At 38.0% G+C, this 69,399-nt stretch overlaps 3 protein-coding genes and 1 long non-coding RNA gene across 6 annotated transcripts; 1 reads left to right on the plus strand and 3 right to left on the minus strand.

Moving 5' to 3' along the window:
• Nucleotides 1-26,499: 26,499 nt before the first annotated feature.
• LOC115213000 (translocon-associated protein subunit beta) lies at nt 26,500-50,333 on the minus strand. Of its 3 annotated transcripts, none has more exons than XM_029781896.2 (6): nt 50,258-50,333; nt 43,470-43,651; nt 38,806-38,904; nt 35,716-35,827; nt 34,011-34,088; nt 26,500-26,663 (listed from the first exon to the last, which is right to left on the minus strand). In XM_029781896.2, exons 2-6 carry the CDS (start codon nt 43,649-43,651, stop codon nt 26,553-26,555), a joined length of 582 nt encoding a protein of 193 aa, XP_029637756.1. In that variant the 5' UTR covers nt 50,258-50,333; the 3' UTR covers nt 26,500-26,552. The 3 variants fall into 3 exon arrangements, with proteins under 3 accessions (XP_029637756.1, XP_036359887.1, XP_029637757.2); XM_036503994.1 differs by lacking the exon at nt 50,258-50,333 and adding an exon at nt 50,040-50,078; XM_029781897.2 differs by lacking the exon at nt 50,258-50,333 and adding an exon at nt 44,541-44,621.
• Nucleotides 36,064-36,891, minus strand: LOC118763954. The gene is made up of 2 exons (XR_004999724.1): nt 36,410-36,891; nt 36,064-36,095 (listed from the first exon to the last, which is right to left on the minus strand). It is a non-coding gene; the product is annotated as an uncharacterized LOC118763954 (long non-coding RNA).
• A 161-nt stretch (nt 50,334-50,494) lies between the features above and the next one.
• Nucleotides 50,495-56,961, plus strand: LOC115213356. Its single transcript, XM_029782298.2, has 2 exons — nt 50,495-50,637; nt 56,454-56,961. Exons 1-2 carry the CDS (start codon nt 50,582-50,584, stop codon nt 56,887-56,889), a joined length of 492 nt encoding a protein of 163 aa, XP_029638158.1. The 5' UTR covers nt 50,495-50,581; the 3' UTR covers nt 56,890-56,961.
• Nucleotides 56,962-66,594: 9,633 nt separating this feature from the next.
• Nucleotides 66,595-67,431, minus strand: LOC115213257. Its single transcript, XM_029782192.1, has one exon. The coding sequence runs from the start codon at nt 67,429-67,431 to the stop codon at nt 66,595-66,597; it is 837 nt and encodes a 278-aa protein (XP_029638052.1).
• Between the last annotated feature and the right edge of the window lie 1,968 nt (nt 67,432-69,399).

The raw sequence follows: 69,399 nt of genomic DNA on the forward strand, positions 1-69,399 counted from the left end.
TTTGCCCCAAATTCGCTTCCAGCACCCGAGAATCTGGAACCGTCAAATCCTAAGATGATGTCGTAGCTTATTTTATCAACAAAGAAAAATAGCTTAAATACAGACGCAAGATGGTTGCGTGGTAAGAAGCTTGCTTCCCAATCACATGGCTCCGGGTTCAGTCCCACTGAGTAGCACTTTGAGCAAGTGTCTTCTTCTATAGCCTCGGGCCAATAACACCGGTGTTTGTTCCCCACCACCGCTTGACAACCGGGGCTGGTATGTTTACGTTCCCATAACTTTGCAGTTCAACAAAAATGGGACGATATGATAAGCACCAAACTTTTTAAAGATTAGTGAAATCGATTCGCTCGACAGTGCATCAGCATGACCGCAGTCTAATGACTGAAGCAAATAAAAGATAATAGATAAAAGACATAGTCTTTTATTTTTCTTCCCGGCAATTTTATCTTTGAGGTTTGGTAGAAACAGTAAGAGTGTATAGTGGTGTGCTCGTTAAATGTATATCTCTGAGAGGAAGTAGGAAATATGTAATTTTATTTGCTTTTCAGTTTATATATATACACAAAAAATTCTCATTCTTTATGTCTGTTTATACGTATCGGGAATTCGGCCAAAAATTGCGTTGTAGCGCAAAAATATTTGAACGAAGCCGTTGTGAAATATAAGCCATTTTGTGTGAATTCACTATCAATACAGTCTTGTCATTGGAATAATCAAAAGCAAACAATATTGTTGTGGCATATTTTAACAGGACCCAAAAATAACATGGAGGTGAATTCTTGTGCAGATGTAATGATAGACGGATAAATATAGAATATTTAGAAATATGCAGACAGATAGTAGACAAATTGTCTGTGGGATTATATATATATATATATATATATATATAATATATATATATATATATATACAAAAGCAAATAATGGTACAACGAGGTACCGATATTTACTGGAAAATAGCGATCGTAATAAATACGACGCTATTGTATAGCTTCACTGCGTATATACTAGCAAAGACGTGTGTGTGCAACAAACATGAAAAGAATTTGTCTTACCTCTAGGAAGAACATCTGAAAAATGAAAAACCTAGAAACGGATAATGCAGGACCGGTTTCAGACTCTTCAAATACGTTTGACAACGTAGATTTGATTTGTCTTCATTAGCTGCATATACCTGGACAAAATTTCAAATGTTGCCACATCTATGCCAGTACACTCGTCTGAACGCCAAAACGTTAACAGAATATATGTATATTCCAAAATATAACTACATGTTGTTTGTTGGCGATTTTTCCCCCTCCGTCTTCCTTTTATCTTGGACTTTCTTCTGTCGCCTGTTTCTGAAGAAGAGCTTTGCTCGAAACGTAAAACACCCTTTCTTTACTTCCCCGATTACCATGTCCTCGCGTCGTTTTTTCTTGTGTTTTTTCTCCGTTTTTTCTAATTAATTATACATACATGTGTATATATATATATATATATATATATATATATATATATATATATATATATATATATGGATATATCATGTATACATATACGAGGTCTTATCAATAAGTATAAAACTGTTGCCGTGGTAACAAAGCTAAATGCACGCAGCGTAAAGCCGCTTACCACAGATTGACCTTGAACTCCGCTGCACATGCACACTAAGTTCTAGCTCACTTCCGCTGATTACAGCAGTGCTTGGAAGGAATGTGTGTACCGTGTGATCGTCGCATTGAACATGTCAGAGAAGGTTGAGCTGGGAATCTGCATCAAATTTTGCCAAAAGTTTGACGATACCTGCTCAGGGGCCTACGTAAAGTTTTCAAAAAGTTTTAATCGTTCTGGAAACAATCAAGGAGATCTTGTGCAACTGAAATCCGAGTGTTTTTTGGTCAGCTGAAAGCAGTTTTGGCACAAACTTGGCAGACATGCGTCTCATATCTAAATCTTTAGTGATAATGGACTGAACTGAACCGTAACTAATCTGCACATCCTCTGATAACTCACGGATAGTCATTCGACGATTTCCCCACACAGCTGCATGCACATCTGCGATGTTTTCCTCAGTTCTGCTGGTTACAGGTCTCCCAGAATCGTCAAAATCGACATTTTCATCGGTCATTTTGGAAACGCCTGAACTACTCGTACACTTCTGTGCGGCTGATAAAACTTAGTACGCATACACAGAAGAGTTCAAAGTCGATCTTTACCCAAACGGCTTCGCTCAGCATGCTTTAGCTTCGTTACTATATCAACAGTCCGGATATTTATTGATCAGACCTCATATCTCTTATTATAAAAGGCAGATTTTATTTGCCTCCCTTTGGGAGTTATAGAAATCTACAATATAGGATTGCTTCAATTACAATTTACCTAGCATTTTTAAGAGTAGAATGCATCGCGTCATGCCAGGTCCAGTTTTTTAAATTTAAACTCCAATTAAGCAAAATTTACAGAAAACTCACATTCTGGTGTGTGTGTCAAATGCTTTTCTTAGTCTGGTTTACACCACACGCAAACGCACACACACAGTGTGCAACGAATAAAATGAAAGTAAATAGCGACAGAGTGATTTGAGGAAGACTAAACTGAAAGTATTTAAACCACTACTCAAAAAATAAAAAAACACAGCAAACAGAAACAAATAAATACATAACCATTTACTCCTCACACAATTTCTTCAATTAGAATTTAACTAAGATTTTTCAAAGTACTCCATTCGCTCATGCCATAATATATTTCTTTCAATTTCACCCCCAATTAAGACAAAATTCGAGAAAACTCAATATTTTAACATATCACTTGAAAGCATTGATGTACATGTGTGCGTGCGTGAGTGTGTGTGTGTGTCATTCTTCACACACACGCATACACATACATATACAACTACATACAACTACATACACATACAACTACATACAAACACATGTGTGTTTGTTATTAGTAAAAAAGGCGCCAAAACTCAACTCACTTATCATTCCAACACATTTGCAAAGACACACGGACGGACAGAAAAGGTAAATTGGTTTTTATTTTACTCTGTATATATTTTATTATATAATATTATATATAGATATATGTATATATAATTGCAGTATGAAACAGTGTTTATGTATAAACAGACGACACTTATATATAGTTATTATAATAAGAGATTAATAAATGTATGCATCCGTTAACCCTTTCGTTACCAAGCCGCCCGAATTTACCTATTCATATTTAAATGAGAATATCAGAGCAAATCTCTTTAGTACATTCGTGAAAACACGTATTATACTTCGTAAACACTTCAACTACAGTTTTGTACAAAAATCGAAGTGTAATTTTAATTCCGTGAATTATGGGAGATTTTTTTCCGAAATTTGTTCCTATTGTGTTTTCAAAATTTGTAATTCTGACAAAAAATGGATACGAATTTCATTATATCAAGCAGCGAGTCAGAATTCGAAGGATTTTCTACTGAAGACCTTCATAAATCTAACTCTATGACTGAAAAAAAAAAGCATCTTTATATAAGAGTGAAGTTGTGTGTCTGTCTCCTACGATTTAGATTCCTAACTACTCCCACATTTTGCGGTGCAGTTTAACCAAAAGCGGGTATCTTATAGTCGTGATTTATATCGAGCCCTTCTGGGTATTAGCGTGCGTCTACGATGAGTCTACGATTTAAAAAAAATTTACCATCATATTTTCCATTTTAATGCATTTTTTTCTCTTTTATATAAGGGAAGTAACTCTCTAAAAATATCTACGATGTGTCAACGATTTAAAAAAAAATTACCTTAATTTTTTTTCAATTTTTAATGCATTTTTTTGCTATTTTTTGGCTATAACTCTCTAAAAATGCTTATATAGTTATTTCCCTTACAACCCGAGCAACGCCGGGCGATACTGCTAGTATATGTATATATGTACATACATCTACATATACATGTACATTTATACATATATATTCTTTTATTTTTTTAATTGTTTCAGCCATTTGAGTGCGGCTATGCTGGAGCACCGCCCTTAGTCTAACAAATCGAACCCAAGACTTATTCTTTGCAAGCCTAGTACTTATTGTATCGGTCTCTTTTGCTGAACCGCTAAGTTACAAGGACGTAAACACACCAGCATCGGTTGTCAAGCGATGATGGTGGAACAAACACAGGCACACTAATACATATATATTATATATGTATATAAATATATATATATATATATATATATATATATATATATATATATATATATATATATATATATATCAATGAACTCACACACACATCCCATACGGCACACAACCATACATACACGCACACACATACATACACGCACACAATTATACATATACGCACGTACAAGCACACACGCACACATACACTTAGTTAAGCACAGTTACTCGCCATACACACACAAAAATACGCACACGTACACACACACACATACTACAACAAAACACACACGCGATACATATACACGCACACACACATACCTCCCTGTTTCTGACCTGACTTCCTGACTTGCTAGGGTACCCCCACACCACCCCTTTAATTCTACTACTGCCTGCCACTAGCCATTGTCCACCATACACACACATACACATACACGCACACACTCACACACACACCCTTGTCATCTCGCACACCTTTTTTACCATTCCTTCTTTGATTCAGCTCTCCTGTTTTTAAAAACATGTTCCTCCTTTTTCACCACTTCTGTCTTTTCAGTATGTGACCTCGTCAAGACTACCTGCAATTTTTTTTCCCTCTGTCCTCCCGCCTCGGGATCTTTCTTTCTCCTATGTTTCTTTTTCCCTTCTTTCCTGAGCGTCCAATAATACTTTATTTGTTCCACATCCTCGCGTTGATGCCTTTTTGTTTTCTTGTTTGGATTAACTTTATATATATATATATATATACACGATGGGCTTCTTTCAGCTTCCGTCTACCAAATCCACTCACAAGGCTTCGGCCCGAGGTTATAGTAGACGACACTTGCCGAAGGTGCCACACAGTGGGACTGAACCTGGAACCCTGTGGCTGGGAAGCAAACTTCTTGCCACACGGGCACTCCTGCACCTATGTATATTTATATATATATATATATATATATATATATAGAGAGAGAGAGAGAGAGAGAGAGAGAGAGAGAGAGAGAGAGATAATTAATGACTGCATCATTCAAACTCAAGCCAATTAGGAGGAAGAGAAACGCCATCATGACAAAGATCAACCACGTGAATACGCAGGTACTTTCCAAGTCTTCGGAAGATACAGGTACTGAATATAAGATGCTTTTACAACAGCATAGACATTTCAATCTTGGACCACATCAGAAACGATCCAGTAATGACCTGCTCCTACTCAAAGCACTCTTAGAACATTAGAAATTTTATAAAAGGTCATTTCGATGTATTATATCACATTCTGAAAACAGTCAATGAAAAAAGTTGCAATTGTTTCTTTCGATGTAATGAATCTTTATCGAAACATCCCTCATGAATTTGGAATAGAAGCCATTAAATTCAGGTTGGATAATTATTCTGTCGAACTACCACAACGCATAGAAAAGGAATTAATCATAAGAGAACTCAACTTCATTATACGGAATAACTATTATATGCTTAACGAGAACTTTTATCGACGGAAATCTGGGATCGTCATGGGGAAGAAAATAGTACCCCTCCTTTGCAAATTTAGCAACATCTAGCACTGTTGATGGACAAAAAATCATGACAAAAATATGGCGACTCTTTCTTTAAACATAAACAAGAAAACTGGAAAAGGAACTTTGACGATTGCTTCATTTTATAGTACGAAAGCACTGAGAAACTTAAAACATCAAAACACTACTTCGGTGGATTTAACAAAAATCTATAATTCACTACTAAATGTAGCCAATACTAATACCCATTTTCCCGGCGTGCTGACGGTTCTGCAAGCTCGCCATCTTAACCTATTTCTTTACTACCCACAAGGGGCTACACACAGAGGGGACAAACAAGGACAGACAAACGGATTAAGTCGATTATATCGACCCCAGTGCGTAACAGGTACTTAATTTATCGACCACGAAAGGATGAAAGGCAAATCGACCTCGGCGGAATTTGAACTCAGAACGTAACGGCAGACGAAATACGGCCACGCATTTCGCCCGGCGTGCTAACGTTTCTGCCAACTCGCCGCCATCTTAACCAACTGAGTAATGATAAAGAAGTGGAATTGAACCTATGCGTATGTTGTTATTATTGGCGTGTTGTTTCTCCCCAGACACAAGAACCCAATAGAGACAGACATATTGTGTAAACCTACAGACTCCAAACAATGTCCTCTTCTCAATTCCTGCCCTACGAGACACACCGGAGTAAATGTCCCTCTTAAGTTAGTCAAAAGCATCTGCATAATTTTATCTGCTGAAAACATCCGTGACACCTTCAGAACTTAAGTATACGCTATTATTATATTTTTTTGCCAAACAACCACTGTCATTGTATACTTGATTTTCATTTCAGCTTTCATAAAATATGACCGTCCCCATGTATGACTTGATTTCACATTAGGAATCTTTCAGAAAACCAGAAAACCAGTTTATTGCCCATAACTCCTAGGTTTTTCGAGCGATTTCCTCCATACTTATCACAAGCATTACTCATGACATAAGAATTGTTTTGCTTAAAATTTTTGTCAAGGTCATCCACATTAATTATGAAAAATCCGCTAATAACTGCGTAAAAACCGGTTTTTTTTTTCGTTTTTTTTTTTTTTGCCAATATCTTCCGCAGTTTCCAACCGATTTGCTCCAGATTTGGCACAAACATTACTTATGCTTTAAGAATTGTTTTAAACTTATGTTTTTGTCAAGTCGATCCGCGCTGAATGAGAAAAGTCTGCCAATAACTACGTAAAATTCGGTTTTTTGCCAATAACTTCCGCAGTTACAAAGCCGATTCGCTCCAAATTTGGCAAGAATATTACCCATGTTTAATTGATTGTTTTAAACTAATGTTTTGTCAATTTTATTTGCATTAAATTTGCAATTTACTGGATTAAACTTCGTTTTTTTTTGCTTACAACTTCAGCCGTTTACTTACGCGCCAAGGATTGTGAGGCAGTTGTACCTTACTGATTTGATGTATGTACATTAGAATTTACTCACCCTCACCATTATCGCCTACGGTCATGATGCCTCACCCCTTCCCCCTCCTCACTTCAGTACAAATTTTCTTTAATTACCTATTTCTTTACTAACCACAAGGGGCTAAACACAGAGGGGACAAGCAAGGACAGACAAACGGATTAAGTCGATTATATCGACCCCAGTGTGTAACTGGTACTTATTTATCGACCCCGAAAGGATGAAAGGCAAAGTCTACCTCGGCGGAATTTGAACTCACAACGTAACGGCAGACGAAATACGGCTGCGCATTTCGCCCGGCGTGCTAACGTTTCTGCCAGCTTGCCGCCTTCAATTTTCTTTAATTACCCTCCACTCTTGGTGTGATAACACGGGGTGAACTGCGAGCATGACCTTTGACAAGTGGGCATGAACACTATTAGTGCGCACCCCGCTTTTTTTATCTATGTACCCCCATTATCGCCTACAGCCATGATGTCCCCACTCCACTTCAGTCTCTTATTTGGTGAATGACTGCTTTGACCACGTACTCAGTGCTTGCTGACTTCCCCTCTCCCCACCCCCATTATCGCCGACGATCATAATGTCTCCTTTTCACCACCATTTTCCTTAATGGCATTATGTCAACGGTCTGCCAATAACAGGTGAACAGCGAACATGACCTTTGAACTATGCGCGTGAACACTATTGATTGTCCACTGTAATGAGCTGGTCAAATTAATTCTTTGACTGAATTTCATTGGTGGAACACTGTTCACCTGATCATATCAGTGTCAAATCGTAATTAATGATGCGCTTTTGCGCATATCTGATACCGGCTTCGGGTCACAAGTTAGGACTACTATTAGACGTACATAATTGCTTTAATTTAATACTCTCTGCTACCAGTTTTTACTTTACATGTCGTTAAAAAAATATTGTATTCGGTGTCTTTGTGTCTACATAACTAAAGGTCTGTCTCTGCTTCCACCGTTTTTGAATAATACATTTAGTAGGCTCATTTTTATACATCGTCCCAAATTTATTTTTCAATGAGCCCTTTTGCCGGGTTTTTTTAAAACTCGCAATTTAAACATAGTCCAACAGTTCATCCAAATCATGTTTCTCTCATGGCCAGTGATACGTCGGATGTTCCAGAGTTGGAAGCAAACAGAATCTATTCGTACTTGCCCCTAATGGCAAACCGAAAAATGTGGTTTACAAAGAAGTGTTGTAGGCACTTCACGCGCCAATTGCTTTCAAATTCGTGAACCTCGGTGCCTCCACTACACCAGTGCAACTTTGCAGACCTGATATGTGCTACTGTAGTCATGCTTTCAAAGTTACTAACTTTATTCAACCATGTTTCTGTTCCTTTGTCCAACCTAGGTTTGTCATCTGTTTTCACAGAGTTTCACACTTCACAACAGTTCCGTTGCTTTCGGTGTAAACGAAAATAAAACCCCTTTTCAGGGCTATTTTACACACAATTGTTACTCCACCTGAGAACGCATTGCAACCCTTTTCAGGGCTCCTTATCAAATTGTTACCGCTGTGAGAACGACAAAAAAGCTCTTATCAGGGTTTTATATATATATATATATACACTTTTTTACTCTTTTCCTTGTTTCAGTCATTTGACTGTGGCGATGTTGGAGTACCGCCTTTAGTCGAGCAAATCGCCCCCAGGTCTTATTCTTTGTAAGCCTAGTACTTATTCTATCAGTCTCTTTTGCCGAACCGTTAAGTTACGTGGACGTAAACACACCAGCATCGGTTGTCAAGCGATGTTGGGGAACAAACACAGACACACAAACACACATACACACACACACACACATACATACATACATACATACATACATACATACATACATACATACATACATATGTATATATATATATATATATATATATATATATAATATATATATATATATATATATATATATATACGACGGGATTCTTTCACTTTCCGTCTACAAAATCCACTCACAAGGCTTTGGTCGGCCCGAGGCTATAGTAGAAGACACTTGGCCAGGGTGCCACGCAGTGGGACTGAACCCGGAACCATGTGGTTCGTAAGCAAGCTACCACACACCCACTCCCATATATATATATATAATATATATATATATATATATACATACACACACACAAACATATATATATGTGTGTGTGTGTGTGTAAGTATTATGTATGTATGTATGTATGTATGTATATACATAACCCTCTACTAAATCCACTCACAAGGCTTGGGATGGTCCGGAGCTACAGTAGAAGATAGATGATACTTGCCCAAGCCATCACGCAGTGGGACTGAACCCGGCAACATGTAGTTGAGAAGCAAATTTCTTACCACACAGTTATGCCTGCGCTTCTGTATATGATTTTTTTTAAAAAAACATTTCTCTACAGTTACATAACTGAACTGCATCAAATACTATATTACTGAATGAAGCACAAGGAAGAACAGCTACCCGCGACCTTTATAGACCTTCCTTTAAACATGCTGTTTTTATAACATCTTAAATTGCGAAGTCGGTTGTATGTAATACATCATTTTAAACATTTCTATTTGTCATAGTCATGTGAAAAATTACCTAATTACAAACCATATTCACGTCATAAATTTGCTTTTAATCTTTATCGGTATGTTTGCATGCGTGTGTATGTATGCAGACACATATATACATACGTACATACATACGGGCATACATAAATACATATAAACGTTTTGGGGTTTCTTGTAACGTATATGTGTGTGTGTGTGTGTGTGTGTGGGCGCACGCGTATGCGTGTGTGTGTGTGGGCGCACGCGTATGCGTGTGTGTGCATACATACATATAGATTTTTCTTGGCTTCCTACTACATGCATATACATATATATATTGTGTCTCACACACACACACACAAACACACACACATATATACATGTATGTCGGTATGCATGTACGTATGTATATAATGTATATGTATGTATGTATGTGTATATATGTCTGTGCGCATGTGTGTGTGTGTGCGTGTATAAAGATAGATAGATAGGTAGATAGATAGAAAGGTGGGTAGGTAGGTAGGTAGGTAGGTAGGTAGGTAGATAGATAGATAGATAGATAGATAGATAGATAGATAGATAGATAGATAGATAGATAGATAGAGATAGATAGATAGATAGATAGATAGATAGATAGATAGATAGATAGATAGATAGATAGATAGATAGATAGATAGATAGATAGATAGATAGATAGATAGATAGCTTTATGTGCGCTTCGAGATTCAATGTTCCAAAAAAGAATTATTTCACGTTCTCTCAAAAGTTTATAAATTCTTATGACGTCAGCAACACACACACAGAGGAATCTTTTATCGTTTACTTGTTTCAGCCATCACAAAGACACACACAAACATATATATATATATATATATTGTCTTAATAACTGATGAAAAATGCCTAGAAGCTTTCACCTCCAGTATTTGAAACTCTGAGTATTATTATGACAACTTATTGATTGTCCTACATTATATATACATACATATATATATATATATATATATATATAGATATATATATATATATATATATTGTGTGTGTGTGTGTGTGTGTGTTGTGTGTGTGTGTGTATGTATATATATATATATAATATATATATATATAGATATATATATATATATATATACACTTTATTAAAAAGCAGCCAAAATATCACAAAAACTGTTACTCAGAGTTTCATGTTCCCGTTCGCAGGACAGTTTTGTTTAGAATGGAGCAAGATAAAGTTATATGCAGAAATGTAATTACTTTGATAGATACACATTGGAAAATGGTATAAAAACAGGATCACATGCGGTCGTATTGTGTATGGAATACAATCGCACGCGGTACCATTTTTAATTAGTTATTACAAGCCATAAATACATGCAATAACAATAGAACATAGTGGATTGACAACAAGTCTTCTGTTTGAGAGATAATTATTACTTTATTTACAACCGTGTTGATGTTGGGAGCTTGTAAACGTTAGCACGTACGTGCGCATGCAACACGTGTTTGTGTCTTTGTGTTCGTGTGTGTGACAGAACAATCAGGGTGAATGCGGTTGACATAGAAAAGTACCTGATGGTGGAGGCGGCGAAGATAGTAGGCTTTCTGTGTTGAGTGTACATTAGCGTCGTAGCTAGTTGTAGGAGGAACAATCGCATATCATTTGGTTGAGCAGCGCTGTCTCTGAAGCCAGTTCTTACAAGAACTAAAACTAAAGACAGGTAATTGATTTACTGTTTATGAGGTACACGAAGTGTAAGAGTTCAATATCAAGATGTTGTGTCTCGGAGCTGAGATTAGTGGAATCACTTGTTGTGTTTATCTTTCTCTTGATATGGATATTCTTTCAGATATATTTACTGTAGCCGTTTTCCCGTGGTGAGATTTTCACCTCACCGCTTGAGTTGAATCTGTAGTTATCTTGTGTACAAGTTAAATCTTCGTAGATAGAGACGATGTTGGCGATGACGTCGTGTCTGTCGCTTGGTTTTTGTAGCGTCTTCATTATATGTTCTGCTTGGTTATTTTTCTCTTGATATAGATATTCTGCAACTGTTTTTCCGTGGTGAGATTTTCACACTAACAGTATGAGTTGAATCTGTAGCTATCTTATGTACAAGCTAAATCTTCGTAGGTAGAGACGATGTTAGCGATGCCGTTATGTCTGGTTTCTATAGCGTCTTCATATTATGGTTTGCTTGGTGGTCGCCTGCCTTTCGGACTGGAACATGGTTGAGTATGCTCTGTGTGGTCAGAGGTTTACTCCTCACAAGGACTAGAACCAAAGACGAAAGGTGTCTGAAAACACTCCTTTATATACCGTTTGGGTGGCTCAAACGAACTTCAGAAATGGAATCTTAACCAAAGGCCGTGATTGGCTGTTTCGGGACAGTGGCGCGAAAATAAGTGGAGACAAATCGCATCACTTGTCAACCAATCAGGTTAGTAGTTACAACAACGTTAAACTAGCCAAAGATGTTTGTAATCTCAAACGAGATCATTCTTAATACTTTTCTCAAACAGTGAAGATAGCAATGAAGAAAACAATATTGCTACAATGGTTTTGTTTCATTGGTCCTTTCAACAAACGGTCTTTTCAATAACCGGTTGCATGAAATAACAAATTGCAGTTTAAAATCATATTATTATAAAAATCGTCGAACACCTTAAATCAAAAATAACTTATGAAGAAGGAAAGAGGCCTGAATACCCAGGGTAAATAATTAGCTGTAAAAATAATAATAAATTAATGAATTAAGAGATATATCCGTTTAAAAATTTTTCACGCTAAATTGCATATACATTTAGCAGTACATACACATGCCAAACAATCTGTAATATACGTATATACACTAAACATACAGACGTAGGTATAAGGCTACTAACATATACTGATATATATAGGCAATAAATTAAGTACGCGCACACACGTACGCACACAAAACCTCTTGGCGTGTGCTTATCCAAGTTAGATGTTACAGGCGAAAGATAGAAAAGTTAAAAATCAGAGAATAACAAATGGCTGGAGTGGGGAGAAAAAAAAGGAGAAAAGAAGAAAAAGAAACAAAAGAAAAAGGAACAGAAAATTAGAGAGAGAAAGGGGAAATATAGATAGAGGTAAAGAGAGAGTGAAATGATTGGCGTTCCAATAAATATCTAACGAAAGTTAGATACTGCGTTCAGATTGGGAAGTGTACACATATAAAAATGCACACGTAAAATTACATATATATCTACATGAACACAAGCATACATAGAAATACACATACATGTAGACACACATACAAATAAATATGTACGCAAATATATGCCCACATATGTATATATACATATACATACACACACATATATATATATACATATGCACATACATATCTATATACACGTACATACACATACATACACATACAAACACATACTTACAATGCATACACATAAATATTCCTCATAACGTATATACGCAAACATTTTTAAAAACTGTCTGGTATATATAATATTAAAATGCTAAAATAAGGAAATTGCACAATAAATTCATATAACACAATTAAATGCGTGAGTGAGCAATAAAAATAAACCTCGGCGAAGCTTAAGCTTAAATTTGTACAACAGTCGAAGGCTTTCTTAAAAGTGAAGTCGAAATATGCACTAGCATTGTAATACAAAATAACTATAAGGTATAAAGTCAAATTCAAATGCGACAGTAAAAATTTTCCGAAAGTCAAAACATTTTACCTATACGGTATTTTATCGGGTGACATTTTAAATCTCGCGGCGGGCTTATAGGAATTTAAGAGCTCGCGTCTCTGGTTCAAAGCATGTTTATCCGGGAACAGGATGAAGAACTTTTCTGTGAGGCACAGATTACATTTCATGGGTCTTTTATAAATTCCATGTCTGTATGATGATGCGTTTTCTATAATTTCCCAAGTTACATTGAAAGGACGGGTGTCATTCTCTTTCAATCCCCAGACATGCTTTGCAAGACTAGTTGCTTTCCTATTCTCGGGGTATCGGAAAGAATTTCGGTGGAAATAGAATCGAGTCTTCAATGAATTTTCCGGAACCTCTGAGTATGTTTTATATTTTGAGAGCCATCTACTTGCACTTTAGCTCAATAAACAATTCCTTTTTCAAGACGGACAGCAAGTCTTATCTTTGAAGTTGCAGTTCCTCAGAGTAGATTCGGCACTGTGATTGTTTGTAATAATTTTCGTGTTGTGCTGATTAATAAAAGAGACAAAGCTTTTACAACAAGAATAGCTAACCTTCAGTATTCTACTATTAAATATTCTATAGAACTTATGGCTAGATTGAAAATGCTTAGAACCTAATTTTAAGAATTCCATACCTATATTAGTTTTTACGGCAATATTAAATGCAGGGTTAAACCACAAAACTTTCCTAGTTCTAGTTCTACGTGGCCTATTATTGTTAGAATTAGCTTGACTATACTGGATCTTCTCCGAGAATCTAGTTTTCCTTAATGCATTGTTGTAATACGGCGCAGCATTTTGAAATGCTGCCTCATCTGAAGAAATTGATGATATTCGCCTTCTTACATTACTAACTAGGTTCTTAAGAATTACGGGTGGATGATTAGATTCTTTGCTAATATAACATATCTTTTCATTGGACTTATGGTAAGGTTTTAATTTATTTAATTGTAAATCTAAGTTTATATCTATAAAGATCTACGTTTTTAACGTTACTTTCTATCATAATCCATAAGCCTATTCTTTGGAAGAAAGTAAGGATCTTTTCATTTTTGAAGCCAGGACCACAGATCTTTCTACTTAACTAAATAATCTGAAACTTCGTATGCTGATAGAGTCTAGCAAAACAAGACACAGGTTGGAACTAGTTTATTTGAGAAAAATCTATTTTATGACTTTAATCGTAAATTAAAACTGCGAATTTTAACCAATCAGATTGTTTGTTTTCATGTGTAAAACTTGACTGCATTCTATTAGTGTGACGTAGAAAGCGCTTTTGTGACGTACTAACGTTCGTTTGAAAACTGTAAACAAAACCGAACTGCATCTCATCTAAGCAAATTCTCTCCCTAATGAGATGGGTTATGACCCTCTCTGTGGCCTTCATCACCTGATCCAACAGTTTAATACCCCTGTAGTTATTTCTATCTAGAGCATCACCCTTACCCTTGTAGTAGTTGACTATGGTGCTGCTACGCCAGTCATTGGGTATGACTCCATTATGAACTACCTGGTTAACAATACGGGTGACTAGGCCATAGCCCGCATAACCAGCTGTTTTAAGCATCTCAGCAGTGATTCCTGATGGGCCGGGGGCTTTACCTGGTTTCATATCCTTAATTGCCTTAACTACAAGGGAGCTGTCTATTTGGATAGCTGGTCCCTCTACTGGGTCAACATTTGGCAGGCTCTCCTCCTCTCATTCATTCTCCACATTCAACAGTCTTTCATAATGGCTTCTCCAAGCCTCTTTCTTTTCACCAACAATAAAAGCAAGTGCCCCATCATCCATGCGGACACATTTCTCCCCTGTAACATCACTATTTTCTCTGACACACTGTCTAGCAATACGAAATACCTCAGTTCTTTGGTCCTCACGTCGCTAGACATTGGCAAACTTCTTTTCTGCTATGTGTGTGTGTGTGTGTGTGTGTGTGTGTGTGTGTGTGTGTGTGTGTGTGTGTGTGTGTGTGTGTGGTGTGTGTGTGTGTGGTGTGTGTGTGTGTGTGTGTGTGTGTGTGTGTGTGTGTGTGTGATGAAAGGCAAAATCGACCTCGGCGGAATTTGAACTCAGAACGTAACGGCAGACGAAATACGGCTACGCATTTCGCCCGGCGTGCTAACGTTTCTGCCAGCTCTTTGCTTTTTTAATATTAAATTTCTTGCCTTTTGCACAAATAAATACAATAAGTGAAATGAAACGCATTAGCTTAGAAACGAAATCTTGTTAGAAGCATCGTCACTGAGATGCCACTTCTTAATAGCAAACGAAAGCAAGTACTAACAGAATGGAACATTTTCAATTTAATACATGTGGCTTATTAACTAGTTTTAAATATTGTTATAGAAGGTGGCTGACTATAGGATCCTGGAAACATGAGTACGTTAAATAATTAGAAGGAGATTTCACGGATACATGCGGTTTGTTTACATTTAAGATGTTTAATACGTCACCAAATTGGTGGTCGAGACGGAGTAAATAAAATAAAGCCGAATGACGGAATATCATTGGTTAAAATTCTAATTATTAAACAACGTTAAACTTAGAAGTTACAATTCCGTTTTCATTCTGGTTTACAATTAAGTTTACTTTTGACACATTCTACCAGTATACGAAGTTTCAAATTGTTTGGTTCAGTAGGAAAAATTTGAAAAAACTGGCTTCAGAATTGAAAAGATCCGAAAGTAATCAGATTCTTCCTAAGTTTATCTAACTCATGGCTGTTTAAATTATGGGTGACTATAAGACCATCATCCTTGTATAATCTTGCATTTATAAAAGGGAATTCTAGGTGCAGATTATGCAAAATATAAAGTCATATAACCATAGTATCAGAACCATCCAAACGTGAACAAAGACTAGAGGAACTGACGGATACATTTATCCAAAGAGCCTTCCCTCCTAGCATAGTCACCAGCGGAATAAACAAGGCAAAACAGATGAATATCGATGAACTTAGAGAAACAAAAAACAAAAAAAAAACAAAAACGTCATACCATTTGTGTCAACCTTCAATCCCAGAAACACTGAAATATTTGATCACATCCGCAAAAACCTTCCCATTTTATTTGCAGATGAAAAAAGATGAGGAAAATCTTAGAAAAAACACCAAATCATCAAATGTAAACGGCAACCCAAAACACTTGGAGCAAAAACACACAAAGATCCGCCACCCACCCACCCAACCCAACTGTCACAAAAAAAATCGGAAGAACAAACTGTAGCAGTTGCCGTTACTTAATTGAAGGACCAAAATTTAAATTCAAAGACGGTCAAACCTTCAAAATTAAATCCAATCTCACCTATGGCGCAGAAAACTCATCGCCAACAGATCCGAGACAAAAACACGAGGAAAATTCCTTTAAGCAGTCACATTGCAACCTGTGCAAGAATGAACTTAACCAATTTCAAAATCTTTCCCCTCTACAAGTTCTCGGATTTTTTCAACCAACAACAAAGATTAAATAAAGGCAATTTATTAACAAATATGAGCCACAATTGAATATAGAACGAACCGCTATAAGAACGGACACTTAAAAAAACAATCATACATACTATTGTATTGGCATCCATTCTGTCTCGAGAGACAATGGAGTTGCGCATTTTTTTTTTCTTTTTTTTTTCTAGGTCTAGTCCGGCTGTTATATTTTATTTCCTGATACATTTCCTGCTGTGGCTGTGTAGTCCTATCCTGGACAAACACTCCCTCTGGCAGGTACTGCAAATGTAGCGAAGACTGTTCCTGGCTGGTTGTAGTGCCATGGTCTCTTGTTTACGTCTCTTCCTTTCTTTCCATTTCTCCTCTCTCTCTCTGTCACTCTTTTGTATTCCCTCTTTTACTGTACGTCGCTATTCTCCACGGTTGCCGGCAACTGCCTCCCAACCGCTAATATTGATGTTGCAGGCCTCATATCCCATACTATTGATTTGGTAAATACACACACAGACACACACACATAAACACAGCTAGAGACACTCGAAAGAAAACATTGCAAAACACACACATATATACACAGCAGGAGACAATCAAAAGAAAACTTTGCGGTTCAAACACACACTCACACCAAAAAGAAGGAAAACCTTAATTCCTTAATAGAATTCTTAACAAGACATTTATCACAACATACACACCCATTAATACACAGCTGGTCACATTCCAAACATTGAAAGGACATTCAACACAATACACACACACACATACACACACACACATACACACACACTACACACACATACACACGCACACAAGCACTCATTCACACACACAACTGGACATAAAACTCATTCAATAAATGCTTTTAAGCCACTCCCTTGGCAGGAATTCAGAGATTTTTTTAGACAATAGACAACCATACCCCCTCTCCTTCTCTCTAACACCTTTAACTCTATACCGAATTATTAACAAACAGACTATATTTAAAGAAAACTTTACGGGCAAACTCCAGATATGCCCTAACTACCAAACAGAAGATAAATACAAACTATTTTTACTTCAAATTCCAAATTTTATTAATATTTGATAAGATGAAATTTATCATCGAAACCGGCAGTATTTTATAACTTCTATATATAAAAAAATTAATGAATGAATAAAAAATTTAAATCATTTTATTCATTTCTTTCTAAATTAAAACGTCTTAAATTTACTTTCGAGCTGTTTCCACCTCCATCTTTTATATTTTATAAATTTGATTTGTATAGATTTCTAATCTTTTCTTAACTATATATATTGCTCCAGCATGACTGCAACCGCATGGCTTACACGAATAAAAGTGTATATACACATGCATACATATATATAAATATACATACGTATATGTTTATATTCATATATGTATAATTATATGTGTGTGTGTATGTGTGTATACATACGACACACACAGAAGAGGGGAGATAGTTAAATTTTCCGTGGAGCTTACAGATTCATTAGCGTCGAAGCTTAATCGATTTTTATGATGTGTAAATAACTGATAGGACAAGACACCCTTCTAAACAGTAACCCACTCTGTCACAGAGTTAAGCCCTCAGCTGATGGCACTGATGGTACTCTGCAGAAAACAAAGAGACCCTGCTTTAGAAGATGGTTAATTTACATGCAGCGTGTTAAAAATAGTTTTGTTTTATATTGGGTTGTCCGGAGAGTTCGTGCCAAATTTTAAAGGAAAGAAAAAGGTCAATAAATACTTGCCATTACATTTTTAATCAACCAAATATGAACCATTATGTCGCACAATGCGTCTCCATCTTTCCTTTAACTTGAAAATACCCTCTTCCCAGAATTGAGGTGATTTCATGGCAAAGAATTCATCAAGGTATATTTTTACGTCAGCCAAGGAATTGAAATTTTTACCATTAAAACTATTCTGCAGAGACCTGAATAAGTGGAAATCCGAAGGAGCAATATCTGGTGAATGTGGAGGGTGGGGTAACACACCACAGCCGAGCTGCAGCAATTTTTGTCTGGTTCCCAAAGCATCAAGTGCCGAAAATGAACTTTCTTATCTTCCATTTTAAAGGGTTACAGAATTAACACAGGTTATAGGAACATAAATCTTCTTCCACGAAAAGATAACTTAAACTGTGCTCTAAATGGAGATGTAGTCAAATCCTATTTTATGAACTCAACCATGTTCTAAAATAAGTCGAAATGTAAGCTACTATAAATCGGCACGAACTTTCCGGATAACCCAATACTTTTAGTGTGGATTCATTAAAATTAAGCATATTCTGCTTTAGAAGTGTATTAATTTGTACCTGTATCTGCTAAGTAAAATCATGATCTTCCTTTTCTCTGTTTAATTTTCATCTTAATAAGCATTATGCCGTATACCTTGTACATGATAATACATTTTAAGAATTTTGAATGGATTAATGAATATTAAACAGACTCAGCTTTAGAAATGTATTAATTCTAATCCGTTAAATACAATTTAGTTTGTTTTTTCTTACTTTCATGTATATTTAAACTGTCTCCGGAAAACCATAATATCCAGAAATCTTGGTCACTTTCGATCCCAGACTCGCCAGATAATTGGTACGGTATGCACTAGAAGATACTAAAATGATTGACAGGGAGAGTAGCTTCTCCTGAATCTGTGATAAACAAATCGCATACCATCTCGAAGGATATGCCTCTGCTATTCAAGAACAGGAGATAGCAAATAAATACCTGATGAATAAAAGAGATAAATATGCCTTCAAACCTCTTCGTTGTGATAGAAAATATCGATTTTTCTATACCAATGTGGAAGATATCACACACATCAGCATGCCCAAAATATCCGCAAGATATTACCTTCCCATGATGATATTGCCAAAGCTGTTTCTAATGCTATTCGTAGTAAGGTTTGGCTTGATGGTCATACCAAAGACATACTATAACTAGAATGTAGTGACACTTTTAAAATAAGGAAACACTGGCGAGACATTTCTTTAAAAAAAGCAGCAATCCAATACAAACGACAGATCTGATATTCTTTTGTTCATTTTTGTATTGGTCAGCAGATGTTAATGTATTGTCTAAGGTCATAGAGGACGAAGTCGATCGCATCAACCCCCGTACCCAACTGGTACTTGTTTTATCGATCCCGAAAGAATGAAAGTCATGATCGATCCCGTTGGACCCGGAACGCAAAGCCAGAAGAAAAGCCGCTAAGCATTATGTCCAGCGTGCAAACGATGGCGTCGGACAAGATGCTTAGCTCTGTTTAATTATAACTCTTTACGGTCCATCCCGCTGAGATCAACTTGGTCTTTCAGTTTGTTGTGATCGATAAAGTACCAGTCGTTTTATAATAATATAGCCACAGAATATCCTAGATGTAATGGAATTTAAAATAGAAGTCAAGAATATTTTATTACATTGGTTATGACTTATTCTTTATAGAAATCCATCCATCCTTAACTCTTTAACCGCGAAATTAAATTTCACGATTATGTTAAATATCTGCCAAAAATAGAAATGGTATTTACTGCAAGTCACATTGTCTGAATAAACTTGACATCTCTCAACAAGAAATAATTTCAAATATTGCATTCCTCAACAAAAGACATATTGGTATATAAAGCTGCTTAGGGTGGCGAGCTGGCAGAAGCGTTTGCACGCCGGGCGAAATGATTGGCGGTATTTCGTCTGCCGTTGCGTTCTAAGTTCAAATTAAGTACCAGTTGTGCACTAGGGTCGATCTAATCGACTGACCCCCTCCCCCAAAATTTCGAGCCTTGTGCCTTGAGCAGAAAATAATATATATAAATATAGGACGCAGGCGTGGATGTGTGGTAAGAATCTTGCTTCTCAACCACATGACATTAGGTTCAGTCCTACTGCGTAGAACCTTGGGCAAGTGTCCCTCTGCTATAGCCTCGGGCCGATCAAAACTTTGTGAGTGCATTTGGTAGAGGGAAACTGAAAGAAGCCCGTCGTATGTGTGTGTGTGTGCGCGCCGTGTTTGTCCCCTCTCTGCCATCGCTTGACAACCGATGCTGGTGTGTTTGTGTCCCCTATAAATTAGCGGTTCATCAAAAGATACCGATAGAATACGTACTAGGCTTACAAAGAATAAGTCTTGGTATTGATTTCTTCGACTAAAACCCTTTCGGGTGGTGCTGCAGCATGGCCGCAGTCAAATGACTGAAAGAAGTAAAATAATAAAAGAATAAAAGAATAAAAGAATAGATGCCGACATGACAGTGGGGTTGAGAAACTCGCTTTGCAACCACGTGATTTCAAGTTCAGTCTCACAGTTCGCACTTTGGGCAAGTATCTAGTTATAGCCCTGGGCCGACCAATGTGAATTTGATAGACGGAAACTGTATGGAAATCTGCCATGTGCAAGTGTATACATACATACGAAACAGGGAGTAGTGAAAACATCGACAACTGATGAGGAGTTATCTTCTTTTGGTATTTTGTCCTGTACTTATCTCTCATGTGTTTACGTATTTTTCACTCGTTGGTGATGTCCTGTACTTAAAGTGTGTTATTCATTTATTTATACATACATACAGACAGATATACATACTACATACGCCGTCAACATCAGACGTGCCGGTGTAGAGGACCGTTTAAAAAGTCCGTTTTGAACGCCTTTCTCTAGAAATATACCGACTTCTCCAGCCTAATTCGGTAACTGGCTTATTTCTTGAATAATTAATAAGAGAAACACCTTTTACTCACCAGCGTAGCGTTATCCTGAACAGATTTTAAAATATACATCTACAACACGTGGAAACTCGCTAACACGATTATGGCTGAAACTAACACCACCACAGATGAAACTAACAACGTCAGCACCGATGATAACAGAACTACTTCATCGGTAAGTTATTTAAGAAGTAAATACTCTTCTCATTTTACTTGGACTCAACAACTAAACCAAGATTTACTTCGGTGCTATATCTGGAATATGAATTCATATTCATATAGGCGCAGGAGTGGCTGTGTGGTAAGTAGCTTGCTAACCAGCCACATGGTTCCGGGTTCAGTCCCACTGCGTGGCATCTTGGGCAAGTGTCTTCTGCTATAGCCCCGGGCTGACCAATGCCTTGTGAGTGGATTTGGTAGACGGAAACTGAAAGAAGCCTGTCGTATATATATATATATATATGTGTGTGTGTGGTGTGTGTGTGTGTGTGTGTGTGTGTGTGTTTGTCCCCCTAGCATTGCTTGACAACCGATGCTGGTGTGTTTAGGTCCCCGTAACTTAGCGGTTCGGCAAAAGAGTCCATTAAAATAAGTACTGGGCTTACAAAGAATAAATCCCGAGGTCGATTTGCTCGACTAAAGGCGGTACTCCAGCATGGCCGCAGTCAAATGACTGAAACAAGTAAAAGAGTAAAAGAGTATACCAATAATAATTGGAACATTAGGATTTGCTATCAAATGCTTAAAGAAGAATCTGAATAAAGTGGGATTTTCAGAATGAGAAATCGACCGGCTAATTCGTGCAATACAAGTGCAATCTGTGAGTGGAACAGTAAATATATGCAAGACTTTTCTCAAGTTCCAAATGTGAATCTGTCCGCGTTAGCTATATCCCAAAGACGGAGCTTTGTATCTTTGTTGGAAGCCGGCTCCCTCCTCAGTGGAAGATTTATAATAATTAAAAAAATAGAAGCGTCATACATACATAGATACATGCATGCACGTGTGTGTGCATGTATGTCTATGTTAATCACCCACCACCGCTTGACAACTGGTGTTGATTTGTTTACGTACCCGTAACTTAGCAGCTTGACCAACAGGCTAAGTGCCAGGCATTAAAAATTAGTCCTGGGGCCGATCTGTTCAAGTAAACCCTTCAAGTCTGTACGTCAAAATAGCTGCAGTCCAATGACTGAAACAAATAAAAAAAGGTTTCAACTATTTGTCAGATTATTTTCAGCACAACTTAATATCAAAACAAACATTTCTATAAATACATTTCCGACTCATTTAACAAATGATATATAGAGAGAGAGATTAATCCAATGTTTGTTCACGAACATCTTTTCTCAGAGCACAAGGATTGACCAAATCTGCCGGTACTTCAAGATCGCAGTCTAGTCATTAACGCACGTTTCAATCCGCATATCACTTTTATAGCTTTCTACTAGAAGAAAATGGGTCAAACTAATACAACTTCAATTTCCAGTTGATTCTATTTCGTTTCGAGCAAGCGATGAAACTCGATTTTTAGAAAAAAGCAGCCAAATCACCCTCAAACCACGCCGTCTTAAGAAAATGTAGTTGTTGATATATATATATATAAAAAGATGGGATAACTGTTGTTGGAAAACTTTTTATTATAGGTAAGCAATAATAAATCTCTGAACGCGGTATGAACAGTAGCTGTACGACAATGTGAAGAATATTTGCCTCCTAGTGGTTAGCCACATTTAAGTGGCAAATATACTTCACATTTTTATTATAGAACTGCTCATTTAACTCTGACCTGGAGTCAACACATCGTTTCCAAGTAACCATGTAACTGCAACACTGTTTCTTGATCTACTTAAAGCTTAAGCAATGACTCTGCAGTGAAACTACATTTTATTAAATCAAATGAAATACTAGATGCATTAAGGCTTAGCCGATTGGTTAAGAGATCAACTTCATAATCACGTAGTTACGAGTTGGCTCCATCCTACTCTGTCGTTCCTTGAGCAAACGTCGTCTATATCTTGTACCATACTCTGCAAGTTAACCCAAGCCTTTGTGAGAGAAATTGGTTAGACAAGAATCTGTGTAGAAGCCAGTCTCACTGAATGGGCCTGTTGAATGAGTGGAAACTTAATCTGTTGCATTTAGGTGCCTTTATGGAGTAGAAAATATTTTGGACGACAAGGAGCCAGATTTGAGGAAAACCCACGAATTTGTTTATTTGTCCCTTCAGCCAATCTCGGAAGTCCTGACTTTCTGCTTATGATTAAACCACAAAAACAGTATTTTGCAATAATAGTAAAGAGGATCGACCTTCGGTCTTAAGTATGTGACCGCATGTGTACCGTTGGCGATTTTTTTCCTCCGTCTTCCCTTCTCTGGATCTTTCCTTTTCCTATGTTTCTGACGAAGAGCTCCGCTCGAAACGTTAAACCCTCCTTCTTTCCTGAGCGTCCAATAATACTATATTTGTTCCGCGTCCTCGCGTTGTTTTGTTTTCTCTTTGTGTTTTCATGTTTGGATTAACTATATATATATAAAAAAAACACGTGATCACGTGACCGACCAGACTATCAGATGTTGTTACACATCGCTGGACACAATCATATTTGCATTGTTTTACTCTTCGGATGACGCCATCCTGCTGGTTAGAAGAGCAGCAGGCCAACAGTCCCCCACTGATCGAAAGGGGGACTAGAGCAACATGAAATGAAGTGTTTTGCTCAAAAACACAACGTACCACCAGATTTGGGAATCGAACCCACGATCTAACGATCGCGAGTGCAATACTCTAAACACGCCCTCATTTTATCTATAGTCGTTACATCGACTCCACTGCTCAACTGGTACTTATTCAGTTGATCCTGAAAGGATGGAAAGCAAGTGAGTTCAGCGGAATTTGAGCTCAGAACGTAAAGACAGACGAAATGCCGCTTAGCATTTTGTCCACCGTGCTAAGGATTTACAAGTTCGCCAAACAATAGAAGTTACAGAGTGACTCGAGGGCTGAGAGTATCACGCGCAAGGGATTTGAAAATGCGCCTGGGCCTTAAAACGTGTGGTCGTTTTAAAATTTTGTAGCAGATTTATTAGAATATCAAACTGGTTTCGACATCTTCTGTTTATTAATGGTAAATAAAAAATAAATAAATAAGATTCTAGAGGAGGTTAACCTTACAAGGAAAATTCAGAAAAACATGCTTAAAAGATGACATATTTATACAAATTCCAATATTCAATGAATTTCACACAGGTAAGCAGTAATAGAAGTTCAAATGTTCGATGAATTCCATTACATCATACATGACTGAATGTTCAGTTATATTGAATAATATTAACAGTTAGATATGATGACTTTAAAAGAGTAACAAAAAAGAAAAGAACGAAAAAAGTTTTCCGAAATTTTGCCTTGTAACTTTAACCTCACCTAAAACCTTATTTTTGTTTTTAATCATTGATCATCATAAAACTGACGAAACCGGTTTGGTACTTTAATAAATCTGTTGCAAAATTTTTAAGTGACCAAGTTTTAATACTCAGATGCATTTTCAAACCCCAAAACAAAAGTCTCCTAAAGTCTTTCCTGCGTAGACACAATTCTTTTCTCCATAAACACACACAAACACACCTATATATGCGTGTGTGTGTGTGTGTATGTATGTATGTATAAAGGTTAACATGCAGTTTAACTTCGTAAAAATATGAAAGTAAATTGTCCTAAAAGAAACGGAAATGACAAGAGTGATACACCAACATTTGATAAAAAGAACAAAAAGAACTCCGATCCTGATCACATGCGCGAAACACTCTAGTCCATTATAAGGTATCAGATATTACCAATTTGATATCCGATGGTTGTTCTTCATACGTGGGTCTCGACAACTTCTATACTCATGAAGTTGTTAACGATTCCTTCAATCTTGTAGATCCAAACGATGACAGCATCCATACACAGACTGTATTGAAAGGCAGTGGATGCTTACCAAGAAACTGTTGACAATATGGGACTAGTAGTGAAAGTAAATTGTCCGTCATCACTTCCGCTTTTGTTGTTGTTGTTGTTGGAGAGTTTACTTTCGATTTTTTTGCGACAGTAAACTACATTAACATTGTGAGTATAAATGTAAACAAATATTTGTTTCTTTATCAGAAGCGCTGAAATGTGTGGGTTTTTTTTTTGAACGCTGTGTGTGCGGAAATGGATGCATCGCGTTCAATTAAATAGTAAATTATAACATATACATGTGTGTGTGTGTGTGTATGTATGTATGTATGTATATACATGCATATATGGGTACTAGACGTCACCAACGGTGCAAATAATATGAAATACGTAAACAAACGAGGGAAAACCGGGTGAAATACTTAAACAACGAGAAAAAATGGAAAACAGGACAAGTTAACACAGAGAATGGACCCTTCATCAGTTGCCAGCTGTCTATCTACTCCTTATTTCGAATGGAATAGAATGGCCTCTCCTTGCACTTGCAGCCTGATTTTGTTGGTTTCCTTACCCCCACCCCTGATCCCCATGCTCCTCGATTTAGGGAGCTTAAACTTCATTCTGGCCCATGTCCCCATGTGTTCTAGCGAAGTCAGCACTCTTTCTGCATCCACATGTACTGCAGTTGTTACCGTAATATCATCCACGAAGCCCCTTATTGGGTGCTGACAGCTGCCTGATTCCATTGTTGGTCCTTGGGCTTCTATATCAGTTGTTGATATGAGGAGATATATATACCCTTGATGAAAAAAATGAGAGAAATCATGCACCTAGTTATGATGCCTTTCTCAAGGTCTTGCCACCGAGTTGTAAAATGGGCTGTCCTGAAACGTAACTGGATACCTCCAAAATAACTGCTGATTATTTCCCTGATATGTTGGGGAATATGATAGCAGTCAAGGGCTGTGCGTATTTTCTCTTTCTTTCTCGCCCCTCTCTCCTTTGTTTCATAGAACAAACCAGAAAAATAATTCTTTGCTTCGCTTCAATGAAAACACTTAGAAAACGATTTGTAAAAAAAATTATTTTATTTTATAAATTCTATATTAAATTACAACAGTGTCAGTTCCGTTTTGATCGTACATTGTCGTATTTCCTTTTGCTGCGGTACCAAAGCATGTAGGGTATTCCAAGAGAAGGCAAGGTCATAATAGCAAATATCAGCCAATCAAGCTAAAAGAAAGCAAAAACAATATATAAATATATATATGTGTGTGTGTGTGTAAATATATAGGATGGTGAATATTTTTAGAAATTTCACCACCAGTGGCCTAGCATGTATAAAAAGTCAATAGACAACATATTTTGACAGATGCATGTCCTTTCTAATACCAGTCACTTTACATAATGTGTTTAGATTCATTTTAATCATAGCACCAGCCCCAGAGAAGTTGCCTTGTCTTTAGCAAAACTAAACAGTCTCTTTGCTCTATCTTTGTTCATTTCAAGCAATGACCGAAAGGGTGAATAGAAGGGCAAGTAATGAAGGAGAGAGAGAAAGAGAGAGAACTAGGGCAAGAGGATGCTAAAAGAGGGATTTGGTTGACTATTACACAGGTACATTAAGCTAAGGATGAACTATTAAGATTTTTGACTTTTTAGTTGAGTTTAAATGTACACTATTTTATTTTAACATAAATTTGGACCCTCAACAAAAAAGTCAAAAATCTTAATAGTTCATCCTTAACTTAATGTACCTGTGTAATCCCTCTTTTAGCATCCTCTTGCCCTAGTTCTCTCTCCTTCATTACTTGCCCTTCTATTCACCCTTTCAGTCATTGCTTGAAATGAACAGAGACAGAGCAAAGAGACTGTTTAGTTTTGCTAAGGACAAGGCAACTTCTCTGGGGCTGGTGCTATGATTAAAATGAATCCAAACACATTATGTAAAGTGACTGGTATTAGAAAGACATACATCTGTCAAAACTACCCTAGAAATGAGACATAGAAGCAGGATGCAGACCCCATTTCATCTAAGATGATGAAGGCCAAGATGTCCTGTCTGACTAATGACAGCATGGAAAGCGGATGTAAAATGATGATGAAGTGAGTTTTATTACTATTTCAAGACAATAATACAAAGTCTGCACTTGGCTGTGGACAGAAAACAGGATTAGAATTGGTAGTGAACCCTATGCTTTTTTCTTTGCCCTAGCCCATAATCCTTTTACAAAGCCTGAAATTTTGGGAAGGGGTGGGGCAATCAATTTGATCGACCCCAGTATGCAACTGGTACTTAATTTATTGACCCCAAAAGGATGAAAAGCAAAGTCGATCTCAGCGAAATTTGAACTCAGAACATAGCAACAGGCAAAATACTGCTAAGCACTTCACCTGGCCTGCTAATGTTTCTTATTTCTTTATTGCCCACAAGGAGCTAAATAAGGACAGACAAAGGGATTAAGTCAATTACATCGACCCCAGTGCATAACTGGTTCTTAATTTATCTACACCGAAAAGATGAAAGGCAAAATCGACCTCGGTGGAATTTGAATGCAGAATGTAAAGACAGACGAAATACCTATTTCTTTACTACCCACAAGGGGCTAAACACAGAGAAGACAAACAAGGACAAAGGGATTAAGTCAATTACATCGACCCCAGTGCATAACTGGTACTTAATTTATCGACCCCGAAAGGCTGAAAGGCAAAGTCGACCTCGGCAGAATTTGAACTCAGAATGTAACAGCAGACGAAATACCGCTGAGCATTTTGCCGGGTGTGCTAACGTTTCTACCAGCTCACCACCTGCTAATGTTTCTGCCAGCTCGCTACCTTTACCGTAGTTCATTATGCAATCACACAAGAGTTGCTAACTGGGTGCTTATGAAAATAATAGGTTGTGTGCTAGAAACTAGAGTTATTACACAACTTGTTAAAATACCTCTCTCCTTTACATAACAAGGATTCACTACCAACAAAACTTCTTTAAAAAAAAAGGTACTATTTTGTATATTCCTTACTTAGAATATGTGGTTAGTATCTAAAAAAAGTATCCCAAAAATTCAACATTAATATAGGCTTGTCATAAAAATCAACAAGCTTATTTTGTGCTTCAAAGTCTTAACCACATTTAATCAATAAAAAAGAAACATACCAAACTTTGTTTCTACACAAGTCTCTAAATATACTAATTGAAGGAGCCTTTGTATTGTCACATGATGTGTTAGAAACAGCAGCCAAACCTCTCTCAAAGCAGACCTCACCATCAATAAGGCATAAAACAATGTAGTCCTAGATATCCCCAAAATGTCAGGATGGATACAGCTGTGAATGGTTTTTATCTGCTCTGTCAAGGTTAGCCTGGAGCTGAACGACAACAGGAAAACTTCCCTAACAGATATATGATCAATCCCAACAGCTGCATTTATTTGTCATAAATCCAACATGTGTGTTTTGATACTAGTAAGAGAGAACAATTAACAACTCTTTATCAAACCCAGCACACCAAAAACTTATTCACACCACCGCAAAGCATTTCATCTCAATCCTGTCTTCTTTCTGCCGCCTAAAACCTCATCTCCCAATTCTCTCTCTCGCTATGTGGTGTCGGTTCTCCCTCTGTTTTCACTGTCTCTCTCTCTCTCTCTCTCTCTCGGTATATATCTCTCCTTCACTCGCTTCCGCAGGATGAAAAAAAAAAACATCAGCTAAGTTCCCGACCTGTTTCCTCTTTTCATTGTTTTTGCAAGCCTTATTATTATTGTATCCCCATCTAATAGCGTTATCGTTGTCTTTCGTCTCAAATGCTAGCTGAAGCATAAAAACTTTCACTCACAAAAACTTATTCACACCACCGCAAAGCATTTCATCTCAATCCTGTCTTCTTTCTGCCGCCTAAAACCTCATCTCCCAATTCTCTCTCTCGCTATGTGGTGTCGGTTCTCCCTCTGTTTTCACTGTCTCTCTCTCTCTCTCTCTCTCTATCTCTCTCTCTCTCTCTCTCTCGGTATATATCTCACCTTCACTCGCTTCCGCGGGATGAAAAAAAAAAACATCAGCTAAGTTCCCGACCTGTTTCCTCTTTTCATTGTTTTTGCAAGCCTTATTATATTGTATCCCCATCTAATAGCGTTATCGTTGTCTTTCGTCTCAAATGCTAGCTGAAGCATAAAAACTTTCACTCACAAAAACTTATTCACACCACCGCAAAGCATTTCATCCAATCCTGTCTTCTTTCTTCTGCCGCCTAAAACCTCATCTCCCAATTCTCTCTCTCGCTATGTGGTGTCGGTTCTCCCTCTGTTTTCACTGTCTCTCTCTCTCTCTCTCTCTCTCTCTCTCTCTCTCTCTTCTCTCTCTCTCTCTCGGTATATATCTCACCTTCACTCGCTTCCGCGGGATGAAAAAAAAAAACATCAGCTAAGTTCCCGACCTGTTTCCTCTTTTCATTGTTTTTGCAAGCCTTATTATTATTGTATCCCCATCTAATAGCGTTATCGTTGTCTTTCGTCTCAAATGCTAGCTGAAGCATAAAAACTTTCACTCACAAAAACTTATTCACACCACCGCAAAGCATTTCATCTCAATCCTGTCTTCTTTCTGCCGCCTAAAACCTCATCTCCCAATGCGCGGTGCGCCAGCCCTCCCACCCCCACCACCAATACCGGATATCTCTATATTTTGCTCCATCTATACCGGATGTCGCTTCTCCCACCACCATTATAGGTGTCTACTCTTCGAACCCCCCTCTTCAATACGCTATTTCACCATGCATTACCCCTCTCTCGATATCCTACATTCTACTTGCCTAGAACCTGTCATCATTTCTCTGAACCACCCCTCCCCACTGGTGCTCCCCTATATTTCTGCACCCCCCCCACACATAAAAAGCACCATCCGAACGTGGCCGATGCCAGACCCCTCTGGCACCTGTGCAGGTGGCACGTAAAAAGCACCCACTACACTCGCGGAGTGGTTAGCGTTAGGAAGGGCATCCAGCTGTAGAAACACTGCCAGACTAGACTGGAGCCTGGGGCAGTCCCGAGCTCCCCAGACCCCGGTCGAAACCGTCCAACCCGTGCTAGCGCGGAAAACGGACGTTAAACGATGATGATGATGATTGTGCTATGGAACAGGAACTTCAGTATGAAAAACATTTTATTAAAAGCACAATAGCTCAGAATCTGTGTCAAAGTACTCACAATATACAGTAGCCACTTAAAACTATTGTAAATTTCTACTAATTGCCAACTTATAAGTGGATGTTTTGTATTGCTTTTTTTACAGATGAAGCATTGTCCCAGTTGGTGTCATTTCCATACTTCATCGTCATCATCATTGTTTAACATCTGTTTTCCATGCTAGCATGGGCTGGATGGTTCAACCAGGGTTTGGGAAGCCAGGTGGCTGAACCAGGCTCCAGTCTGAAATGGCAGTGTTTCTACAGCTGGATGCCCTTCCTAACGCCAACCACTCCGTGAGTGTAGTGGGTGCTTTTTACGTGCCACAGGCACAGGTGCCTCATTATATTTTGTAGTTGTGATTGTGAATGAGAGGGGATGATGTAAGACGACCACCAAAAATGGCCGTGCAAAAGTTTTCGGCCACCTCACATAAACCAATTAAGATACAGTGTTTTAAAATAGAAAAATGTCTATAATGAAAATTTATTACAGCTCTTCAAAATTGCAATGGATTCTTCTGACAAACTCTTCTCTTTAGCTCTGTCCACATTTGCTCGATGATATTTAAGTCAGGGCTCTGAACTGGCCAATCTTTCAATATGGTAACACCTTCATCAGCCAGACTCTGTTGTGTAGCACTCAGTCTGTGACATGGAGCTCAATCATGCTGAAAAATCTCACCTTCATCCAAGTCTGGTATCAAATTGTCCTCCAACAACTGAATGTATTGGGTACTATACAAGTTACCATCAATTTTAACCAACTTTCTTGAACCATCACTTTTTTATGTATCCCCAAAACATCAGACTCTTACCCACCAAACTTCACTGCTTTCGTTGTGTAACATGGGTCATTTTGCTTTCCTGGAGGCCTTCTGATAAATTCTCGCTTATTAGAAAGGCTTAATCTTAAAATTAGATAATAAGGTTTAACCTAATCAATAAGAGATTAATGATAGATGAATGAATGTACACAACTAATCCCAATGTAAAAATTCTTTCATCAAAATTCCATGTTAATTTATATTCCAATCACCAGGTTAATTAATAAGTTATTTTAATTCATTTGCGTGACACCAGTATCTGCCACAACTGTGATTTTGCTCAACCTAATGGGTCTTCTTTTCAAGCATGAAACTACTAAAGGTCTTGGTTATTGCCTCTGTGAGGCCCAAAACTCGAAAGGAACTCAGCTACTTTGCCTACATCAGGCCCAATGCTCAAAAGGAACTCAGCTAGTTTGCTTCTATATATTTTTAAATCAATTGAAATTAAGGTACTATATTTCAAATGAAATATGGTAACAAAAGAGTTAAATTTACCCAGTACTTGACTGATACTTTGTTTTATCTGCACAGAAGGATGAAATGCAAAGCTAACCATAGCAAGATTTGAACTCAGAACATAAAAGGCCAGAACCAAATTTAATAAAACATTTTGTCTGACATTCTAATAATTCTGGTAATTCTATCAAGTCTTTTTCAAATAAACACACACACACAGAAGCACAGGCCTGAACATACAGAATAGAGCATCAATATGCTTGAATGATTGTAACTAGGTTATATGGGGGTTTGTGCAGCCAGTGGGATTTATCCTCACCCCATCTAAATGCCTATTCCTACGCCACTGAAAATACACATATATACAGCAGTAGTTGCATCATCATCATTCGTAATTGTACTAACAACTATTTTCCCATGGCAGTATCAGGTGAAAAGATCTATCACAGTGAGTGATTCTCAACTGGGGTTCATATGACCCCTGAGGGTCTGTATAAGATTTTGGGGGTCTACACAACAAAATAGTAAATTGGGGATCCACAATAGTATTTTAAGGGCCCCCGAAAAAATTTTGCTTTATATGTATTGGTATGTATTACAAGAAACAACTAGGTTTTTTCCTCTAACATTTTACATAGTTTAACCTACACAAGTTAATGTGTGACAAACAGGAATTTTAAAAGAAGTTTCTATAACATTAAATAGCTCTGGGGGTCCACCAGAATAAAATAATAACCAAAGGGGTCCATAGATAAAAAAAATGGTTGAGAACTCTTGATCTATCATAAAGCATATTACCAAGTATCGTTTCCACTATGCAACACAGTATCTTAAGACTGCATTTCTTCACAGGCAACACAGCAGTTTATCATCACCCAATACTCAGTCTTCAGGTATATGACACTGCCATACCAGCTCAGTTGTCTCCCTTGCACATTTTGGTTGCTTTGCTTCCCAAATTTCTCTTCCGCTTTTTTTGTGTATGCTAACATTGCACATCCAACAAATAATGCTAGTAGTATTTTTCTCCAGCTTCAAAAAATACTGTACATCATTCAACGCTCAAGCCTTACAACCCTGTAGCTAATACTTCTCTTGCTTCAAAGAATCTGTCTTTCACACAGAGGGAGAAATCTATTGTTGCTAACACAGGAACAGATCCCTAAACTTTCTCTATCCTCATTCTGCTACATCTACTTCCAACACTGATTAAATTACTGAAGTAATAGAAAATGCAAAGAACATAAAGTAAATTTCCTTAGCAAACTATAAGTATAATTTTATGAGTTCCCTTACTTTAATAATTCTTTCACCTCTGAAGTTTCGGGTTCATTGTCAGCTTGCCAGAGATCCAACTGCACCTTTTCTGTATTTACTGCTTACAATGCTGAGGACTTGGATTACATATCAGAATCTCTTACTCTTTTACTCGCTTCAGTCATGTGACTGTGGCCATACTGGAGCAGCGCCAGTCAAGCAAATCGACCACAGGACTTATTCTTTGTAAACTTAGTACTTATTCTATCGGTCTCTTTCGCCGAACAACTAAGCTACAAGGACATAAACACACCAGCAATGGTTGTCAGGCGATGTTGGGGCCCCAAACACAGACACACACATATATATATATATATATATATATATATATATATATATATACGATGGGCTTTTTCCAGTTTCCGTCTACCAAATCCACTCACAAGGCTATAGTAGAAGATACTCGCCCAAGATGCCACGCAGTGGGACTGAACCCGGAAACATGTGGTTCATAAGCAAGCTACTTACCACACAACCTCTCCTATGCCTACATGATAAGTTCTTACCAACTCCCTTTCTACATACTACCCCAGCTCACTTGCCATGCACCATTAAAATTTTGTATTCTCTCCGACTCAACTGTCAAACGGATCTTTGCTATGTTAACCAGCAAACCTTTGGATTCGAAACCATTCTTCTAAGTCTGGAACTTTCTCTGCAATTCTTCAACAGATTCTGATATGTAACCCAAGTCCTAAGCATTTGAGAATTCCCAAGAGTAACTCATATTGAACTGCTATGTGACTGCCTCAACAAGTATAGGAGAAAGGGTGCAAACAGGGCAGTTACACTTACCACATGCGGCGAGAATCTTCTTTCAAATTCTTTTTGATTTATAATTCCACCTTCTCCTGGAGCGCTGGTATAACCAATCTACAAGCAAAAGGTTACATTAGTCTGTAGTAGTGAGTGATCAACATATTTCCTTTAACAAGTCTTTTGGTATTATTTTGCAAAAAAAAAAAAATTCTTTTAAATATTGTAATATTTGTTCTTTCTTACAAAATAAAAGAAAAACAAATAAAATGTTCTTCAATCAGAAATCTCTTTATTATAACTAATTATTCATTTCAATAACTTCAACCACTTATTCCTGGGAGGGTCATGGGGGCAAAGTCCTCAAGCATACCTTCCATCAAGTCCTGTCAGAAGCACCCATTTCCAACTGATCCAGCTGGATCTTCAAGTGAAACTGACTGAGCTCATGGATGTTATCCAACTCTCTTACTCGTGGACAACAGCTGGGTCTCCTGCTAGTTGATTTTGCCTGTAAAACCTTCTGGGATATTCTTACCACATGCCCCAACATTTTTTTATTCTTATAAATGATGCTGAGTTGAAACCATTCAATGTTGGTGTTGGACTCTGCCAAGAGTGTGTACTGTTACCTCTCATGTTCAAAATCTTTATGGACAGAATTAACATGTACAGCCAGGATGGAAGTGGTATCGAGACAAGAGGGCGTAGGATCAGTCTTATAGGTGTCTACTCTTCGAACCCCTCTTCAATACGCTATTTCACCATGCATTACCCCTCTCTTGATATCCTACGTTCTACTTGCCTAGAACCTGTCATCATTTCTCTGAACCACCCCTCCCCACTGGTGCTCCCCTATATTTCTGCACACCCCCCCCATATAAAAAGCACCATCCGAACGTGGCCGATGCCAGACCCCTCTGGCACCTGTGCAGGTGGCACGTAAAAAACACCCACTACACTCGCGGAGTGGTTGGCGTTAGGAAGGGCATCCAGCTGTAGAAACACTGCCAGACTAGACTGGAGCCTGGGGCAGTCCCTAGCTCCCCAGACCCCGGTCGAAACCGTCCAACCCGTGCTAGCGCGGAAAACGGACGTTAAACGATGATGATGATGATGATGCTACTATTCAACTCGTCAAAAAGTGATTTCTAACATGCACTCAATAGGTTTGCTGCCAAGCACTTTTCAGCAGGAATGAAAATCAGTGACATGAAGATTGAGACACTCGTCCTCTCAAGGAGGCTTGTGCAATGCCCTCTACATGTGAGTAGCATTTCACTGAAGCAAATGCAAAAAGTTCGAGCATCTTAGCTAATCTGAAATTTGAGAGGAGAAGGTTAGTTGATTGCATCAACCCCAGGACTTGGTCGGTGCTTATTTTATCGACCCTGAAAGGATGAAAGACAAAGTCAACTTCACTGAAACTTGAACTCAGAATGTAAAACCAGAAGAAATGCTACTAAACACTTCATCTGGCACGCAAACGATTCTGCCAGCTTGCCACTTTCTTACCATCAAATTAATTGTCAACAGATGAAATTTAAAAAGAACTAAGAATCCATTTACAATGTAAAGTGCTAACATGAAAACTTAACGATTCCAATAGTTCAGATATCAAATGTCTAAAACAAGAGAATTTTCTGATTACACACGATAATAGTAGTTGTTTTTTAAAGATGGTATTTAAAAATACATGATGTGTTTCAAGGTGGAGGTGAATTTCTTAGAAAAATATACACACCATTCTTTCTTCAGCATCATCTTTTGGAAGATATGTCAACTGTGCAGCAGTGAAATTGAAAAATCCAAACTTTAGAGGTTTCATAACGACCGCATGTGTAACATTGCTCTTACTGAGGTAATTGTCAAGGAAAAAATATCAAATAGAAAGGGCAAAAATAGACAGACACACATGAAAACAATCTTTCGAAATTAAACTGAAACAAAGTTGAAAAGTAGTCACAGATTTAAAGACAAAACAACAGTCTATGTAAGAATTTGTTCATATTATCGTAAATCACGAGAATCCTTATTAGTTTCCAGCTAGTACACTGCTCCATTACAAAGTGTTTTTACCTTTCTTATTAACTGCCTTTCCACTGGAGAAAAACAGTTTACCACCTCGCAAAGTGTGGAGGCACATGGCCTAGTGGTTAGAGCAGCGGACTCGCGGTCGATGGATCACAGGTTCGAATCTCAGACCGGGCGATGTGTGTGTTTATGAGTGAGACATCTAAGCTCCACGCGACTCCGGCAGAAGGTAATGGTGAAGCTTCTGCTGAGTCTTTCGCCACAACTTTCTCTTCTTTCCTCCTGCATCTTGCAGCTCACCCGCGACGGACCGGCGTCCCGTCCAGGTGAGGAACCTATACGCCAAGGAAACTGGGAAACTGGTCCTTATGAGCCAGGCATGGCTCGAGAAGGAACAAACAAACCTTGCAAAGAGCACAGAACTACGCGATTCTTAGTATATGTAGGTATGGAAAGTGTTCGTTCAAGGGAGGTAACTATTTTAAAGGCGTCTACGTAAACGGAATAAAATTGTTAGACGCTGGTCTCACAGGCTCCGACAAAAATAAAAGTAATGACGCTTAATGTTTAGAGCTTAAGATAATTTGTATCCTATTCACAATGACTTAAATACATATTATATAATCATAATAATATTGGCGTTAGAGTTTGCTGCTATAAATAGTCAAAGTATCCTGTAATACGTCAACAAGCGAGCATGGTAAGGTAGACGGTTGATAAATACATTATCTCTGGAATTACTGCATGAAGTCAAGCCCTTCACGTAACTTTTCAATAGCTTAATTACTTTCATTGGAGATTAAATTATACCATAACAATAGTCAAATCTCTAGAGCAATATCATATTTATCACATACAGCGATAAGATAAACCTAGAGACCCCCAGGACTTATTCTTTGTAAGCCTAGTCTCTTTTGCCGAACCGCTAAGTTACGGGGGCGTAAACACACCAGCATCGGTTGTCAAGAGATGTTGGAGGGACAAACACAGACACACACATACATATATATATATATATATATATATACACATATATACGACGGACTTCTTTCGATTTCTGTCAACCAAATCCACACAGACGCTTGCCCAAGATGCCACACAGTGGGACTGAACCCGGAATCATGTGGTTTGTAAGCAAGCTACTTACCACACAGCCACTCCTACGTCTATAACTTGACAAAAACATTTCTATAATAAACGGTTGGTTTTTTTCCATAAGAAACGCCAGATAAGTGCACACCTGAGGTTTGGTGGTAGGCAATGAGTAAAGGACTCCTATTCTCTCTCTCTCTCACACACACACACACATAAAGTGCGAGAGAAAGAGAGAAAGTAAATGACAAAGGAGTTACAGAAATTAAACAGATGAGAAATTTCATTTATTACCTCTGCCTTTGCTAAGGCAGAGGTATTGTTTTCAGTCATGTTTGTTTGTCCGTGGACAAGATATCTCAAGAACCGCAGAATGGATTCGGATGAAACTTACAGGGATGTTTGGCCTTGTGACTGTCACAAACTGATTAGATTTTGGGATCGATCCGGTACCGGACAAGGATTCTGGATTATTTTTCCGGTATTTTTACTTAATTTTTGAGAGCGGTCAAATTCATTTTTAGTATTCTCATTTGTGGGAGCAGTTGAGATTATTTCAGATATTCTCATTTTAAAAATTGTCTCTGGCTAATTGTTGAGAGAACGTTAGTGTTGCCTTGGCAGAGGTTTGCACTCTCTCAGTGCTCATTTAATTATACATTAAGGTCATTTTTTTTATCTTCAACTTGTTTCAGTTATTGGAAGACAGCCATGCTGGGGCAAACACCATGAAAGGCTTAGTCAAACAAATCAAGCCCAATACTTTAACATCTGGTTCTTATTCTATCAGCCTCTTTTGCCAAAACACTAAGTTACAAGGACCTAACACTTTAGCATTCAGATTATTCTCTGTCAAATGTGATATTTATTTATACACATGGATTTAAGTTAATCAAGCATTATCTTGTAGCTTCGAAAGCACCATTCAAATGTTGGGTCTCTCAGACACAGTGACAAGTGATCGAGACCTTTGGCAATATACCAGGCGGCAAGCTGGCAGAAACGTTAGCACGCCGAGCGAAATGCTTGGCAGTATTTAGACTGTCTTTACGTTCTGAGTTCAAATTCCGCCAAGGTCAACTTTGCCTTTCATCCTTTCAGGATCAATAAATTAAGTACCAGTTGTGTACTGGGATCAATCTAATCGACTGGCTCCCCACTCCCCAAAAATTTTGGGCGCTGTAGAAAAGAATATATTAAAGGTGGTGAGCTGGCAGAATCGTTAACACGCCAGGCAAAATGCTTAGTGGTATTTTATTATTATTGTATATATAACATGATGCAAACGTGTAGCTTTTTTGTGCATTTTGTTTGCAGAAAATAAAGAAATAACAGTAATAACATTTAATAAATGTTGCTTACTGCAAGTTATGGATGATTCTTTTATGACTTCATTGCTTTCAGGCTTAGCTTAAGGTATTTTCTCACACGACATCACAAAATGCGTCTGAATAAACATTGCTGGACAACAAATAGATTCTTGGACATTGCTTAGAAGATAATTTTCATTTTTAACCTAGTATATAGTACGCACTAGGGATTTTGACCTTTAAATTTTGGGGTAAAAATGCGGATTATACTCGAGGATTTACAGTATTTGTCATATGACAAGTAACACTAGTTGCTTTAACAGTAAATAAAGGATAACAATACAAAAACATATCAGCCCTTTCAGGGCTGGTTCATGAGTGTTATTGCAAAAAGATACGGAGCAATTCTGTCCCACTGAACTTCAAGGAAACCTTGCACGAGACTGAAGTCACTTGCTGGGAATCCTTCTTCCTTCAGTTTCACATCTGTAGCAGTACTGCAAGTAGCATGAAAATAAAGATTTGCATTATTAGGTGATTCAACAGACATTTATTAAAAAATTTACAAGACATCAATTAAGCATGCAACATTTTTAATCTATTTTATTAAATATTTTAACTCTCCTTCCACATGTATATACAGGGTGGCCCAAAAGTAGGTTTACAGTTATCAAGTAGGCACTTTAAATTTCCTTTAAAACATTTTATTACATTTAAATTTCTATCTTGCAAGTAACTAAATTAGCATGCAATAATGGTTTCTAAACTGTTAATATATGAATGCAAAAGAGATAGATGAATAACTGTAAACCTACTTTTGGGCCACTCTGTGTGTATATATATATATATATATATCACTTTGATCACTTTGACCGACCAGTCCGTCAGGCGTCCATTTGACACCACTGGTCACAGCACGCTGTCCACTCCTCTATATATACACACTCACACATACATACATATACACACATATGTGTATATATTTATAATAAGTTATATATAAAAACAATTTAACATTAAACTGAAGGGTTATGCAACACTTTTAGTAGAGTCCATATTAATACAGCACTCAGTTCAGGAATTGAAACTGCAATCTTGCAATCAAAAGTGCAACACCCCAGCCACTAGGCCATGTGCCTTCACATATATAAATGTACCTTAAACATAATTCCCAAGACAAATCCACATAACAGAGTACATAAATATTCGATACAAGATAGTTTTCAATGTGCTTTTATCTATACAATATTTTCATTCCCAGTCTATCTCATTCATTGTTTACAATGTTCTCTCTCTCACACACACACACACACTCCAGGTTTGATTTCTAGAATCTACTGGCTCGATTTTTTCATGGTCAACTTTGTTGGTTGCTCCAGGGTAGGTAGTTTGCAAGACTTGGTCTATGATACAAACCAGAAAACAAGGAATGTAATTTACCTAGAAGCTCTTACATAATTTCCTTCAACATATGTGGTAGAATTTTGTACTTTCCTTTATTATTATTATTATTATTTATATTATGAATTCAGAATTGATTTCTCAATTAAAGAATAAATTGTATCCCAATTGAAGAATAAATTGAATTTAGAATAACAAATTTCTATACAACATATTTTGCTTTTTTCTTCCAATATGTAAGGAAAAATTTCATTCCCAGACAATGCCAGGACCCTCTGCTAGTATATATCTATATGTGTCTGTGTATGTGTGTATGTATGTATGTATGTGTGTGTAATTACTCAATCACTCAGGTTCATAATAACCTAAGTAAATAAATTACACAGTTTCTACTGAGTTGATCACATGATAATTGTTGTCATAGAAACCATCCAGATATTCAACATGTACAACTGTTAATCCAGACATGCTTTTTTTCTTCCTCTCATCTACCTTCTCTCCTCATTCCTTTCTGTCAAACAGCAGAGGATTGAAACATGAAAGACTCTTCCATTTTTCTTGAGTGTCAAACTAATACACATAGTTTGTTGATCCCTCACCTGTCTCTGTCTTTTGCTTAATTTTGAACCATAGCTCGTAGTGTCGTCTGCCTAGTATCTGTGACCGAAGAGGAGATAACTACTTCGAAATGCTAGCATCTCACAGTCTAAGTAGATGGCGCTGTGAGCTGATCTAGGTGTATACACACCATTTGTCAGCAAAACATAGTGACAAAACATAGTAAATAGCTTGTTCCCAAGTTCAAACGTCCTTCAAGCATATTTGAACTGATAATAACATTACAATTTCACTTGTCACTGCTTAGTGTTCTGCCTTTGTAATATACAGGAGTGGCTGTGTGGTAAGTAACTTGCTTACCAACCACATGGCTCCAAGTTCAGTCCCACTGCATGGCACCTTGGGCAAGTGTCTTCTACTATAGCCTCGGACTGACCAAAGCCTTGTGAGTGGATTTGGTAGACAGAAACTGAAAGAAGACTGTCACGCATGCGTGTGTGTCCCCAACATCGCTTGACAACCGATGGTGTGTTTGCTTCCCCATAACTTAGCGGTTCAGCAAAAGAGGCCGATAGAATAAGTACTAGGCTTACATAGAATAAGTCCTGGGGGTCGATTTGCTCCACTAAAGGCAGTGCTCCAGCATGGCCACAGTCAAATGACTGAAACATTAGAAGTGTGAAAGAGTATATCCTCATTCACTAAATATTAAATCTGCAACATCCTTGTTATGTCTCATTGGATTCTAAAAGCAACTAAAAGATCTCAAATTTACAGGGCAGATGTACCTGTACTCAACTGGTACTACAGTTGATAAAGAGGAAGGCTGACTTTGGTGTGATTCGAACTCAAAACAGAAGCAAACCCAACTAAATGCTGGCAGCAATTTATAAATTTGCTAATAATATTCATTAAAATATCACATTGAAATGAAAAGCAATTTCCGGAAAGCTTAACTAAATCTTACATAAGTAAAAGAAAAAAAAATCACAAAAACCAAATCAATTTGGTGTAAACATCATTTATAAAGGTCAGTGTCATTGGTGTCATGTATAAACACATGTGGTTTTCTGCAGTGCTGACCTTTATACAAGATGTTTACACCAAATAAACTTGGTGTAAACATCATCTACGATAAAGGTCACAACTGGTGTTAAGATAAACACATTAAGTTTTCTTCAAAACAATAATTAATAGCAGACAGGGATTTTAAAGACAAAGACCTCAGCCAAAACTTAATGTAATATGAATGGGAATATGCAGTAGTGTTTATTTATTTAACCAGAACAGCATGAACAAAAGGTATTAAATGAGTGGACAAAAGGACAAAATGCCTCCATGTGGTCACTCAAAGTCCTAGAAATAGTAGCCAAATCCTCAAATCATACCCTGTTGTCTTCCACCCTTAAGTATTCACATTATTCTGCTAAATGTAATGCTTATTTATTCACAGTCACCATCATCATCATCGTTTAACATCCGTTTTCCATGCTAGCATGGGTTGGACGGTTCAACCGGGGTCTGGAAAGCCAGGAGGCTGCACCAGTCTCCAGTCTGGTCTGGTAGTGTTTCTACAGTTGGATGCCCTTCCTAACACCAACCACTCCATGAGTGTAGTGGATGCTTTTTACGTGCCAGGGAAGGCTGGCAATGGCCACAATTGGTTGGTGCTTTTTACGTGCCAACAGCACAGAAGCCAGTGAAGGCAGTGCTGGCATCAGCCATGTTTGGATGGTGCTTTTTACATACCACCGGCACGGGTATCACAACTACAATTTCCATTTGATTATCCACAGTGTCTTGAATTAATCATACATCATCTCATAGCTTTGAAATTTTGATGATATGATTGTAGACATTTAAAATGACACTGTAGGGTAGATGTGAGAGGTCAGATCTAGCTGGTTTACATTCTAAAGGGTTAAGAAAGGAAGGACACACTGCAGTTGTAGAAAAATGGAATGGCCCCAGTAGTTGAAATGCTTTTCATTTTATATACTAGCTCAGTCAAGGATAAAACAGTTTCAGAAAGCCAAATAAGCAACTTGCTTTCAGTTTATAATTGTAGCTGCTACATTTAGATTGCTAATATTTTTTAAGAAAAACAAGACAGTGAGCTGGCAGAAACGTAAGCATGCCAGGCGAAATGCATAGCAGTATTTCGTCTGTCTTTACGTTCTGAGTTCAAGTTCCGCCAAAGTCAACTTTGCCTTTCATCCTTTCGGCATCGATAAATTAAGTACCAGTTGTATACTGGGGTTGATCTAATCAACTGGGCCCCCTCCCCAAAAATTTCAGGCCTTGTGCCTAGAGTAGAAAAGAATATTTTTAAGAAAGACATCAATGTCACACAATGACATTTCATCTTGTCTGTAAATATGGAGACCAATGACAATAAGAAATCAATATTTTATGTACCTATAATGTTAGATGTGTGTGTGTGTATCTAAAAAAAAGTAAAGTTACCTTTTCGAGTCATACTGACTCATAAAGGGCTGGTTTCCTTTCAGTTTCCGTGGCATATAAATTCCCCACCAGGCAGGGATGCCGAACCGTTGCAGGATTACTCATTTTTGCCAGCTGAGTGGACTGGAGTCATGTGAAATGAAGAATACAACGCAAAACCCAATCCAAAAATCGAAACCACAATCTTACGAGCATGAGTCCAACACCCTAACCACTAAACCACATGCCTCCTCTATGTGTGTGTGTGTGTGTGTGTGTGTGTATGGATGTATGTATATATATATATATATATATAGGTTTAAGAGACAGAATCACCCTCAAGCATCATTGAACGACATTATCCATGATAGATACATGCTCTTTACTCTTTTACTGGTTTCAGTCATTTGACTGTCTCTTACCACACAGGAGTTAATTAGTCATCTTCATTAGCTTACAACTGTTTCAACCATAAGAAGCAGTGCACTGAGAGCTGAGTGCTTGTGCAACATCCTATTACTTCCTCAGAGCCATCAAAAAGTGTAAGCATACTGAGTTCTAACATCGTTTAAATAACAGAAGAATATAAACAAAAACAAGTGCACATAAAAATTAAGCAATAACAGAATAAAAGAACTAATATGTTCATAATACTTACGCTTCCCCAACATTGAAGATCCTGTATTCTACAGTTACATCTTTTCCTTCAACCAAATATTGATTCATAACATTCTTAGATGCTAACAATCTGGCAATTTTCTCATCTTCTGCTCCCAACGTCAGGGCAAACAGACACAAGAAACTTAAGGAAACACTCAGTAAGGACAGAGAATTCATCATCTGAAAATTACACAAATAACTGAGGTGAAATAACGTTGAAACATAAGTTTGTTATATTTAAAAAATATTTTTTTAAATGTCAAAGAAAAGAATTGCAAAACAGATTCTTCAGCAGGAGACGAGATGGTGGAATAATATCCATAGTCTAAACTGGTCATATTTATGAATTCAGTCAGAAAGTGTAATGACAGGTGCTTCTAAGTAAGACCCTATGGAGGTGCTTGAGAACTCTACCCCAACAACTCTTTCAGGAATAATAAATAGGAGATAGAGGGAGGGATTAAAAAATATAATTCAAATAAATTCAAATTTGGAGAAATGTCAAACATTATATAATGTAACAAGAAAATTGTTCTTATCTACCAAATCCATTTACAAGGCTTTGGTCAACCCAAGGCTATAGCAGAAGCCACTTGCTCAAGGTGCTACAGTGGGACTGAACTCAGAACCATGTGGCTGGAAACAAACTTCTTACCACAGAGCCACACTTAATGTAATTGTTGCAGGGTATTACTCTTTTACTTGTTTCACTCATTTGACAGCAGCCATGCTGGAGAACCACCTTTAGTCAAGCAAATTGACCCTAGGACTTATTCTTTGTAAGCCTAGTACTTATTCTATTGGTCTCTTTTGCTGAACCGCTAAGTTACAGGGATGTAAACACACCAGCATCGGTTGTCAAGCGATGTTGGGGGGACAAACACAGACACACGAACATATATACAAACACATACATATATATACATATATACAACGGGTTTCTTTCAGTTTCCGTCTACTAAATCCACTCACAAGGCTTTGGTCAAGGCTATAGTAGAAGACACTTGCCCAAGGTGCCATGCTGTGGGACTGAACCCGGAACCATGTGGTTGGTAAACAAGCTACTTACCACACAGCCACTTCTGCCTATTAATGAGAAACAAATAACAAATTCAATGACAGTCCCAAAAAGCATCATATCTGAGGAAGAATTCAACAGAAATTTTAGTAGTGGATCTGTAATTTGCACAAAAGCTGAGAAAAGAAGAATGGGATGTGTCTAATGTATTTATATGCATAGCTTAAGCATCAACAAGTTCAGAGAAGCAGAGATTATTACAATAGCTGTAGGAGAAACAACCATGTCACCTCACCTGTCTTAGAGGGTCTGAAAAGTCTATGGTCATTCCACACCAAACCTACAGAAAGGTGAGCAGGGTTCAGAGAATGTTTGGGAATGAAGGCTTGCCTATCAGGCTGATAGCTTTTTTTTTTTTTGATGCAGTATGGAATGCATCTCTCAACATAAATGCATGTGTAATGTAGCAGCCCTTATATTTCTAGTAATCCAGAGGGATTAATTTACAAAAACATTTCATGTCAACTGCAGCTTCAATTGTAAATAATTCTTAGTAACAGAAAATGTGTTTTATATCAAATGCATTTTTTGACAAATTTTTTTTTTTTAATATTATTTAGCTGAAAAAACTAGGGTATGACTTATAGATGGGGCAAGGCTGTACTTGAGAAGACCTGACAAGCCAAGTGAGATTGTAGTCATGGCTGATGCCAGTGTTGCATAACTGGCACGTAAAAATCACCCCTCAAACGTTGGGTGATATGCCGTGCTTGAGAAGACCTGTCGAGGCAAGTGAAAGTGTAGCTGTGGCCGATGCCAGTGCCATTTGACTGGCACGACTACTGTTGAGAAAAATAACTAATATCTTGGAGTATCTAATAAAACAATCTTCTGAATACAAGAATCTGCAACTCTAAGAGTCAAAAAGTTGTGACTAAGAATCCTATGAAAGGAACATAAATGTTTATTGAGAGTAATGAAAGGGAAAAAATAAGGTAAGATTTATTGCAGTCTACAACATTCACATTGTACAATATAGTTTTCAAAATAAGGCCTAAATAATTAAGGAGATATATTAGATGGCCAACAGTTAAAGAACATGGGGATAAAAAAATACATATTGGACTATTTTCTGATTATAATATTTCAGAAGGATTTGGATGGCAAATTAGTAGAGCACAAAGGAAAATGTTTTGTGGTATTTAGTTACATCTCTTTCAGTTCTGAATTAAAATCCTACCAAGATGAACTCCACTTTCTATTTTGCCAAAATCATCATTATTACCATCATTATAATTATGCATCCATTTTCCATGGTTTGAAATGAATAAAAAAAAAAGTTGCTAGTAATAAACATGGAATTACTTTGAGCATTTATACCTGTACCCAATAAATTAGTAATTCATTGCAGTACAGAATTTTGTCAATGAACAGGTCGCAGTCTCAAAGTGACGAAAATATTTTGACAAATTAAATTTAAATGTTGAAGTGAATCTAATGGATTTTGTGTGTTTCTTAAATGGCTTATAAACACCTTTCATGCTGCAATTGTTTTTGTTCCAGCACAAGATCTCAGATCAGGTCACTTGCTATGCAAGTACATCTCCGTAATCTTAGTAATTAATATTTCAGAGAAAATGGAAATTCCTTAAAAGTTGCTAAAGTATACTCAGTAATTATCGCTTTCTTTATTATATCCTTATGTAATGAATGCAACACAGGTAAAATCCCAATGAAAAAAATCCTACACAGTTCCAATATCCCAATTTTAACCATTTAAAATTTATCTCCCCTTAATTTAGGAGAGGCAGAACCCATGACTTTAGCTGATTCTCCCATACTGATCAGATTGACCTAACTTAGCTTGCATATTAGCATGAGTTGGTCCAAGGTTTGGTCTAAATGCTAACAACAAAGTGAACTCCTCTAAAGGCACTCAAGGATTAGATGGTGATCTTAAACCAAACACAGTAACCTCAAAATCTTTTTAGTCCTCTATAAAATAATATCATGGTCTGAATGAATAAGCTTTTGGATAATCAATTCAAGATCAAGTGTTCAAACTCATTGCTGACATTTCCTTCTGACTAAGAACAACACTTACTGCATTTGTGTATGAGTTCCACCCCTATTGTCATTATTTAACATTCGCTTTCCATGCTGGCATGGGTTGGATGGTTTGACTGAAAACTGGTGAGCTGGGGAGTTACACTAGGTTCCATTCTGGTTTGGCATGGTTTCTATGGCTGGATGCCCTTCCTAATGCCAACCACTCCAAGAGTGTAGTGGGTGCTTTATCATGCCACCGGCACAGGTGTCACTGACATGATACTGGCATTGGCCATGCGCTTGAACGGTGTTTTTTACATACCACCCACACTGGCATTGACCATGGCTATGATTTCACTTGGCTTAACAGGTGTTCTCAACATTTAAGGGGTGATTTTTACATGCCAGTTACACAACACTTGCATCAGCCATGACTACAATCTCACTTGGCTTGTTGTGTGTTTAAGACACTTGCTTTGCAATCACATAGTCCAGATTCAATCCCACTGCATGGAACCTTAGGCAAATATCTTCTACTATAGCCTCAGATTGCATAATACTTTGAGAGGAATAAATAAGATGGAAACTGTGCAGAAGCTTATATAAGGAGTATACATCAAGAGAAAACCAGACAGTATGTAGTTCTTATTTAGTGAAAGATTTTGATTATTAAAGTAGTTGTCTGGTTCCTTCAACAGAATAAAATAAACAGAAAGAATGCATTACTAATTTGGATGTCATTAAATTTTCTTTCCATTATCAAAACTACTAAATCTTATAGAGACAGAAGGAATTGCGAATACAAAATAAATGACAGAATATGCACTCTCTTTCCTCACATACTCTTTTCCTGTGTTCTTGCTTTGTTGCTTATACATAAACAACCTGATGGGATCATTACTATGTTGGGTTAACCAGCCATATTAGACCCAAGTATTTTACCTGTTTTCTGTTCAAACCCCACACACCTAACCAACAATGTCATACTAAAAATAAACAATCACATCACTGAAATCTCAAAACCATGTGAATAAATAAGCATTACGCTTGACATATTAATCTGAATGCTAGAAGGTTAAGCACCTCTCAATCACCTTCTTTCTTATGTTCTGAATATCTGCCCACTTATTAAGAAATAGGTTTTCATCTAACCATACTCAATCCCTCCTACATCATTTTATATTGCACTATATCTCTTCCATCAGGACACCTGTGTAACAGGAGACATGGCATTAAATCTGTCCATATACAGCTCTACCAACTAACATTTGTAAAAAGAGTAATTTGAAACATAGATATTGATGAAATAAATAAACTGCAAGTCAAAGTAATTAATTAAAGACCCTTGAAAATGGAACCCCAATATGGCTGCAGTGAATAACTGCACTCACGCCGAAGCACCACTTCGAAGGGTTTTTACAAACCAGTTAGAAAAAAGAACACTATTTACTCAAATACATTAGGGTTCCTGATTTTTACACCTAGTTCAACTTTCTCAAATCAGTACAATTAAGATGTTTAAAAGAAATAAACTGAATCCTATTCTCATGTATGAGTGATGGAAACAATGACGGACTCTCCCGTCAAAAATGATGCATGAGTGTTCAGGCAAATGACCTGTTTATAATGATCAAATGTATGTGCTGTACATAAGCTCACTCCCTTCTTCAAATCGACTTTACCTGAACAGATGCACAGTGTACCATGTGTCGGGTGCTGAAGTGATCACAGAGCAAGATGAAGTGTTTTGCTCAAGAACACAACGCACCACCTGGTCTAGGAATTGAAACCATGATCTCACAATCATAAATGCAACACCCTAACCACAAGGCTATGTGCCCTCACACACCACCATAGTATACCAGGGTAATAAAGAATGGTGGGGCTCAATACTATTTGTGCTTAAAGGTGTGCTGAACACAGCACTGTAAGCCTATTATGAAATTACTCAACATCCTTGTTGACAAAAAGCAAAATTAACCAAATCACCATCAAATAACACTCTACTGTTTTAAAAATGGAGGAACACATAAGGCAATGGTAGCTAATCCAATAGCATAAAAAGACAGGTTGATCACACCTGAAATAATTATGATCATAAGCCTGCTTGTTCAAGCATAACTTAGGCCAGGGGCCTCCAAACTTTTTAGACTATCGACCCCTTCATGGAATCCTTGACCCCCAGGCATGTACAAGAAAATAAATAAATTATAATAATAATTAAGTAGATGTGCATTTATTGACCCGTTGAATAGTCCTACCGACTCCAGGGGGTCAATATCAACCACTTTGGAGACCCCTGATTTAGGCCAAAGAACAACAATAGTTGATTGGTTAACCTACATACAGCCAGATGGATTGAGCAATTGTGCTAGACGTAACAGAATACTGCTATCTGGTAGTTCTGAATGTTTGTTAACAAATTTAAAAAACAGTTATACACTTATAATGATTATTTTGTCAAGTCAAACTTGTTTTCTCCCTTACATCTGCAAGTGAAGATAATTTGGTAAATTTTTACCGATAATTTTGTCCCGTGTTAGGCCTTAATTTTCAGATGGTGGAATATCTCCAAACCACGAGTTACCTGTTGATTTGCCATTATTGGATTCCTTTCTTGTTTTATGATTTGAGAAATAACAACAAAAATAAATGTGCAATATTGCGTTAAAAAATATATGGAATAGGAAATAATAATTTCGGGACCAAATGCCCAAAAATCTGTCACAGAACCTAGAAAAATATGTTGCAATATTTTACACACCGAAATAATTGGATAATATTTTTTGTAACTATATTCCCAAATGTTGAGTAAATCTAAAGTTTTACCATCAAACTTAGAAGGTATTGCCAATTTTTTTAGGTAATCGAATGATCGAAGCGTGTTTTTGTCCCTAAATTAACAAATTGATAAACATTTTTCAGTGAAAATATGTTCTCTACTTAAAAAGCTGTCTCAAAGGGCCCTACACCGTCAGCATTTTTGTTTGCAGTTCTTGAAAATTATTCGCGATTCGGTATCTATAGCTAAACACTGCGATTGATATTTTCACATGGAATAAATAGCGATTTACAACTGGCAAGAAATAACGATTATTTAGGTAAATCGGGGGGAAATTTGTCGAAAAGTAAAAAAATAATAACGAAAAATCGAATAATAATTTAACGAATCAGACGTTTTTACAAACGATAAAACTATTAATAATTATTTTCGTTAATTTGATGGAAAAACAATATCTTCTCATTAAATAGGAAGCCAGATATTGGTGTAGAATAGACCCAATGAATGAACATTTCAACTGAGAAACGTGCAATTCCGTTGATGATTTGAACCAATTAATTGAATAATAAATGCAGCCAAGTGGAAATACTGCTCTTTTATTATATCTCTGATTTCGTAGTAAAGCGGATTTTGTTTATGTTTACGAAGTTTAATAAACGTAAATCGTCGAAGATTAAACAGTTTATATTTACGAAGGACCATGAGACCTAAACGTTTGCCTGAGTTAAATGCCACGTAAGCATTAGCAACAACAATAACAGATGCGAGCTTAAGTTGACTGCAAGTATCGATATATCGCAGACGAAATTATGATAAATGATAGAATAACACCGATCCGGGTAATATAATATTGAAGAATTTAAACAATATGTTCGACAAAACTGATCAAATCTGTAAATATATGAGAAACACGAAGGAGGAGTGTCAATAAACTTACGATGACCGGTGTTGGCAGTGTGTAAAAGAACGTGGGATTGTGGGAACATTAATATTAACATTAACAAATATGTAATTTACTGCGATATTGAGTTAGGTTGGTTTATTTTTCGCAAATAAATTCTATAACACAGGTGTATAAAATCTTTCCTAAAATATTTTAAATATAACTGATTGTCCTATTGTACTCAAACTCTAAATCTAAAATTTTTAGTAATGAAAAGAAATATTTATTTCTTCTCTGATTTAGTACGAAGCTGTCATTGTATTGCATTGCTTCCGGGTATGGCTGTTCTGTGTTGTTTGTGAAATTTTGCCGTCCACAATGTCAAAGTTATTTTATAAATTATCAGTCGTATCATCGACTGGACTGATTCCCAGGTAAGTTTTATGCACCTTATTTAAACTGACAAACTGGATATCATCTAACAGACACATTTTGCATTAATTATCATGTCTTGTACGTGTTTGTCCTTCACATGTTCCCTACGAAAACTTGTTTAGCGCCAGGTCAGCCGTGATCGAGCAGACCTTATAATCAACATTATTGCAACTATGACCACTTCGTCTTTTTTTTTTTTTCCTGTCCTCGGATTATGGGCTAAGATTTATTTCAGCGACATAAAGTCTTCAATGTCGCTTCCTTTTTTCTTTCTTTCTTTTTTTTTCTTTTTTTCGCTGTGCTCAAACCCTCACTATGTTTTCATGTACGAAAGGAGTGTAAATTTAAAAGGGGTATTTGAGGATTGTTGTGTATATTATGAACTTCCGCATGTTCTAATCTACGGTACTATTTAAGAAGAGTGGTCCCGGTGCGCGTACTTCGCATCCGCGCTAGCTAGTCGTGACTAGTCGATCCTACGACTACCTAGCAAAGTAAATAAAACAATTTTTTTAAAACAAAGTAAATAAAAAAAAACAAAGTAAGGATCGACTAGTCACGACTAGCTAGCGCGAGTGCGCGCACCGGGACCACTCTTCAACTATATTTCTTTTCTCCGAAGAGCATACAATTTTTACGGTCTTTTTAATAGTGGGTGGGGCAAAATTAGTAATCGGGGTAAAATGAGTAATCTTTGATTTTTTTTTTTTTTTTTGTTATTTTCCCTCTACCCGTTTGAAATCATTACATTGCAAGTATTGAATTTCTAACCTTTCTGATGTCTGAGGATGGATATTGATGTGTTTGAGTTTGTTTTCAAGTGTAATTCTGGAGAATTGAAGAGACAAAATTACCTTGTCTCGGCTTATTCATTTTGCCCCGAAAAAATTTGTCTTTTATATGCTCAAAGAGAAAAAGGATAATTTTCTGAATATGTTATAGTGTTTTAATGTATTTAGAGAAGGCCATTTACTTATCTGATATAGTTTTTATAAGGTAAAGCACCCACTTCACTCTCAGAGTGGTTGGCGGTAGGAAGGGCATCAAGTTGTAGAAATATTGCCAGATCAGATTGGAGCCTGGTGCAGCCGCTGGCTCTCCAGAACTTAGTCAAACCGTCCAACCCATGCCAGCATGGAAAACGGACGTTAAACGTTGATGATGAATATTTGTTAAAAAAATATCTTTTTTCTCATTCAAAAATGCAATAAAAACTCCTCATTGTGCCCCGCTCCGTTACCCTCTACGAGGCTGGGACATAACAAAACTATCATGAAAGATAACTCATGAGATTTTGTGACTTTTACGTTTTTTGTTGGTTTTTTTTTTTTGCAATGATATATATCTCTAACAAAATTATCCAATGTGTCCTTCTATTCAGTGTGATATGAGGAACATTTGACTAGTATTTCTAGCAGGTTGATCAACGAGGTATAAGCACCCTCACTGCTTTGTGCTTCTGCATAATGAGACTTATTTCATTATTTAAATGAATGGCTTGTATGGTTTCTTATGTCAGGTTTGTGAAAATTTGCTACATTTTATTTATAGAGTTGTCACTTTCATTTCTTTTTCAGGAACCACAAGGATCCATTAGGTTGATACTTTACTGCAATATCTGTACCCTTAAGTGGAATGACAGGCAAATTTCCTCCTGTATATGATAGTAGTCTATTACAGGAAAGGATTTGTAAACAGATGCTGACAAATATATCTTCACAACTTCTTTGTTGTGCTCATCTCTCCTTTTATTCGAGCATGTATATCTAAGACTACATCACATCATAATACATCCTTCCTTTTTTGAGACAGTAAGACACTATTTGCAGGAAATTTGGCTGCTATTTCCTAGTTGATGGAAAAATGTTGAAGTGTTACTGTAATTTTTTTTCCTTTATAAAAGTTATTCTGCATTGTCTGACGATTTCTATAATTTGATGCTATTAAACAACTAGTTTCCAAAGCTACTGTATTGTCACCACACACAACATGTTTGCTCAACCTGGTAGAAATAGCAGCTAGATCACCTTCGGTATCTATGGATTGGCTTCATACTGAGGTGTTTTTTTTTAATGAATTGATCAGGGGTGAAAGAGCATTGCCCTTAGCCTTTTTGTTTTTTTGCAGATTCTGACTTATGAGAGGAAGATATCTTGACTAAGGATTTGGCCTGAATGTTTACTACAGAGTGGACTCTGCTTAAACTACACCCATAACTTGGTTTAACACTCACCATCTGGTCCATAGAAACTGGAGCAACTTGAAATGGAGTGCCTTGCTCAAGAGTACAAGGTCAACACCCTAACCATTAGGGCATTATGCATTCACATTTTGCAACTGCATACATTTCCTGCATGACATGCTTTCTAGGCTGTCATTCTTTATCCAGGTCAATTCTGATCAAACAGACTAATGGTCAGTAGCATTGGAACTGTGATCAACTTTTTTTTTCTTTTTAGTTCTTAGAATAATGGGTGAGAACATAATTTTAGTGTTATAAAATCTTTAGCATGATCAATTACTGGCTTACTGTTAGGTTTTATCTTCCTGCAACCAATAAAATAGTCACAAGCAGACCAATAGAAGACCCTCTCCAAGGTCACTCAGCCTACAGAAAATAACAGCCAAGTCTCACTCTATAGTCTTAGAAAAAGAAAGGACGGACCTATTGCATATCTAGATACACTATTATCATCCTTACATTATCATGTGCATTTTTCCATTCTTGCATGGGTTGGCTAGGTCTTCACTATGCCTGGCTACTTGCTGTAATCTTGTTGTCATCTCTTCCATGAGTTCTAGCCTCTCAAGATATCGTTGACTTTTTCCCATGCCTTTGGTCTTCCTCTTCTGCTGGTTCCTTTCACTTAGATTACTTGGCACTTCTTTATCCTGTTGTCATCCTTCATCTATATCACATGTCCAAACCAGCACAGTCTTACTCTTTTACTTGTTTCCATCATTTGACTGGAGCACTGCCATTAGTCGAGAGCAAATCGACCCCAGGACTTATTCTTTGTAAGCCTAGTATTTATTCTATCGGTCTCTTCTGCCGAACCGCTAAGTTACGGGGGAAATAAACACACCAGCATCGGTTGTCAAGCGATGTTGGGGGGTGACAAACACAGACACACAACCATATACACACACACACACACATATATATACATATATACGACGGGCTTCTTTCAGTTTCTGTCTACCAAATCCACTCACAAGGTTTTGGTCGGCCCAAGGCTATAGTAGAAGACACTTGCCCAAGGTGCCATATAGTGGGACTGAACCCAGAACCATGTGGTTGGTAAGAATGCTACTTACCACACAGCCACTCCTGCTCTCTCAATTCGTTTGTGCTCCTTTGTTCGTCATCATCATCGTCGTCGTCAAACATCCATTTTCCATGCTGACATGGGTTGGACTGTTTGACCAGAGCTGGCAAGCAGGGAAGCTGCACCAGATTCCAGTCTGATTTGGCTTGAGTATTCATGCACACCAATATTAACATCCTGTAAAGCTTACCTGCCTCATTTCATTCAAGCCTTTGCACATACCCTGCATCCAGTGCTCATGTTTCACATCTATACAACAACACATTTCAAAGAAGGGTTATGTAATCTGCCCTTAACTCAAAATGACAGTCTCTTTGTTGCTAGCATACGTAACAGTTCTCTGAACATTTTTTTTCCCTGTTCTTACTCAGGTAACTTTTCTCTCAAAACACCCAATTCCATACCTAATTAAATCTCCTTAAGTAAATGAAGCTATTAACTACTTCTTGAAGCCCTTGGAATATTTGAGAAAATATAATTTCAGGAGGAGTTTTTTTTTTGTTTTTGTTTTTTTTATTTATTTTTGCCACCTACTCCTGTGTTACCCTAAAAAAAAGTTCCAAATGGTCGTAGATCTGCTTGATAAAGTCTATGCTGGAGCTAAACAAAAACTATTTGTAAATATAAATTTGGGTCACCTTTCTACTCATCCCAAAATTAAGAACCAATCTGTGGAAAGTAATGCTTTAAACATATTTATATATACAGTACATTTACTTGTGTGCATATATATATATATATCAGATCCTATGTAAAATGCTTTCATTTCTTGCAATACTCGTGAAGGTTAACCCATTAATATTGATCAAGCCTCAGCTTGTAGGGGAAATAACTCTTGACATGTGTTTCTAAGCATATGTGATTGTCTACCCTTCATATTACGTTATCCTATTTATTTTTGATATTTTTCCACCGTATCTGTCGGATTTATTCATTAAAATAACGGACTTCTTGCTGAGTCAGTTGTTTAAACCATATAGCTCTCCCTCCAAACAGAACGAATATATTACATTTTGTAGTCGTTAAAATTTACCATCTATAAGTACATGTACAGAGTTGACGAAATTAAATCAGTTTTCTGTAAATGGTTGAGTTTCGAATGATAGAACAATGAGTTTAGTCATTTGTTAGTTATAATAATGATTTCTAATTAGGCACAACACCAGCAGTTTTGAGTGGAGGACTAAGATCACTGTCATCAACGTCAGTACTTGATTGATATTTATTTTCTCAGCCTCAAAAGGAAGAAAATCAAAGTTGACTCTGGCAGGATCTGAACACGTAGCTGATTAAGAGATATATCACTTATGGACCCCAGAAGATGAAAAGCAAAATTAACATCAGTAGGATTTGAACTCGGAACGTGAATGCTAAATACTGAAATTGCATTTTGTACGATACTCTAACGATTCAACCGATTCACTAACTTTCATTTAACATTAATAATTAGTATTGCAATTAAGGTAGCAAGCTGACAGAATTGTTAGCATGCTGGACAAAAGGCTTAGTAGAATTTCAGCTTTGTTTTGAATTCAAATTCCACCGAGGTTGACTTTGCCTTTCATCCTCTCAGAGTCGATAAAATAAGTATCAGGTGAACACTGGGGTCAATGTAATCATTTAACTCCTCCCCAAAACTGCTGGCCTTGTACCAAAATTTGAAGCAAAAAATTATTATTGCAATTTAGAGAAATTGTTTCACTAGGCCCGCCTGAGTGGCTCCTGTGCCGGTAACACGTAAAAAGCACCATCTGAATGTGGCCGATGCCAGTACCCCCTGACTGGCTCTCATGCCAGTGGCACATAAAAAGTACCATCTGAATGTGGCCAATGCCAGTACCCCCTGACTGGCTCTCGTGCCAGTGGCACATAAAAAGCACCATCCGAATGTGGCCAATGCCAGTACCCCCAACTGACCCCTATGTTGGTGGCACTTAAAAAGCATTACCCGAACGTGATCGATGCCAGGCCTGCCTGATTGGCTCTTGTGCTGGTGGCACATAAAAAGCACCCACTGCACTCTGGGTGTTGGTATTAGGAAGGGCATCCAGCTGTAGAAACATTGCCTGATCTGATTGGACCCTGGTGCAGCTGCTGGTTCTCATGCCAGCAGGGAAAATGGATGTTAAACAATGAAAATGATGATGATGATGACACATACACACAAACACTTACTCAAATCACTGCATAGTCACTTGGCTTAATAGAATTAGCAGCTAAATCTCCCTCAGCTTGCACCATACAATTTTAAAAAGGAAAGAATGAATTAGATGGTGAAGTCCCAGATCAGTGGTTCTCAACCAAGGTCACATGATCCTTGGGGCTCCATATATGGTTTTCTGGAACGTAAGATTTGCATTTTATAATTATGTATTTTTACCTGCAAATCAACTTGATATTCTTTATTGTTTTACCTCACAAATTATACATGATAACCAAGCTTTATATTTCATATTTACTTCTTTTTTATTTTTCACATGGGACAGATCCATCAATTACTTCTCGACATTGTGCAGAAACCTTCCCTCATCTTTGACAAATGGAACAAACTTACTCCCTACCACATCGGCTGCTGTAAATCCAAGCCATGAAACTATTTTATCACAGAATGACCAAAATCCTGCTGTTCTCCAGCAATCAGTGCGATGTAAGAAAATTATCAATTATAAACCAAATGTATGGAAACGCATACACATGAATAGTCTTCATAAACGCATACTAACAAAAGGAGGCATTGAAACTATATGGAAACGACTCTTAAAAGGACGCCATGTCCTTGTACCTTATGATGGTTTTCTCTTTGATAAGACTAAGAAAACAAAACATTCACTAACTCAACCAAAGATTTACAGAGAGAACAGATTCATTAAAAAAGAGTTTGTAAAAAAGAAATCATTCTTAGATAGGCCATCAACCTATTAAATGGAATTTTTATCTATGTGTGTATTTGACTTTAATAATTGAATTAAAGTTTTGGTTATTTTTCTTCTATAACTACTTTGTCTTTTCATTTTTCTTTGACTTTGTGTACATTTTAACAGTTTGTTCTCTTATATGAATTAGTTGTTTCAAATTTGAAGCAAACATTTTACTTATTCTTAAGTCAAACAATTGTATTGGTTCTTGATTAAATATCCAAGATCAATTATCATTTTTCAGGTTGTTAACCCTTTTGTTAACATATTCCTGTTGAAATGCACTGCTTTTAGATCATTTAATTTTTTTAAATAATTAAGAATTTAGTAAAATAGCTTTGTCATTATTAATCTGGTGTTTGGGACACAAATGAACATGGAATTTTAATGGAAATTTTAAATTTAGAGCAATTAAAACAGGAAGATTTCATCATAGAACAAGGGGTAGTCTCAAACTGGTTATTATCAAAAGGTTTCAATTCATCTTTAGAGATGAAAGATATTTAATGCTTACATCTCCACATAAAGTTTCAAGCAGTTTGATCTCCAAAATATCATCAGATATCTTATCCCTTGATGTATACTTAGTATTGGACTGGGTTCAAACCAGCAACCTTTGTTTCCAAATTGTGGCTAAGAACAACCTTAGCCAGTAGGCCACTGAAGTATATATATCTTCAATCTCTAAAAGTGAGGTTAATAGTTCAAAAAATTATTCTATGTAAGTATATTTTAGTCTTAGTTTTCAGAATTGTGGTAATTGCTCTTTGGTCAAACCATATAACTCCAAATAAGGCCTGGAATCTGTGGGGAGGAGGATAGTCGATTACATTGACCCTAGTACATGACTGGTACATTTTTCATCAATCCCGAAAGGATGAAGGGCAAAGTCGACTTCGGCGGAATTTGAACTCAGAGCGTAGTGACAGATGCTATGCCACTAAGCATTTCACTCAGCATTCTAATGATTCTGCCAGCTCACCACCTTCAAGAACTCTAACTAATAATTCCTTCTACTGGAAGCACAAGGCCTCAAATTCGAGGGAAGGGATTAAGTCGATTACATCGACCCTAGTGCTGAACCGGTACTTGTTTAATCAAGCCCACAAAGATGAAAGGCGGAATTTGAACTCAGAATGTAACAGCAGATGAAATACTGCTAAGCATTTTGCCCAGCATGCTAGCAATTCTGCCAGCTTGACTTCAAATAATAATGTTTCTAACATAGGTACATGGCCATAAACTTGGTGGAAAGGAAATAGTCAATTGTAGAGAAGCCACTACTTAGTCTTAGTTCTTCCTGTTTATCAGGCAGCAAGATGTCTTCAGTAATCACTGTTTTGAGCATAGTCACATGCATCATCCTAGGGGATGCTTAGTTACTTAACCCTTTCTTTACTGTATTTATTTTGAGATGCTCTCTGTTTCTTTCAATTACTTTAAATATAACAAAGAATTTAGTAAAATAACTTAGTTATCATTAAACTAATGTTAGGAATATAAATTGTGACTAAGGTTTGATGGAAGATTTTAATTCAAAACTTATGAAAATAAGACATTTGTATTCAGAGCCAGAGCCGGTTTCAGCCGGGTTGGTAACGAAAGAGTTAACATCTTGGAAAGATGCATGCTGTGTCTTCTTCGCTACCCCTTACTTCCCTCATCCCTTTGGTGGTACCCATTGTATAGCTGTCCTTGGTATTTGTTCTGGCAGTTGAGAAACGTGATCTGCAAATCTCTTCTTCCTGCCACAATCTCCTGCGAGCTGTATAGAGTGGCTTGTCTCAAGCCTTCAATGATTGTGATTCTGTACTTTTAAGTGATCTTCAGTATTCTACATAGATGCCATTTTCAGAATGCATTCAACTGTACCTGACTGGTACTTTATTGTGAGATTAAGCACAGAAGGGGCTGTGTGGTAAGAAGCTTGCTTCTCAACCACATGGTTCTTCGAAGCAGTGCCCCAGCATGGCCACAGTGTAATGACTGAAACAAATACAAAAAAAATTACATAAAGAAAGAAAACTGAATTTTACGTTGTTCCCCTTTCTTTTAACTATTTCACTTACCTCATTTTTTAATTTTCATTTTACATTGAATCATCAGCATTGAATGAGAACCATTATTTGTTAAAACCAAACCTTTATCTGTAATATCTCATTATGGTCATTATGCCAACAATGAACATGTGCTCTGATTCTGTTTCACTTATTATTATTATTATTATCAGTCAATATTTAACCAATTAACTACAGGCATGAAAATTAAGCTAAGCCTGAAAGCAATGAAGTCATTATAATGGTGATGTTCTTAACTGTTATATGGGAATGTAAATATGTTTGCAAATTGTTTTTGTTACATGTTATTCTGTGCTCTGAATACTTTTATTTTAATAAATGTTGCCTACTGCAACAGTGTTTGTTCAACCAGGTGCTGCTGGCTTAATTACGCACAAATTGTGCTAAATAGTTCATCCTGCTGTTTATAATAAAATAATGAAATTATTGTATACAGTGCTCAGGTGCACCACAACTTGTCAGAAAGTGCATATAAAGTACATGCAGTAATGTAGAAATGTTTGTATTGGCAGTTTGAATCATTACTGTGGCAAATAATAGATACTTAATTAAATACCAGTATTAAATGTTTGAACTACTGTGGGTCTTTACTAGGGTTTTATTATAAGTGGAACTTAAACCTGTACACTAATCTTCTGGGCCTGGTGCAGCCTTCTGGCTTCCCAGATCCCAGTTGAACCGTCCAACCCATGCTAGCATGGAAAGCGAACGCTAAACGATGATGATGATAATGATGATACATTACATGCCCATAAAATGCCTCGTAGATCTTATTCGGCTATGTTTCAACTTGTAGTTATGTCATATGCTGAAGTGCATGGTAATAGGGCCGTCGGAAGAAAATTTGAAAAGCTACACGTTTGCATTGTTATATATACAATAATAAATAATAAAGGACGTTACCACATACATTTTTACAAACCAAGGACATATTATAGACCTCCTTAACTCAAGTTAGAGAAGGGGTGCGTATTATATACAAGGTTTAGGTTTTTCAGAGGTACAGCCCCCTAAAAATCCCCTGCATATTATACTCGAGGATTTACAGTAATTGTTCGGTTAATCAATCACTCAGATTTGTCATAGTCCTTTCATTGCCATTAGCAACCTCATCAGTAATGTTCCCTCTCTACACCAGGTTTATCTGTCTTACAAACCAAACACAAAAAATTAATTATCTGTTATAGCTTTCCTAATAAAAGCACACACCTGGTAAAAGCATTCATGGAAAATCCATCAGTAGCAACTAACTTGATATTATTTCTTCATCATCATTCTTGCATGCCTGCATGAGTCGAATAGAACTTGTGGCAGATTTTTTTTATGGTCAGATGTTCTTCCTGTTGCCAACCCTCCCCTGTTTACAAGTAAAATAATATTTCCCCATGGCCAGACATGTATTACAAGGAAGACTGGAAGCAATTTGCATGATGGCAACACTTGTTTACAGCTGTCACAAGACAGTAACATGATCTCACACACACATCTACACATATATGTATATGATAAGCAAATGGGAATTGTAGTTGTGATACCCATGCCGATGGCATGTAAAAAAGACACCATCCGAATGTGGCTGATGCCAGTGGCACATAGAGAGCACCCACTATACTCACAGAGTGGTTGGTGTAAGGAAGGGCATCCAGCTGTAGAAACACTGCCAGATCAGACTGGAGCCTGGTGCAGCATCCTGGCTTCCCAGATCCCGATCGAACCGTCCAGTCCAACCCTTGCTAGCATGGAAAACGGATGTTAAACAATGATGATGATAGGCCTCTTTCAGATTATGTCTACCAAATCCATTTACAAGGTTTTGATCAGCCCTGGTCTATAGTAGAAGACACTCACCTGAGGTGTTATGCTAAGGGATTGAACACAACACCATGTGGCTAAAAAGCAAACTTCTTACTGCACAGCTATGACTGCACCCTTTGTTCTCTTACTCTTTACTCTTTTACTTGTTTCAGTCATTTGACTGCAGTCACGCTGGAGCACCACCTTTAGTCGAGCAACTCGACCCCAGGACTTATTCTTTGTAAGCCTAGTATTTATTCTATCAGTCTCTTTTGCCGAACCACTAAGTTACGGGGACGTAAACACACCAGCATCGGTTGTCAAGCGATGTTGGGAGGCAAACACTGACACACATACATATACATATATACGACAGGCTTCTTTCAGTTTCTGTCTACCAAATCCACTCACAAGACTTTGGTCGGCCCAAGGCTATAGTAGAAGACACTTGCCCAAAGTGTCACGCAGTGGGACTGAACCCGGAACCATGTGGCTGGTAAGCAAGCTACTTACCACACAGCCACTCCTGCGCCTTGTTTATTTTCCATAAAGAAAGTTATTTTCAGTTGGTTGATTCTTTTTGAGGAAGGTTTGCTTATTATAATTCTATTTGTTCTTAAGAAAATATCATCATCATCATCATCATCGTTTAACGTCCGCTTTCCATGCTAGCATGGGTTGGACGGTTCAACTGGGGTCTGGGAAGCCCGAAGGCTGCACCAGGTCAGTCAGATCTGGCAGTGTTTCTACAGCTGGATGCCCTTCCTAATGCCAGCCACTCCGAGAGTGTAGTGGGTGATTTTATGTGCCACCGACACAGGTGTCAGACGAGGCTGGCGAACGGCCACGCTCGGATGGTGTTTTTTACGTGCCACCGGCACAGAGGCCAGTCAATGCAGTACTGGCTACGGCCACATTCGGATGGTTTTCGTATGTGCCACCGGCACTGGTACCACAAAACTACAAATTCCATTAATGTTCATCAAGTTTGCTTTTGATTTTTCTCCATTTTTTCCATTTTCACTTGCCTCAACAGGTCTTCACAAGTAGAGTTATGTGTCCCAAGAAGGAAGGTATGCATAGGTGCACTGACTACGTTCCAGGTAGGGGCCATGGGTTATGGCCTCACTTGTCCAGCCTGGTCTTCTCACACACAGCATACTTCCAAAGGTCTCAGTCTCTGGTCATTTCCTCTGTGAGACCTAAAGAGCGAAGGTCGTTCTTCACCATCTCGTCGTTTAGGAAAAATCTTTAAATTGTGTGCAAGACTTTTAAACAATCTTGAATTAGGCAAACACTTTCAAACAGCCTTGCAATTCATAATTAGTTTTTAACTAATATAGCCAGAAATTCCCAGGAAATAGAATACAATCCTTGGGATTCCCTTGGATTACATTCTTAGTCAAATTACCTGGGAAGCCCCACTCCCAAGTCACTGGTTAATTCAAGGCTATAATAGAAGATATTTGTTCAAGATGCCACATAGTTGGATCAAACCTAAAACATATGATTGTAAACAAACTTAATCACACATATATATGTAGTGGATGCGTGGATGTATTAATAAATACATAAGTGCTTTGTAATAAATTAAAGATTTATTATCACTACATCAATTTGTAAGCAATGTTACACATCGCTTGTACAAAATGCATATTAAATAGTGGTTGCAAATAATACATATTAAAGGAATGCATAATACAGGATACACATTAAAGCAGAATATGTTTGATGGTGTGTGTGTGTGCGTGTGTGTAAATCATGCATGACAGAGTCACCTTTCTGATTATTCTTTCGTCGTCCTCATAAATGCGTGGCGTTCTCTTAAACGTTGGTTCGGGTTCTCTCTAGATACCTATTTCTCCGTTCTATTTATAACATCTCAAATAGCCAGAAAAATAGATATACCGCAAGAGTGTTATTGTGTACAGTAGGTCGCTGGTCGTCCTGTTAAACTTCGCCTGACCTGCTCGGGTCAGAGGTCGAAGGGAGACGATCCATCATTTTTTGTCAGAACAAAGAGATTCTGATTTCGCGCCTTTTTGTGCATTGGTATTTTACGACCAATGATTCTTGGGTCTGATTTCGAATCCAAGCTTTGAGAAGGAAGTGCTAATTCTTACACTACCCCCCTTCTAGTGAGAAAGCCACAGAGATCGAACGATATTGGAAATGTATTATTATTATTATTTTTATTATTTTTTTATTTTTTTATTGTGTGCATGTAGAAAAAAAATTTTTTTTTACACATTGAACGACAAAAATATGGATGAAAGGTTTACAATTTGTATGTGCTATATGGTGGGCAATATGTATATGTGCCCAGGCAGAATTATGTTGGCGCGTTGAAAGAGATGTGCGTCTATTGATTACTCGACCTACTAGAGGTCTAATAGAGACAAGGTATCTTTCAGTGGCGAAAAAAAAAATCGAGTGATAGCACGCATGAGAACAAGATTTGTAAATGTGTGTGGATATACAGTTAGCAAAAAAATATATTTATGAGAAAGCAAACATTTTGAAGAGAAAACAAAAAATATGTACATGCAAAAATGAAAGAAATGTTCATCGGCAAAGTTCGATTTTGAAATGTTCCGTAAAAGTTCATACAGACAGTTTTTGTTTTCATTTTTTTTTCTTTACGTACACAAATGTTCTTTGATTTCTCTGGGTGGGTGTGATGCAGTTATGTGTTCATTAGGAAGATGGATACGTTAGGAGTTCAGAACTTACCCGAAAAACTTGCACAAACCTTGCTGGCCATCGAACTGTCTCCTGATCCTGATTTGGTGTGTCGGGGTTGTGCAGCATCTGTGGTGTTCGCTGGAGTTGCCGAGTCTGTTTGAGGAAAAGAGGGGACTGAATGTAAGTCCTCCTCGATGAAAGCTTTTTTAAACGATCAATCGAGACCGTATTTCGTTTACCTCCATTATCGAGGACGAAATACTTGGGTTCTCTTTTGATGACCTTGTAGGGCCCGGAATATGGTGGTCGAAGTTGAGAGGGTATCCCATCATTCCTCACGAAGACATGAGTCCATGTGTTGATATCTTTTGGGACACGTGAAACGACGTTCTGTTGTCTGGGGCCTGAGGGTGATACTTGCGACATGGATGTTCGTAATCGGTGCACATATTGTTGTGGGTCAGGGAAGTTTTGTGAAACAGGTTCGATCATCTGCCCAGGTAAGGTGAGTGTTGTGCCATAAACGAGTTCGGCCGGAGTATATCCCAGTTCTTCCTTAATCGTGGATCGAATTCCAAGGAGGATGAGAGGGAGATGTTCCAACCAGTGAGAACTGTCTGGAGCTGCTTTTATAGATGCCTTGAGTTGGCGGTGAAAGCGTTCCACCATGCCATTTGCTGCAGGGTGGTAAGCTGTAGTGCGGGTGTGTTTACACCCGAGGAGACGAGTCAGCTCGGTGAAAAGGTGGGAATCGAACTGACGTCCTCTGTCGGTGGTAATTGTTGCGGGTGTTCCAAAACGCGAAACCCATTGTGATATCAGCGTTTTAGCGACCGTTTCTGCTGATATATCAGATAGGGGCCAGGCTTCGGACCATCGCGAGAACCTATCTACGCAAGTTAGCAAATATGAATAGTTCTGCGAAGGTGGCAGGGGTCCAACGATATCAATGTGAACGTGCTGAAATCGTGCATCGGGCTGCGAAAATGAACCGATTGGTGATTTTATGTGCCGGTGGATTTTCGCTTTTTGGCACGCAACACAGCACTTGGTCCATTCTCTGATATCCTTGTTGATACTGGTCCACACAAAACGGGTCGATATTAGCTTTTGAGTGGAGCGAATACCAGGATGTGACAGAGAATGTAGAGCGGAGAAAACTTCTCGACGATATTTCTGTGGTACATAAGGGCGTTGGTAACCAGTGGAAATATCACACCAAATATGGGCTGTGGATGATGGTAGTGGAACATGCTGAAATTTCAGAGATGACGAATTCCGGAGCTTTAGAAGTTCTTCGTCATTCTCCTGGTCAGCTGCTATACGTGCCAGATCAATAGTAGACGTGGTGTGGATAGCATTGATCTGCGCACGTGAAAGTGCATCGGCTGCCACGTTGGTCGTCCCTTTGATGTAGCGTATATCCGTCGTGTACTGCGATATGAAATCGAGGTGGCGTATTTCTCTTGGCGAATGGCGATCCGGTTTGGTGTTAAATGCGTATACTAATGGCTTGTGGTCGGTATATATGGCAAAATTGGTACCTTCTAGCATATGACGGAAATGCTTAACGGCCAGGTATGCCGCCAATAATTCCCGACTGAATGTGCTGTATTTGGTTTCGCGGGTTTTAACCGCTTAGAAAAGAAAGACAACGGTTGCCATATACCGTCAACAAGCTGTTGTAGCACACCTCCGATTCCGGAATCGGATGCATCAACGAGTAAACATCGTGGGGCGTCTGGTTTTGGATAAACCAACATGGTAGCGCTAGATAACGCTTTTTTCAGGGCAGCAAAAGAAACGAGTTGATCTTCGGTCAGAGCTATATCTGCGTTTTTGCAGGTTCGCTGACGTAGCAAATCCGTGAGCGGTTGCGCTATTTCAGCGAGGTGGGGCACGAACCGTCGATAGAAATTCGCTAGACCGAGATATTCCCTTAATTTGCGGAGAGATGTGGGTGGTGGAAAATCCACGATGGCCTTGACTTTCTCGGGAAGGGGACGAATTCCATTTTTATCGACTATATGGCCGAGAAAATGAAGGGAAGCAACTCCGAACAAACATTTGGTAGGGTTGATAACAATTCCAAATTGACGTAGTCGTCCGAATAGCAGGTGAAGGTGTTGATTATGCTCTTCGTCCGAGTTACTGGCCACGAGTATGTCGTCTATGTAGGCATAGACGAAAGGCAAACCTCTAGTCACCATGTCGATAAACCTTTGGAATGTCTGTGCCGCGTTTCGTAAACCGAAAGGCATACGGGAATTCAAACATTCCGAAAGGTGTAGTCACTGCTGTCTTTGAGATGTCTGCAGGTTCGACTGGGATTTGGTTGTATGCTCGCACCAGGTCGATTTTTGAAAAGATGCGAGCTCCATGCAGCGAGCTGAAAAGTCCTGGAGAAAAGGCACCGGATAGGCATCACTGATAGTGCTTTTATTCAGTGATCGATAATCGCCGCAAACCCGCCAATCGGTCGATGATTTTTTGGGACGCAGTGTATCGGCGAGGACCAGTTGCTGCTGGAAACGCGGATGATTCCGAGGTCGAGCATGTGCTGGAATTCCCGCTTGACGGCCTGGAGACGATCAGGTGGTAACCTTCTGGGCCTTGCAGCAACAGGTGGACCGCTGGTTTTGATGTGGTGGGTAACGTCGTGCTTTATCGGCTGGTTATGAAAAACTGGCCGGGCGACATCTGGATAATCATTCAGGATGGAACTGTGACGAGTCGTTGTCGTAAGCATTACAGTTGGGCTGACTGTGTCCATTCGAGCGGCTATACCGCGCACAGTAAGCTTGGTGGTGGTGTCGACAAGTCGTCTGTTCTTTATGTCTACCAGGAGACCGAAATGATGCAGGAAATCGGCTCCTAAGATAGGGGTCGGCAGTTTAGCGACGACGAATACCCACTGAAATGTGCGGCGTAGTCCTATGTTTAATGTTAGGGACTGTTCACCGTAGGTTGGAATGGGTGAATGGTTGACTGCCTGAAGACAGACTGATGTCTCTTTTCTTTTTCCAGAAGTGTTGGAGGAGATGGGATGATGCTGACTTCCGCACCTGTGTCAACCAGGAAACGCGTGCCTGTTACACGATCGCAAACGAAAAACAGGCGACTGTGTGGGTGCGAACCAGGAACTTCCGTCGCGTTCAATTCCTGGCTGTGCCGTTTCCCGAACTGGGTGAGGAAAACGAGCACGGTACCGTACATTTTTGTGCCCGTGTTCCGAATGTTCGGTGGTACCAACACGTGTCATGTGAGTTTCGGGTAGCACTGGGGCTTCGAGACCGTCTGCCATCTCGTCGAGATCGGCTGGTGCTTCGACGCTGGGGACTAAACTTTAGGGCTTGTATTTGGGCTGTGAGAATTTGTATTTGCGCAGCTTGCTGCGTCATTAATGCACGCAAATCCGAAATCTCTGAAGAACTGGTTTGTGCACGGAAAGGATTGGTACTGGGAGCGGCTGGCGTCACCGTCGATACCGTTGGATATCTGTGCGGTACTTCGGCTATTTTGTCAGCTAGCTCCGCCAGTTCTTCAAGGGATGTGTTTTCTCTGGTGGACGCGAGAACAACCTGGGTATTGGAGGGCAGACGCTGGAGAAAAAGTTGCTTGAAGATTTTTTCTGGGAGCGTCTCATCTCCGAGAAGCTGTTTCATTCTCCGAAGAAGCTGGGACGGCGTTTTGTCACCCAATTCTTCCGATATCAGAAGCTGGTGAAGTCTTTTTTGTTGGGATTCTGAGGTTCTGTTTATTAACGTGGTTTTAAAAACTTCATATGAAACAGAACCGGGTGGTGCCATGATAAGGTCGCGTATCACGTTCGTTATTTCTGGTGACAGAGAACTGATAACGTGAGAAAGTCGAGCCGCATCGCTCGATATTCTGTGAGAGGCAAACTGTGCCTCTATATGGTGAAACCACAATGTCGGGTCGTGGGTCCAGAATGGTGGAATTTTTAACGAGATCGCCGCTTGGAATGCCATGTCGATGTTGGCCGCTGGGTTTTGTTCGGGAGATTCATTGTTTTCGTCGGAATTTTCGGTTGCTTCGTTGCTGGTGATGTGCAAACTGTAATTCTTCGACGCGGTTGATGAAGCTGGTTCCAGGGAAGGCGCGATTCGTTTTACGGGGTCACCAAATGTAGTGGATGCGTGGATGTATTAATAAATACATAAGTGCTTTGTAATAAATTAAAGATTTATTATCACTACATCAATTTGTAAGCAATGTTACACATCGCTTGTACAAAATGCATATTAAATAGTGGTTGCAAATAATACATATTAAAGGAATGCATAATACAGGATACACATTAAAGCAGAATATGTTTGATGGTGTGTGTGTGTGCGTGTGTGTAAATCATGCATGACAGAGTCACCTTTCTGATTATTCTTTCGTCGTCCTCATAAATGCGTGGCGTTCTCTTAAACGTTGGTTCGGGTTCTCTCTAGATACCTATTTCTCCGTTCTATTTATAACATCTCAAATAGCCAGAAAAATAGATATACCGCAAGAGTGTTATTGCGTACAGTAGGTCGCTGGTCGTCCTGTTAAACTTCGCCTGACCTGCTCGGGTCAGAGGTCGAAGGGAGACGATCCATCATTTTTTGTCAGAACAAAGAGATTCTGATTTCGCGCCTTTTTGTGCATTGGTATTTTACGACCAATGATTCTTGGGTCTGATTTCGAATCCAAGCTTTGAGAAGGAAGTGCTAATTCTTACATATATATAGTGAGGATGCATGACCTTGTGGTTCGGGCATTGCACTCACAATATACAAGATCACAGTTTCAGTTACTAAACCAAGAGGTGTATTATGTTCTTGAGCAAAATAACTTCATCTCATGTTGCTCTGTAATCACTTCAACACCTGACGTATGGTACACTGTGAACCTGTTCAGGCAATGTTGATTTGGTAAACGAAGTGAGCTCATGTACAGCACATACATTTGATCACTATAAACAAATCATTTGTGTAGGTCGTTCAGCAAAAACTGAACACTCATATGTCATCTTTGATGGGGGAGTCCTTCATATATATATATATAGAGAGAGAGAGAGAGAGAGGCGTAGGTGTGGCCGTGTGGTAAGTAGCTTGCTTACCAACCACATAGTTCCGGGTTCAGTCCCACTGCGTGGCACCTTGGGCAAGTGTCTTCTACTATAGCCTCGGGCCGACCAAAGCCTTGTGAGTGGATTTGGTAGACGGAAACTGAAAGAAGCCTGTAGTATATATGTATATATATATGTATGTGTATATGTTTGTGTCTGTATTTGTCCCCCCAACACCGCTTGACAACTGATGCTGGTGTGTTTACATCCCCGTAACTTAGTTGTTCAGTAAAAGAGACCGATAGAATAAGTCCTGGGGTCGATTTGCTCGACTAAAGGCAGTGCTCCAGCATGGCCACAGTCAAATGACTGAAACAAGTAAAAGAGAGTAAAGAGTAGAGAGAGAGGTTGATTAATTATGAAATTTATAAATGTGTCCTTATTTGACAGAAGTAGGCTTTTTACCTTATCAAAAATGATAATTTATAAGATCAAAGTTGAAATGACCCTTTGAATGCTCAAATAAAGGTCAATTTTTTTTGTGTGTGGATGTCCTCTTGTACTGTACTTGATCATCTAAGGTTGGCAAATTAGCACATCAGTAATAGCTAATAATAGATTTATGCATCAGCTAGCTAAAGTAAAAATTTACGTGATGTCTGTTAAACCAAACTGTCACCAGAGATGAAATATCTGGTAAAATTAGACAAAGATTAGGCTTAGAATTAATCTACTTCCATGATATTAGTGCAGTCTTTCAATGTCAGAAAAAAGCATTCACCAGTTATTGTAAACTAAATCCTTATGGTCAGGTTACAACAACTACTTTCTAAATGAGGTGAGGAGAAAGATACTGCATGCTAGTAATAAGTGGCATCATGTAGAGACAAACTTTGCA

The sequence above is a fragment of the Octopus sinensis genome, linkage group LG6 (genome assembly GCF_006345805.1).
Source record: "Octopus sinensis linkage group LG6, ASM634580v1, whole genome shotgun sequence".
Taxonomy (NCBI): Eukaryota; Metazoa; Mollusca; class Cephalopoda; order Octopoda; family Octopodidae; genus Octopus; species Octopus sinensis.

What these genes read in the sequence shown, in the direction of transcription:
- LOC115213000 (XM_029781897.2), bottom strand. Translation starts at nt 44,609, where the DNA reads ATGATGCTTTTTGGGACTGTCATTGAATTTGTTATTTGTTTCTCATTA. An exon ending in ATCTTCAATGTTGGGGAAGC is followed by an intron (nt 38,905 to 43,469) that starts GTAAGTATTATG and finishes TGCTACTTGCAG; the next exon opens with TACTGCTACAGATGTGAAAC. An exon ending in GAAGATTCTCGCCGCATGTG is followed by an intron (nt 26,664 to 34,010) that starts GTAAGTGTAACT and finishes GCTTTCTTTTAG; the next exon opens with CTTGATTGGCTGATATTTGC.
- LOC115213356 (XM_029782298.2), top strand. Translation starts at nt 50,582, where the DNA reads ATGTCAAAGTTATTTTATAAATTATCAGTCGTATCATCGACTGGACTG. An exon ending in TCGACTGGACTGATTCCCAG is followed by an intron (nt 50,638 to 56,453) that starts GTAAGTTTTATG and finishes CACATGGGACAG; the next exon opens with ATCCATCAATTACTTCTCGA.
- LOC115213257 (XM_029782192.1), bottom strand. Translation starts at nt 67,431, where the DNA reads ATGGCATTCCAAGCGGCGATCTCGTTAAAAATTCCACCATTCTGGACC.